Source organism: Bactrocera tryoni, chromosome 1 (genome assembly GCF_016617805.1).
Source record: "Bactrocera tryoni isolate S06 chromosome 1, CSIRO_BtryS06_freeze2, whole genome shotgun sequence".
Lineage (NCBI taxonomy): Eukaryota > Metazoa > Arthropoda > Insecta > Diptera > Tephritidae > Bactrocera > Bactrocera tryoni.
Genome location: NC_052499.1, coordinates 32,235,845 through 32,307,929, shown reverse-complemented (window position 1 = coordinate 32,307,929; position 72,085 = coordinate 32,235,845). Strand labels below are relative to the sequence as shown.

The following is a 72,085-nucleotide window of genomic DNA, read 5'->3' as shown; positions in this document are numbered from 1 at the left end:
GTCGTTAAAGCCGCTGTGTGTTTGTTTGGTATGCCTATTCGGAGTATAGCGGATCAGGGCCGTAACTTTGCTAGCTCAGGATTTTGTGAATTTTGTTCTTAAACAAAAAAATGGAGAGAGAGAGAGCTACATTTAATTGCTACAGGTGCGAACAGTGCAGGGTGGAGTGTATAATGAGCATGCTAAAGAGTATGCTAACTGCCGATGAAATCAGTTAGATATCGTGGCAATATACCTTTACCGAAGTACAGTTGTTAATGAATTGTACGGTCAATCAAATCATTAAGATCTTTAGAAATGCTAATCTGTAGAGAAGTTAAACCTTTTGGCGTGTATTACCAATAAATGAAGAAGTTGATAGTTTATTTGATAGGGAATATTTAAGAGAACAAGCAAAGGAAAATATTGAAGTTTATGCTCGTTATGACAAACAGTAAATTTCAGGCAAAAATAGTAAAATGTAATGTAGGAGACCATGTGTTGCTAAAGAAGAAAAAAATGTTCACCAAACAAAACTTGTAAGTTCAGAGAGAGATATGTTTTAAAATCATTAACAAGAAGAAAAAAACATATAAGTATGAGCATGAATTTTTGAAAGCAATGCCAAATAGACAGATAAGTAAAGAAGTTGATTTAGAAGACTCAAGAGGAGATGCGTCTGATTTTCAAAGGCGAAATAGAGATTAAAAAAATGACACAGTTGGTGTTCTGAAATTTCAAGAGGAGATGTAATGACCGCACTATAAAAGATGGACTTGTTATAGCGGGGGTCGGAAGATGTGAATGGCACGGTAGGTGCTTTGGAATCCCAAGAAGGGATAGAATGATCGCACCATAACAGAAGGACTTGTTATGGCGGGGGTCAATAAGTGGGTGTAAAAGGAAATACACCAGGTGGTAAAGAAAATTAATTTTGCATGAATTGTAAAGTATGGTGAAGAAGAGAATGTAAAGAAAAGAATTTATGAAATGTTATCAAGAAATCAATTTGCTTATTTTTCTATTGCTTGGTTTTGTCTAGAAGCCTAAAGCTTTATATGAAGAAATATTAATGAAATGTTTGTAAGTGGCAAAGGCAGTAGCAATTGATGTGTTAGAATATTGTGGTTTGAAGTGAACACACGAGGACGTGTGATTTGTCAGGAAGGCCGTGTCGGAGCGCTTATGCTTGTATTTTGTATGTCACTGTAAATGCGTATGTTGGAGTGGTAATATTCTGTAGGTAACTGTATGTGGCACAGCGTCGTTTGAAGTAGGCGACGCATTGGCTGCATATATTGCGGTACTATAGAATGTAAATGCGCAAATTAGTAACAGGACTAGAGAAACTGTTACTGAGTGAGGTCTGATCGTATTCTGCGAACAGAGTGAAGAGACTCAGGAACCGTTAGCTACTTTTAGAGCAATGAAGGGGTGCGCATTTAATAAGGCGCTATGTCCTCGCAGAATCAGTTCAAGAAGTGATCTTGATAGGAGCAGAACTTGCTGTGCTCGTATAGTGAAGTTATTGAGTAAAGTGTAAAACTGTGAAGTGAGAAGTGTAAATGAAGTGTAAAGTGATAAGGAGACATCCATAAGCAAATCCTCTACAGTCATCAACGAACCAAATCCCCGACATATGTATTTTTAGTTTGCACTTTCGTTTTTGGTTTTTTTCCTTCTTCCTCTGGAAGACAAATGTTTTGCCTAGTTTCGCACTTATGTATGTATGTGTGTATATGTATGTATGTATGTCGCCACTGCACTGCACTTTTTTTCACTGTTTTAACTGCACTTTTGTCACAGCACAATTTTGTTCTTTTTTTGGAATTTTGTTTTTCCAAGCTTGTTCACTTGGCGTATGTTAAAAATATGCACTTATTTGTCACTCGGCGCAATTTTTTATTTTTATTATTTTTTTTTTTTTCCATAGTGCTTTTCACTATGGCTCGAAGGACCAATGTTTACTTATTTCGATTTAGCCACTCACCTTAGAACTCGACACTGGTTATTTCACCGGCAATATTCAATAAAAAAAAATACACAATTTGGGGGTTTTTTTCTTTTTCTTTTATTCACTGCACTGCCACTTCAAAATAGATACGCATTAATACGTGCGGAATGTAGGTGGAAAAAAATGACGCTGCGTGAGACGTTCGCTCGGTTCTTGTCGACGTAAGAAAAAATGGAAGATCGTCCTCTGGAGCGGTCGCTTTTGATGGTTGGATAGTGTAGAGTTGTGGTGTGATGTCAGCATGTGTGGTATATTCGTCTGTAGTAGTGTGTGGTGTCTTCATGTGGAATGTCTGCATGTGTGGTGTCTTCATTTGTGGATCGAGTTAGTGTGGTGTGTTGTGTGGTTGTTCAGTGTCGGATGTATAGAGTGGAGAGCTAACTCATCTAGCCAGGCAGTATTAGGGTAAAAAAAATTAACCATGGTCGTGGCAACGCCCACTTTTAAGTGAAATCACTTATATTGTTACTTTCTTTCAGAAACACAAACTAGAAATGATGGATATCCACTCTATCGGCGTCGCTCACCTGAAGACAATGACAGAACATTCAGCATTCAATTTAGAGGAGTGAATATCGAAGTTGACAACACACGGATCGTACTATATTCACCATTATTGTCTAATTCACATTCAAAACTCATATCAATGTTGAGTATTGCAGTTTGGTGTAATCCATAAAATACGTTTGTAATTACGTAACCAAAAGAAGCAACATGGCGGTTATTGGTCTTGAACGATAAGGTCGATACGTGAACTGCAATAAAGCGCTTTGTAGGAATTTACTTTTGCAATTCATGAACTTTTTCCAACTATTGTGCGTCTCGCAGTTAATTTGGCCAAAGGGTGTATCAACCCACAGAATACAGTACAGCCAGTGGAAATACCGCCAGCAACAAAATTAACATTTTTTAACTTTTGTCAGTGATCCGTTTGCGAAAACATTGCTCTATTCGGAAATACCTTGATATTATACATGGAATGCATCCAACCTGTAGATTCACATCCAGGTGTGTTATCAACTAGAGCATTAGGACGAATTTACACTATCCACCCGAAAAACGACGATTGTTTCTACCTTCGGTTGCTATTGATTAATGTACGCGGTTCAACTTTATTTGAGTTATTGCGTACTGTGAATGGTACGGTGTGTGCAAGTTTTGGAGAAGTAAGCCAGAAATTACAATTGCTGGAACATGTTAATCACTGGAATGAAAATGAAGTTCACACACTTTTCGCAATAAACATTTCGACATATCAGCCTTCAAATCCGCGTCAATTATGGGATACGTACAAAAATGACATTGCCGAACACGTTTTACATCGTCTTCGCTAAAAATTGGAAATGGTACAATTCCGTTTGATACTTCCGGTGGTTTGATATCAATTCCATCTTCCCTTTATCAATTCACAAAAGATTAACTCATCACGAATGTTCGGACATTGGCCAAATTATCGTAATTCCGATTCCTTAAGGGCACGCGCAATGTTAGCTTTCGAAAATACCGATGTTGTTGACTTAAACTAGAAGATTCAAAGTCAAATTCCGGGAGACTTGCGCTCATACAAATCGATCGATCGTCTTGACAATGAAGACGACGCCTTGAATTATTCAGTAAAATTTCTAAATTCTTTGGACAGGCTTGGTATGCCATCGCATCATTTGCGTCTCAAAGTAGGATCTGTCGTTATTATGTTCCGCAATCTGCGCTATAGAATACAAGGGGGCAGAATACTTGATTCTACGAATTCCTTTGAGCTCTAACAATTTGCCATTTCAGTTCAAACGTATTTCGTTTCCATTGAAAATTTCATTTGAGATGGCAATCAACAGAACACAAGGATAATCGCATAGTGTGTGGCATAAATTTGGAAATGCTATGTTTTTCACACGGTCAGATATATGTATGTACGTGGCGTGCTCACGAGTTAGAAAACCATTTTTTCTGTACACCGGAACAGAAACCAAAAAATGTTGTTTATCAAGCTGCGTTACACTGAAAAAAAAAAAAATGAAATGATAAATTTAACTTTCTTTTCATTTCAAAACACATAATTTCAAGCAGGACAACTGCTGTGGGGTCAGCTAGTAAACATATAAATAAGTCTCCGGAAATCTGGAATCAAGTGATACATATTTTCGGATGAAAGTAAATTTTGTATTTTTGGCATAAAAGGTCAACAAATTGTGTGGCCTAAATCAGGAACTGCCCTTGAAAAACAAAATCTTGTTGGTACAGTGAAACACGGTGGTGGTGGTATTATGGTGTGGGGTTGCATGGCGGCTGGTGGTGTGGGTCAGCTTGAATTTATTGAATCTACAATGGATAAATGGGGTTATTTGACCATTCTAAAAAATAATTTGAAACAAAGTGCAGAGAATCTTAGAGAATCCTTGTTGTCAAGGATATCATTTATCGTGAAAGCAATATAATGGAATAGTTAAATTGGTAATCATACATATTTTGTTGTTTTCGCAAATCACTTAAGGGATCGTGTCAGTGTGAAATTTTCGAGAAATAGATTTTTTTTGTTGCATTATCGGATACTATGCACAATAAAAATCGTTCTTTCAAATTTGAAATGAAAATTCAAATTATTACGGCCGGTACAGTGTTTCTTGTAGAAAGGGAACAGAGTGGGGAACATAGCGACTGCAATCTTTAAACTCGTTTTTCTCAGAATGGTGTTTTTCAAAACGGTTTCCACTCTCAATGGAAGAGTTTTGAAAATATTTAGAAAATCAGTGATTTTTCGGAGGGTCACACTGAGACGATCCCTTAAGGAATAGTACATACATAAATACATATGTATGTATGATGTAACAACATCTTCACCAGGGATAATCTTCACAGTCTCTACAAAAATAAGTATATGCTTTTTGTTATAGTGAATAACAATGCAGAAATAGAGCAGAAGAGGGCGCTGCTCACGCCCCCTATTTAATCATATGGTAATGTTTTGTTCAACATTCATCGAATATATTATAATAGCAAAATCGACTGCTAAAACCCAGATACTACACGTAATAAAACACAGGAATATTTGTCAGCTATTACGCACTCATCTCAAATTATGATTCAACCTTTTCTTATTTAGTTACAACTATACTATAATTCATATACATATATACATATGTATGTGTACATATATAAACAAAAAATTCTGTACCCTGCCAATAACTGTGAGATTTTATTATACCCTGAACAGGGAATATTAAGTTTGTCACGATGTTTGTAACACCCAGAAAAAAGCGTCGGAGACCCTATAATAAAGCAGGCCTGTCCAACATACGGCCCCCGGGCCACCATCCGGCCCGCATAGACCCTTCATCCGGCCCGCCATCTCTTATAGTCTTTGGGCATCCCAGTTGTATAGGCCTGAAACACGTGATGGATAAAGTAGTGCAGACAGTTCCAGGCTTTTCTGGCTGATGTCGGTTCAGATCACGAAGACATTGTATACTTCAGTCGCGTTCGCTGGCTCAGCAGAGCAGCTACGCTAAAACGATTCTATTCCCTGCTAGACGACTTAAAGATTTTTCTTGTCAACAAAGACCTAATTTCTTGGTCCTTACTGATAAGGAGTGGTTGGCTGATCTGGCTTTCCTGGTTGATATAACTAAATATCTTTCTGATCTTAACTTAAAACTACAAGGGAAAGACCAACTATGCACACAGTTATACGAACACGTTCTAGATTTCACAAAAAAGCTTTTATTGTTGGAAAAGCAGCTGGAACAAAAGCAGTTGATTCATTGGGAGACCTTATCTACAAGAAAACAAGATACCTTGGATTTTGACAAGTACGTGTTGATGTTACAAAGATTAAGGAACGAGTTTGACGACAGATTCGCAGACTTCAAATCACAAACTCCCTGCATGAAAGTGTTTCAAAATCCATTTGATGTTGAAATTGAAGGCGCTGCGCAGAGTTTACAGCTGGAGTTAATAGAATTGCAAAGCAGCTCTCATCTAAAAACAGCATATAATAATTGTCTTCCAAACTTAATTGAATTTAACAAAAAGTATATTACACCCAGTCAATACCCAAACCTTACTAAGCTGGCTATTCAACACATTTCTTTATTTGGTAGTACATATGTTTGCGAGCAGCTGTTTTCTCGCATGAAATTTAACAAATCAAAAACCAGATCATCTACATATATTAAATAGCCATCTTAAAGGCATTTTGCGCATAGCCACTTCTAAATCTCCAGCTGACAAAGATGCGCTGTGCAAACAGAAAAAATTTCAGACATCTCATTAATTAGATTTTAAGAATAAGAATATCTTTATATGCTAAGGCCATAGTTACATTAATAATAATATATTAAGATTTATGTGATGTTGCTTATTATAAATAAATAAATATACCAAAACTGAAGGTCATTTTATTTTTTTTTGGCCCGCTACGCTTATGAAAATGCTAAACCTGGCCCTTCACAAAATTATGTTGGACGGGCCTGCTATAAAGTATATACATATATAAATGATCAGTATGTTGAGCTGAGTCGATTTAGCCATGTCCGTTTGTCTGTCTGTCTGTCTGTCCGTCCGTCCGTCTGTACATATACGAACTAGTTCCTCAGTTTTTAAGATATCCTTTTGAAATTTTGCAAATGTCATTTTCTCTTCAAGAAGCTGCTCATTTGTTGGAACGGTCGATATCGGACCACTATAACATATAGCTGCCATATAAACTGAACGATCGGAATCAAGTTCTTGTATGGAAAACTTTCACATTTGACAATGTATCTTCACCAAATTTGGTACAGAATATTTTCTAAGGCAACAATGTAATCTCCGTAGAAATTGGTCAGATCGGTTAACTATAGCATATAGCTACCATACAAACTGAACGATCGGAATCAAGTTCTTGTATGGAAAACTTTCACATTTGACAATGTATCTTCACCAAATATGGTATAGATTATTTTCTAAGGCAACAATGTAATCTCCGTAGAAATTGGTCAGATCGGTTAACTATAGCATATAGCTACCATACAAACTGAACGATCGCAATCAAGTTCTTGTATGGAAAGCTTTCACATTTGACAATGTATCTTCACCAAATTTGGTATAGATTATTTTCTAAGGCAACAATGTAATCTCCGAAAAAATTGTTCAGATCGGATTACTATGGCATATAGCTTCCATACAAACTGAACACATAATTACTAAAAGAAATGCACCTGTGAAGGGTATATTAGCTTCGGTGCAGCCGAAGTTAACGTTTTTTCTTGTGTTTTGTATTTTTGAAGAAGAAATTTTTAAATGATTCTTAAAGAATATTGAGCACATGCTTATGTTTTGAAATATCATTTTTCTTATTTATGAATTGTTGTGACTTTTAACATGAAACGATAGAAATTAGCCTATGCCCGTCCCGAGGTTCCAAGCTACCTCATCACCAATTTTCAGCGAAATCGGCTCAGCCGTTCTTGTGTTATAAATATAGACCACCGATTTGATTCTCAAAAAATGAACAACTGACCAGATATTCAACATGCGTCAAATCTTGCAAAAGACCCACACTGAATTTGAACCAATACGGCTATATAAACTGACGTTGAGCAATACCAAAAGCTCCGTCAAGACGAAATATCTCCAATCATCAAACAAACAATCGTCGCACTCCCGACTAGGCTCCCACGTAACTGTTCACAGTCATAACTTCGAAGTCGTAGATAATTTCGTCTAACTTGGAACCAGCATCAACACCAACAACAACGTCACCCTCGATATACAACGAAGAATATCTCTTGCCAACAGGTGCTACTTCGGACTAAGTAGGCAATTGAAAAGTAAAGTCCTCTCTCGACGAACAAAAACAAAACTCTATATTTCACTCATTATTCCCATCCTGCTATATGATGCAGAGGTATGGATGATGACAACATCTGATGAGTCGACGTTACGAGTTGGTCACGGCGAATATCGCATATATTATTGCTTACTTATTCGATTATACGATAAATTAGGCATTAAAGGCTTTTATATTTTAAAAAGTATATGTATAAAATGTAAGTATATAAATATGTATATAAAAATCGACATTATAGATACAGGTAAAATGAATTAAGTTTTACTCCATAGATTTGTGTAGAAATTTCTTTAAATTTTTTTATAATTGTTTAATTAGTTGAAAAGATTCTACTGAATGTGCATATTTCAGCACAATGCCATTGACCAATATTGCGGCCTCAAATTTAACTTCAAGACCAGACACAATAATTTATTGGCGGATGCCAATACTTTAAAGTTCAGCACAGTTTATACTTTTATGCGCATTCTTAATTGAGCCAGCGACGTCGCTTCAATTTCTAATTCTCAGAATTGGAAAAATTTAAGTAATACGAGTATGTTATATTATTACTCGAAAAATCTACATACATATATATGTATGTATATTATAGTTAAATTCTTGTAAAATAAGTAGATCAATAATACACTTACAGAAAGAACAATTTTTTGATAAAAACAAAAACATAGTTAAAATGACCTTTGATTGCAGTTGACGTGGTCCTCCTCTGAAATATGTGACACTATATTATAAATTATTTTCGAGTTTTTACCGCATTATATTTTATTGAAAAAGTAATCAGCTGTGTCTGAGTGATAAATAAGGTGACAAAAGAACTATTTGAATCTAGATGTGGATTATTTCACCCAAATTCGGAGTTTAATTTTTTTTACACTGTAAAATATATTGAGGCGTATTTGTTCTTATTGTTGTCTTTAATTATATTTTCTACAGTTAATGGGTGACGCTGATGAACACAATGAAAGCAACTGTCCACCGACCACACGACAGTAGTGTTTGTTGGATCACATACTTTATTTGCCAATTGTTGTCACACAGCTCAAAGCAGTTTACATCTAGAACTTCCTGAATAAAATCAAACTAGTTATAAATATGAAACTTCGATTTAACTACTGCTACAACTGCTTTTAATACTTTAATTCACAACTTGTTAATGCAGTTAAATTTTTCCATGAAAAATTTTACAGCTGTGAGCAAAAAGTAATAAGGTATTTTTTCAAGGTTGGTATGACTGTCTGTGACATCTGTGCTAAATGTTAAATCGAAATAATTATTAGTCTTTAGTATACGCAGGGATAAAGGGATGACCAACTTATCCCAGTTTGACAGCGCTTCAAAATTAGCGTTTTTTTAACATTTTTCATTATAGCCAGATTCTTCTTCTCCTTTATTGGCGTAGACACCGCTTACGCGATTATAGCCGAGTTAACAACAGCGCGCCAGTCGTTTCTTCTTTTCGCAAGGTGGAGATTCCAAGCGAAACCAGGTCCTTCTCCACCTGGTTTTTCCAACAGAGTGGAGGTCTTCCTCTGTTTCCCCCGGCGGGTATTGCGTCGAACACTTTCAGAGCTGGAGTGTTTTCGTCCATACGTACGACATGACCAAGCCAGCGCAGCCGTTTCCTCTTGATTCGCTGAACTATGTCGATGTCGTCGTATAACTCATACAGCTCATCGTTACATCGAATGCGATATTCGCCGTGGCCAACGCGCAAAAGACGATAAATCTTTCGCAGAACTTTTCTCTCGAAAACTCGCAACGTCGACTCATCAGTTGGCAAGAGTTATCCTACGTTGGATTTCTAGGCTGACATGGTTGGTGGTGTTTACGCTGGTTCCAAGGTAGACGAAATTATCTACGACCTCAAAGTTATGACTGTCAACAGTGACGTGAGATCCTAGTCGCGAGTGCGACGACTGTTTGTTTGATGACAGCAGATATTTCGTCTTGTCCTCGTTCACTGCCAGACCCATTTGCATTGCTTCCTTGTCCAGTCTGAAGAAAGCAGAACTAAGGGCGCGGGTGTTAAGGCCAATGATATCAATATCATCGGCATATGCAAGCAGCTGTACACTCTTATAGAAGATGGTACCTTCTCTATTTAGTTCTGCGGCTCGAACTATTTTCTCCAAAAGCAGGTTGAAAAAGTCGCACGATAGAGAATCGCCTTGTCTGAAACCTCGTTTGGTATCGAACGGCTCGGAGAGGTGCTTCCCGATCCTGACGGAGCTTTTGGTGTTACTCAACGTCAGTTTACATAGCCGTATTAGTTTTGCGGGGATACCAAATTCAGACATCGCGGCATAAAGGCAGCTCCTTTTCGTGCTGTCGAAAGCAGCTTTGAAATCGACGAAGAGGTGGTGTGTGTCGATTCTCCTTTCACGGGTCTTTTCCAAGATTTGGCGCATGATGAATATCTGGTCGGTTGTTGATTTGTCAGGTCTAAAGCCACACTGATAAGGTCCAATCAGTTTGTTGACGGTGGGCTTTAATCTTTCACACAATACGCTCGATAGAACCTTATATGCGATGTTGAGAGGCTAATCCCACGGTAGTTGGCGCAGATTGTGGGGTCTCCTTTTTTATGGATTGGGCATAGCACACTTAAATTCCAATCGTTGGGCATGCTTTCGTCCGACCATATTTTACAAAGAAGCTGATGCATGCTCCTTATCAGTTCTTCGCCGCCGTGTTTGAATAGCTCGGCCGGCAATCCATCGGCCCCTGCCGCTTTGTTGTTCTTCAGGCGGGCAATTGCTATTCGAACTTCTTCATGGTCGGGTAATGGAACGTCTGCTCCATCGTCATCGATTGGGGAATCGGGTTCTCCTTCTCCTGGTGTTGTGCGTTCACTGCCATTCAGCAGGCTGGAGAAGTGTTCCCTCCATAATTTAAGTATGCTCTGGGCATCAGTGACTAGATCACCTTTGGGGTTCTACAGGAATACGCTCCGGTCTTGAAACCTTCCGTAAGCCGCCGCATTTTTTCGTAGAATTTTCGAGCATTACCCCTGTCGGCCAGCTTATCAAGCTCTTCGTACTCACGCATTTCAGCCTCTTTTCTTCTTCTGTCTACAAATGCGTCTCGCTTCCCTCTTCAACTCTCGGTATCTATCCCATCCCGCACGTGTAGTGGTCGATCGTAACGTTGCGAGGTAGGCAGCCTGTTTTCTCTCCACTGCGACACGGCACTCCTCTTCGTACCAGCTGTTCTTTTGCACTTTCCGAAAACCAATGGTTTCGGTTGCAGCTGTACGTAAGGAGTTTGAAATGCCGTCCCACAGTTCCCTTATACCGAGTTGTTGACGAGTGCTCTCAGAGAGCAGGAGTGCAAGCCGAGTAGAAAATCGTTCGGCTGTCTGTTGTGATTGCAGCTTCTCGACGTCGAACCTTCCTTGTGTTTGGTGGCGCGCGTTTTTTGCTGCACTAAAATAACCGAACTTCACGAATTTAGGAGACAGCCATTTCTTCCATTGTAGGTTATATAATAATGCCCAGTCTTCTTCAACAAATCTCCCAGGGTTTATTGTCATGTCGTATTTTGACTTAATTTTATTAGTAATTATTTGCGTGCACTGTCGGACCATATCATTCCTCTCAAATCATCTTTTAGGATTCTGTCGACTTCCTTAGCATTCCATCATCTTTTGCCGTTAATTCCAAACTTAAAATCAATCAGTAACTAAAAGCGATTACCAAAAATTGCCCTTGCTGGACTTTGTCTCGTTGTTTCACATACAGCTGGCCAATAAACAATTAGGAACAAGAATATATGGGTATTCCAATTTTTTGATACTTGTCTACCTCTTCCCCCAAATGTTCCTAAAATGTTCGATTATATCATTCTACCATTCCATTGGACTGCGGATGTTGTGCAGTTGTACGTGTTGTTCTGATACATGTCCTGAGCTTGAGCTAATTCAAATCATTAGCTTGGTCAGGATGTAATTATATCCACTCGGACCGCGTCCAGACGTCAACTCTAAACTTTTCCGCTGTGGTCAATATGCTTTTGCATCTGGTCTTCTGAATCTTATTGTTGACATTTTCGTAGTTCCTTCGGATCCCAGTCTTACATCGATGTTATTGTCATTAATCGGAGGTCTATAAGATATTCTTTGACCGTAGCTTTTTGAGAAATGTCGGCAAAGTGTTATTGTCATTAATCGGATATCTATAAGATATTCTTTGATCTTAGCTTTTTGAGCAATGTCAAAAAATGTTGTATGCACTTCACCAACGCCTGTAATTCCTTCCGATTTAAGCAGTAATTTCTTTCTGGTTTGCATATCGTCTGGCTATAATTTGAAACCACCCATCAAGCCCACCAATGATTTGGGATAGAACGCTTCCTAATCCATACCAACTGACATCCATATTCAAAATAAACATTGAGTCTGCACCGGATATGCCAAAAATGGCACAGTACTTAACAGCACAGTAGAACGCTAGAAGCAGTATTTTCTTTCTCTTATTCATTTACCGAAATTTGCCAAATAACTGCTTTGATAACGAGTCCAGAATGTTATCTCTTCTAGGTGTTGAGAGCCAAAATCGTGTTCATTTCCATAACCTTTGATGAACATTTACCCTTTTTTTATTCGTCTTCCTTGTCCCTTTCTCTAATTCCTGTTGTTTCCTGTTTACATGGCCTCCCATAACAGTGCTTGAAATTGAATTTTACTCCATTTGACAAACTACGTAGCTTCAGCAGCCAATTGAAATTCGTTAACTCTTTAAGTCATACACGTTAAAAATCGCTCAATATATTATTAAATAAAAGTAATATATAATGTATACACTTATTTTTACATCTATTTCAATCAATTCAACGCTTTATTACCCGTTATTCGAGTTTACAACTTCTTATTACTGATAGGTTACCAGTAATTAATGCATTTGGTATGTAATAAGTTAGTTTAGTCTCGAGAAAAAGTTAATATTTCTCCTCTTTTACTACAAATGTTTTCTTCAGTGCTTTAATATATAAACTATTTTGGAAAACTATGTATGTGCTACTCTTTGGCTAGCAGACTGCTTTGTATTGGCTTTTGTTTGGTTACAGAAAACTGGTGCATCTGTTATTTCATCAATTTCTACAGGTTATTTCATTTTAATTACTTTTTTAATTACGAATTTGAAAAAGTAAATTTTTATTTATTTAGAAATTTATATGTGTTTATGCTCTATAGTTATAATTTTAAAAATTTTTGTAACTATTTTAAATGTTAAATATTATATTAGCATTTTTATATAATTATACATTACAAACTACGTTCATTTTTGTTCCTAGCATTTATATATACATACATACATACAATTAAGTTTTTATAGTTTAGTAACTAAAATGGTGAACTTGGTGTCTTTAAAATATCTTCCCAAATTTGCAGATATCTAAAATGAATAAAAAAGAATTAACATGAGTAACGGAAATCAAACCAAAAGATTTTATGTTAAACCTTCTGAACTTTTTGACATTTCTCAACATTTTTGTCAATTTTGCTAAAACGAACCATGGAATGAAAGAACTTCGTACTATAAATAAAAATTATTCGCTGTCATTGTTGAGTTCGTATCGGAAGACAACTCTGCAAAATTATGTGTTCTGAGCTTTTTAATTAAGGGCCGTATGCCGGAAAATAAAAAATCTTAATAATCGGTTGAATGGGAAATATATGTTATAGTTGCCGATCTGTATGATTCCGACAATCAGTACAATATCCAAATGCACATATGGATTAAACTTCAATAGGATATCTCATTAACTGGCGAACACATTTTTACAACTGACAACTGATTTGTGAGGTTTGTTGTGAGGTTATGCTCAAACCTCACAAGGAAAAAGCACAAAAACTCACCAGATGAGGTGAAAAGCACTTTGCTGTGAACCAGTTTTTCAAAAATAAACAAGACAAAATAAGGAAATGGACAACCAAGAAAAGTAAATAATTTTGCAAATCTACTAAATTTGGTGCATATATAATAATTTCATTTATTTTTAGGATTTCAAAATGTGAAATTACAGCATATTATTTAAACATAAATATACTTTTATTAGCACATGCATTAAATACTTACAAAGAGTACATACATATTAACAAATTAAATCTTTTCCGAATTATTTAAACATAAATATGTATATGTCTTTTTATTTATACTTAGAAAGAAGTAAAATGTAGAAAGACGGCCTTTCATTTACATACATATTTAGTGTAATAGAGAAATACTTACATTTATATCAGATAACGCCTTTGGAAGAATAGTTCCTCCATTTTTTTTCAATAAAATAATTTCAAACACATACAACCAAAATTGCATTGTGAGGTTTGCTTTCACACATTACAAATTTTTGAGGTAATTGTGGGCATTGGGTGAGGTGATTTTTATTTTATTTTTTTTATTTTTTATTTTTTTTTTTTTATTCAAAAAGCAAAAAAATAAATTTATCAATTTTCATTTGTAAATGCTGAAATATAAAATGTAAATAAAATCAATTACCTCTAAGCTTTCTTCACATTTTATATTATTGTCTATGGTTTGAATATCATATTAAGTGACTGAGTCCTGACTTGTTCAAGATGTTAATCTGTGATTCAAATTTATTATATCGTAGCAGACAGAAGTCAGATGAAGGAAATTACGTCTATCTATTATATCAGCAGTCAAATTTCCAAGTATTGCTCGTTCATTAAACGATTTTGAAAAAAATTTTATATTCACATACATACATATGCCTATGAAAACCGTGATTTGACGAAATTTTCATGGATCTTTTGACGTGGTTTGACCCATATGTACATATATGTATATGTATATACTAAGAAAATATATATGTATATTTTACATAAAATGTGTGGTTAATAAAATTATAGTTAAATTGAAGAAACAACAACTCTTTAGTTATCTCCATATACAAATACCTTAGAATTATAAATTAGATTTTATTGTTCAAATGAATTTTTATCACTTCTATTATCAAATTCGGGTTGGGGTCAAAATTCTGCTTTTTTTTCTGCATTCATAATTCCGGAAGTCGGAACACCGGGAATCAAAGTTATGGAAGTCAATATTCTGGAATTCAAAATTCTGGATAACGAAATTCTAAATTGCAAAATTCTGAATTGCAAAATTCTGAATGGCAAAATTCTGTAATTAATGATTAAAAATGCGTGTTGATAACAAAAAAGTGCGCACTTTTATTACAGAATTTTGCCATTCTGTAATCATATGTTTTATTGCCTAGTAAGTAGTTTTTTACAATTGCATGATTGTATTTGTTATTGTTATTCCTTTGTTTGTTGTTGTTCATTTACTTTTTTGTACTACTATGATTGTATTTGTTATTTTATTGCTTTGTTTGTTGTTCTTCATTTACTTTTTTGTACTACCATAATGATTTAGTTTACTATGTACCTACATATACATACATATATGTACTGACTAAGCAATGTGTTACTGCAATTTCATTAATAAAAACGTGCTAAATATTTTTGTGAAATGATGGAAAATATAACTGTGGTGAAGTCTAATAAAGGAAAAGACATGTTAAACGTCGACGGCTACTTCTTCTATGTATTTGGAACGAAAAAATAAGAAAACATTTAACTGGACTTGTTCTGAACGAATTAAAAACAAATGTACCGTGCGTATTGTCACACAATTCGATGGCTGTGAACATGTTATACGAAAAAAAGAAATTAATCTATTTGGTCTTTATTTGTTAATAATGTTGTTTTTTGTCTATCCGATAAACATGATTGAATTTTGGAATCATTTTGGAGGTTATGTTTTGTTTATGTTATATTATTATGTATGTATAAGCAAATTTATATAAGATACACGATTTGGCTCAAATTTTGGGGAAAAAATTTCCAGAATCAATTCTGGAAAACGTAAATTCCGGAACTATGAAAAACCAGAATTTTGAAATGCATCCAAAAAAGGCGAAGGAATTGCGGAATTCCGATTTCCAGAATTTTGTCGACCCAGAATTTTGATTCCGGAATTTCGACTTCAGAATTTTGATTTTAGAATTTTGACCATTTCCCATCAAATTCTGTTACAATAGTCACATCTTCGCGTCCTCTCATGGTGGAATGGAATATCCGATTTGTCCATGAATAAATTAATTAAAACACATCAAAAATATGTACATCGCATATTTATCTCTATTGAGATGGTATAATTTAATTATTTGTTAATACCAAAAAACAGTATATGTAACCAAAATTTTAAACAACTACGAACAAAATTTTAGCGTTTTTGTGGTTACGCAACCGATTTCGGTGAATATGAAGTTCAGGGTGGCCCCAGCAGATAGGAAATTGGGCTGTGAAATCGGAGGGATCTGATGAGCGATTTAAAAGAGAATTTAAGTTGAGAACTTCTTCAACTCGAGTTAACCCTTTATTAATTTTTTACAAATGATATTATAGTTAGCGATGATTAGAGTAGTGCTTTGTCAACTGACCACCCATTTGAGGTGTTTTTGTACAATAATTATAATTAAATCTCTGTTGTAAGTAACTCACCGTGCTCCAAAAGTTTGGAATATGCAGCTTATTAGTACGTTGGTTTCGCAGGAGTTTTGAAGAGTTCCTAGAGGCTGGATGAAAATCAAAATTGAAAAGCAACAGAATTTAGGCAATTCTTATCATATATGTAGTGGAATTTTCATATTGAAGGATTATGTCAGTGGCAATTTATATTACTATTTCGCTTGATAGCACTACTAGAATTTTGTGAAATGAAAAGCAATATCTGATATTTCCCAAAAACTTTTAGAATACTTTGTTCAATATTTTGGTTATATATTTGGTAACCATTTAGTTACTTGCATATATGTATGTATATACATAATTTGTTGCACCTGACATGAAGCGTTAGACAAGATGGCCCTTAAAGAAATTTGTCCGTACATTAAAAAATTATCACAAAACCAAATGAAATATTGCAACAACTGCATCTAGAGTTAAGAGGATCATCACTCATTGAACTCGCTTGTTCAAATATCATTGAATGCTGCAATACATGCACATACACATATATTTAATAATTTAAGATAGTTTCCTAAAATAGTATATAAGCAAATAAAATATCAAAACAAAATCAGAATGAATAAATTCTCCCTCGATATAAGTCTATCATTACCTCCCACCAGCGGTAAGGCTTGTTAGAAACTACTTACATTGAGATAATAACATTTTTGGTCCTTCGAGCCGAATAAAGTGCTCGGCCAAATTAAAAAGTCCTGTATTAATAATACAGGCAATACATAAAAAAGTCCTGTTCCAAATACAGCAAAATAAGAAAAAATTGTAAGATGGGTGGATATTTCCGCATATCAAACTGACCACATAAGCCGTTATACATAGCAAGAAACTAAACTCACTGTTCTAACTGTCATCAAAAGAAATACTCAATGGCTGTGAGTCGAGGCACACCCAAGGTCAACTAGGCAACCAAATCTATGTACATATATCCTCCAACGATTTTACACAAATACGAAAGGTGTTGCGGAAAAAATCATGGGTATAAACAGGAACAAAATTTAAAAAATTATCCGAAACGGTGTTGCACACGTCCAACACTTTTCCAACAAAGCCATTACGGATTGACATGACAAATAACCGAATAAAATCAGTTACACTTTATTTTGATCATGGAATCTCCATATTCAAGAGGAAAATTCAACTCCTCAGAAAAGTAATGGATGATCTCCACAAAATCATTACAATAAAAAGTGATGACATAAAACTTTTGAAATTTGTGTTTCTTCAAATGCAAAATTTTCACACAAAGTACTTTACAAAAATTTATTTTGAAGTTGAGAAATTGTACTTGGAAATAAGGGCGGAGTATTTCTAGAATCTTAAACATTGTAAAGCGAGATTACAAGAAGGAGAGCCCGAAATTACTTACAGTTTTCTTCAGCGTGATGTGTTGTTAGAAGATTTTTCTATAGAAGAGAACCAGAAATTTTTTTTACAGATTTGACTCGGATTTAAAAAAATGTACAAAAGTTCCAATCTTTTATCTATCTTCTATATCCATATCTATCTTCCGAAACTAAGGAAGAAACAGCAGATGTAATAGAGGCAGAACAAAAAGAAACTTGGAGAGACAAATCAGAAAAAATTAAAATAGACAAAACAAAAGAGAAGGTTAAAGCAAGCACTTCCGTAATTAACGAAAACAATGATAATGATTTTAAACGAGCGATTGTACCTATTAAAGAAAGAGATGACTTCAAACGGTGTATAATTCCTCGGGAGAATTTATTCATTCTGACTTTAATTTGATATTTTCATTGCTTATACGAGTACTATACGTATACTATTTTAAAACTAAAAATATGTGAATGTGCACATGTGTGCGTGTGTTTAATGTTATCTCATTTGTTAAGTTATGACTTGTGTTTACCCATTTAGTTTAGAATTCTTGTATGCATTTTTATTATTATTAGATGCGCATTGTACTTGTATGTGTCTGTTTATGTATATACAAGGTTTGTCGCAAAAGAAACAGGACTGTTAAAAAAAAAACAACAAAAAATTAATATTTTTCAAAAGTTATATTTTTTTATTCAAAGTAGTTTCCTTAAGCTTCGATACAGCGTTTAGCCCGATCAATTAGCATTTCAAATGAGTGTTTAAGGTCATTTTTCGGAATGCTCTTGAGAATATCGGTCGTCGCCTTTTGGATAGCTGAAATGTCCTGAAACCAGAGACCTTTCATGGGCAAATGAACTTTTCCAAATAGGTAAAAATCACAGGGTGCCAGATCAGGTGAGTAGGGTGAGTGATTAATGGTTAATATGGAATTTTTTGTCACAAAATCAGTGACAAGCGTCGACCGATGACACGGCGCATTATCGTGCAACAGGCGCCAGGACCCTGCCTCACGGTATTGTGGTCGAGCACGACGAATGCGTGACAAAAGACGCTTCATAACACCAAGGTAAAACACAGCATTAATCGTTTGACCAGGTGGGACGAACTCTCGGTGTACAATACCCTCGGAATAGTAAAAACAAATCAGCATTGTTTTTATTTTTGACTTCTAAAGACGACCGACTTCTAATCGTCACAGAGGTCCTCACGACTATCTTGGAATCGCTTAAACCACTCATGCACATTACTACGGGATAGGCACTGATCACCATAAACTTTTTTCATCATTTGAAATGTTTCAGTAAACGTTTTCCCAAGTTTAAAACAAACTTTAATATTTGCTCTTTGCATTTTGCGACCGATGACCAAAAGCTGCTGTCACTTTTTGATCGATAACATCGATTGACATTACGAAATGTCAACAAGAGATCAAACTTTTTATTTCATATACCCACCAATAGGTGGCGCTACCAGAAACAGTTATATTTAAAAAGTTCTGTTTCTTTTGCGACAGACCTTGTATGTTCAATATATTTGAAAATAGATATTTATTTTTAATAGTATTTCGGCTTTGTGTAAGCATTACATATTTCTTATCGTAATTTATTTGATATTCTTATATGTGGAATATAAAAATATATTATTGTACTCCCCGCACTTTGGTAGCAACGAACATGTTCAATTTTGAACATTGCTTAAAGACTAGTAAGACTGCTGATCCAAATAAAGTTATTCAAAAAATAATGATAATTAGAACTGAAATGTATATTCATGAAATATTCAATAAATTTGAACACTTCTTAGATACACCCTAGATTCATCTGTAGGACTAGGAATAGGAATAATGTAAGTTGGCAAATTATTGTAGAATCTGCTGTTGTTAGTACAGATAATATCCTTTATTAACATTTCTGTATTCTATATCACAACAAGTTTCTTCTAATAGCTATTGTAAAACAATTATTCGACGATTTTTCAAACAAACGAAGCAACGCTTTGACTTTATATTAATGCACACCCATTAAAAATTAATTAAACTTATTAGCATTAATTAGTACTTGATTATATTAATTAAATATTTTTAGACCTAACAATTTAACAGACAAGGTTTTATGCAAGCAGCCATTAAGAAAGAACTCCATTTAAACCTTTAAGGGCCGAATTCACAGTGATTAGTTAACCAATACCAACGGCTTAACCAACTACTTGTCTAGTTAGTTATTAGTTAAACTCCCAATCTTTGTTGGTTAACTACTAGTCAAATAACAGCTGATCGTGTATAAGTATAATTGACCATTACTTTCACTGATAATTTGTTGAAATGGTTGGGTGAATTGGTTGGGGCACTTTTTTGGCACCTCCGAAGGCAGCCCATAACTCCGTTATGTTTCAACATTTTTGTAAAAAAAAAATCTTAAAATATAGCTGAAAGTATACCTTATTACGTTCAAAAAAGTTCGAAATATTCAATCGCGTTTCTCTTAAAAAAATTCTCGAAAATCGCCTAATTTTTCATGCGTCACACTGGTATAGCCCCTTAAATATTCATAAACAAATCTGATGTGAATCTTATAAAATAAATAAATTTACTGTGCCCAAAAAATAAGGTGACATTTGAATTTAAACTGTGCGCGTCGAAGGATTTGGAGAATTATTTTTTTTTTTAGGTTGGTAGTACTGTCAGTCACATTCATGTCAAAATATTCATTAGTGTTTGAGATACGTGTCGTTTTGTGAGCTGCTAAAAGTGCGTTTTTCGTTTTTTGCGATGTCGAAATTTGTTGAGCAAAGAATTTGCATTAAATTTTGTTTACGGAATCAACTTTCTGCTGCGGATACGGATGGTGCAGAAAGCCTTTGGCGATGAGGCTATGTCTAAAAAAATGCTTACAAGTGGTATAGTGAGTTCCAAGCGACCATCAACCTCAACCGACGAAGCTCACGTTCAACAAATCAAAGATTTGGTGTTGAAAAACCGTCGATTAACAATTAGAGACCTTGTTGATGAAGTTGGCATATCGAAAGGCTCAGCTAATACCATTTTGAAGGATGTTTTGGGCCTCAAGCGCGTCAAATCTCGACTGGTATCGAAAGCATTGAATTTTTATAAAAAAGACGTCGCGTTGAAGTGTGTGAAACAATGCTTTCCGACTACCAGAGTGTCATGAAACGCATTATAACTGGCGATGAGACTTGGATCGATGCTTACGACCCCGAAACAACCGATCAATCGAGCGAATATCGTCCCAAAAGAGAGCCGAGACCAAAATAATCGCGCCAAAGTCGCTCAAAAATCAAGGTCATGTTGACTGTTTTCTTCGATTATCGTGGTGTTGTGCATTATGAATTCCTTCCAACCGGTCAAACAGTCAACAAGGAATATTATTTGAACGTTATGCGTCGTTTGCGTAACGCTATCCGCCTAAAAAGGCCGGAATTGTGGAAAGACAATTCTTGGTTTTTACACCACGATAATGCACCATTCCATACTGCCCTCGTAATTCGTGATCATTTCGCCAAAAACTCAACCCATATCGTTCCGCAACCACCGTATTCACCTGATCTGGCTGTTCACCGAGCTCAAAAGACCGCTCCGGGGACACCGCTTTTATACGATAGATGAGATTCAAGCCGCAGCGAAGACGGAACTGAAGGCCATCCCGGAAAGTGACTACAACCAGTGTTTCGAAGATTGGAAAATCCGTTGGCATAAGTGCATTGCATCGGGAGGGGATTACTTTAAAGGGGATGAAATTGATTTAAAAGAATAAATAAAGAATTTTCAAAATAAATACCAAGTCACCTTATGTATACTTGTGGTCAATAAAAACGCACTACCACTCTTCTTTTACTTTACTGGCGTATACACCACTTACGCGGTTATAGCCGAGTTCAAAACAGCGCGCAAGTCGTTTCTTCTTTTCGATATTTGGCGCCAATTCGAGATACCAAGTGCATCCAGGTCCTTCTCCACCCGATCTTTCCAAAGAAGTGGAGGTATTCCTCTTCCTCTGCTTCCACCGGAGAGTACTAAATCGAAAACCTTCAAAGCTGAAGTGTTGTCTTCCATGCGGACAACAACTTGATTTGCTGAACTCTGTCAATATTGTGAATATCTTGTACAGCTCACCGTTCCATCCACCGACGTATTCGCCCCTGCCAACGCGCAAATGTTTATTTGTCGAACATAAAGTCAGCCCCTTTTCGTGCTGTCAAAAGCAGCTTTAAACGTGACGAAGTGGTGGTGTCGGTCTTCTTTTAATGAAGAGTGATGTTGCTAAACATACGACAAAAAATAAAAGTCAATTGTAAAGATTTTAGAATTAGTTTGGTATGGTCCAATTATAATAAAATCCATTGAGGTACTAGTGAATTCCATGCTTTCAAGATTTAGGGAACTTAAAGTGGTCATACACGACACACATGTGCCTTCAATCTGAATTAAATCGTTTCGCCATACACGACATACAAATCCATTTTGCATTCGTTCTTCAAACAGAGAATATGTGCGACAAGCAAAGGGAAAATTGTTCGTCCGTGATCTTTTCTATTCGGGGACACGAGAAAAATGAGATTTTGTGTGCACACAGCGCCATGTACAACATACATGTGCGCACATCGATCGTAAAAAATCAAACATTTTCGCGAACATGGATTGATATGCGCACAAGCCCACGAGTAAATCGCACCCGAATACACATCGATCGAACGCAAATTTGTATCGTGTATGGCTACTTTTACTGAGGAACGACTCATAATTAAAAGAGTCTATTATGAAGTCCATATTTCTACCTTTAGTGAAGAAAATTATCTAGTCCCTTTAAATTAAATTCAAATTTGTTTCTTTTAATTAATCATGAATAAAATGGACACTTTTGTTAATTTTTTTCAATCAATTTGCTATTTCTTATAAAAACTATTTTCCAGAAAAAATGTTGTGGATAACCAATTAACATTATGTGGCCAAACAAATAAAAATTACCCTAATATTCTAACTTTGTAAAGAAATGTGTATGTACTCGTATTAACTTAAATATGGAGAAATTAATTTATAATTAATTTAACATAAATAAGTACTTTTTTCAAAAAACTATACTAATTTGTTTGACAGCTCAGTTTTCATTTCTACGAAAATTTCGAAGAAGCAACACATCCCATTTACTTACTCACTTCGTCTTTTTTTTATTGGCGTAGACACCGCTTACGCGATTATAGCCGAGTTAACAACAGCGCGCCAATCGTTTCTTCTTTTCGCTACGTGCCGCCAATTGGATATTCCAAGCGAAGCCAGATCCTTCTCCACTTGGTCCTTCCCTCGGAGTGGGGGTCTTCCTCCTCCTCTGCTTCCCCCGGCGGGTACTGCGTCGAATACTTTCGCAGCTGGAGTGTTTTCGTCCATCCGGACAACATGACGTAACCAGCGTAGCCGCTGTCTTTTAATTCGCTGAACTATGTCAATGTCGTCGTATATCTCATACAGCTCATCGTTCCATCGAATGCGGTATTCGCCGGGGCCAACGCGCAAAGGACTATAAATCTTTCGCAGAAATTTTCTCTCGAAAACTCGCAACGTCGACTCATCAGTTGTTCTCATCGTCCAGGCCTCTGCACCATATAGCAGGATGGGAATTATGAGTGACTTATAGAGTTTGGTTTTTGTTCGTCGAGAGAGGACTTTGCTTTTCAATTGCCTACTCAGTCCGAAGTAGCACCTGTTGCCAAGAGTTATCCTGCGTTGGATTTCTAGGCTGACATTGTTGGTGGTGTTTACGCTGGTTCCAAGGTAGACGAAATTATCTACGACTTCAAAGTTATGACTGTCAACAGTGACGTGAAAGCCAAGTCACGAGTGCGACGACTGTTTGTTTGATGACAGTAGATATTTCGTCTTGTCCTCGTTCACTGCCAGACCCATTTGCATTGCTTCATTGTCCAGTCTGGAGAAAGCAGAACTAACGGCGCGGGTGTTGAGGCCGATGATATCAATATATTAAGTTCTGCAGCTTGAATTATTTTCTCCAGCAGCAGGTTGAAGAAGTCGCACGATAGGGAGTCGCCTTGTCTGAAACCTCGTTTGGTATCGAACGGCTCGGAGAGGTCCTTCCCGATCCTGACGGAGCTTTTCGTGTTGCTCAACGTCAGTTTACAAAGCCGTATTAGTTTTGCGGGGATACCAAATTCAGACATCGCGGCATAAAGGCAGCTCCTTTTCGTGCTGTCGAAAGCAGCTTTGAAATCGACGAAGAGGTGGTGTGTGTCGATTCTCCTTTTACGGGTCTTTTCCAAGATTTGGCGTATGGTGAATATCTGGTCGGTTGTTGATTTGCCAGGTCTAAGGCCCCACTGATAAGGTCCAATCAGTTTGTTGACGGAGCGCTTTAATATTTCACACAATATGCTCAATAGAACCTTATACGCGATGTTGAGTAGGCTTATCCCACGGTAGTTGGCGCAGATTGTGGGGTCTCCCTTTTTATGGATTGGGCATAGCACACTTAAATTAAAATCTTTGGGCATGCTTTCGTCCGACCATATTTTACAAAGAAGCTGAAGCATACTCCTTAGTGGTTCTTCGCCGCCGTGGTTGAATAGCTCGGCCGGCAATCCATCGGCCCCCGCCGCTTTGTTGTTCTTCAGGCGGGTAATTGCTATTCGAACTTCTTCATGGTCGGACAATGGAACATCTGCTCCATCGTCATCGATTAAGGAATCGGGTTCGCCTTTTCCTGGTGTTGGACGTTCACTGCTATTCAGCAAGCTGGAGAAGTGTTCCCTCCATTATTTAAGTATGCTTTGGGCATCGGTTACTAGATCAACTTTGGGGGTTCTACAAGAGTATGCTCCAGTCTTGAAACCTTCTGTAAGCCGCCGCATTTTTTCATAGAATTTTCAAGCACTACCCCTGTCGGCCAGCTTATCAAGCTCTTTCTTTTTCTGTCTGGAAATGCGTCTCGCTTCCCTCTTCAACTCTCGGTATCTATCCCATCCCGCAAGTGTTGTGGTCGATCGTAACGTTGCGAGGTAGGCAGTCTGTTTTCTCTCCGCTGCGACACGGCACTCCTCGTCGTACCAACTGTTCTTTTGCATTTTCCGCAAACCAATGGTTTCGGTTGCAGCTGTACGTAAGGAGTTTGAAATGCCGTCCCACAGTTCCCTTATGCCGAGTTGTTGACGAGTGCTCTCAGAGAGTAGGAGTGCAAGCCGAGTAGAAAATCGTTCTGCTGTCTGTTGTGATTGCAGCTTCTCGACGTTGAGCCTTCCTTGTGTTTGTCGACGTGCGTTTTTTGCTGCACAGAGGCGCGTGCGAATCTTGGTTGCAACAAGATAGTGGTCCGAGTCGATGTTAGGACCTCGGAGCGTACGCACGTCTAAAACACTGGAGACGTGTCCTCCGTCTATTACAACATAGAATCAAGTACTACAGATAACCAGTCGATCAGCCTCAACTCATTTGGGGATGTTTCGTCGTGGAGGCTGAATTTACCGACCGTGGTGCCAAAGATACCTTCTTTGCCCACCCTGGCGTTAAAGTCGCCAAGCACGATTTTGACATCGTGGCGGGGGCAGCCTTCATAAGTGCGCTCCAAGCACTCATAAAAGGCATCTTTGGTCACATCGTCCTTCTCTTCCGTCGGGGCGTGGGCGCAAATCAGCGATATGTTAAAGAACCTCGCTTTGATGCGGATTGTGGCCAGACGTTCATTCACCGGAGTGAATGATAGTACTCGGCGACGGAATCTCTCTCCCACCACGAATCCCACACCAAACTTGCGCTCCTTTATATGGCCACTCTAGTAAATGCCACAAGGACCTACTCGTCTCTGTCCTTGTCCCGTCCATCGAATCTCTTGGACGGCGGTGATGTCAGCCTTTATTTTCACGAGGACATCAACCAGCTGGGCAGCGGCACCTTCCCAATTAAGGGACCGGTCACTCCCGGTGCATACCCTTAATTCGTAGTCCTTATTTCGTTTGCCATGGTCGTCATCAAAAGGGGGGTCTCTCATCCAAGGCTTGTTGCTTCCTTTCATTGGTGGTATTTTTGTTACGTGGCGGGTCCCAAGCCCAGCGCACAACCCTGCGGAGTTGATATTTCGCCTTCTCACTTTAGCTCGCCTTTAAACGGATGTTCTTAGGCTACCCAGAGGATACTTGAATGAAATGAAAACTGCGCTGTCAAACTGCTAAAGTCACAGCTTATTGCTTTGAATATATTGCAAACTAATTAGTATTCCATTTATTGCTTTCCATAAGTAATATGGAGTCTCCACAAGCAATAAGAACGGCAATACAGTTAGTATGACATAAATTTCATCCTGTCGAAATGCCACGTAAGATCTATGTGTGAATGGTGAAAACATCAAAATAAATTAAAATCGACAATCAGAAATGATTATAGTAATGTAGTAATTGGTACCATCACTAATTTTTGTAATAACTTCTCTTATATTTTTGTTTACGATTTTGAATACCATGGTTTGAAGATTCAGTGCATTTTGTAAACAAGTTCTAATTTTTAATAATGGCCAAAGCTTCTGCAACTTTATCTCAAAGTACAAGAATGCAACCACCGCCGGGTCTTAAAGCTCTTATTGACTATTGTCAAAGCGTTTATCCAGACCAGCCAAATCCCTTGCAAGTAACCACAGTGTTGAAATATTGGCTTGGTGGACAGGATCCTTTGGACTACATTAGCATGTATGAAAATAAAGGAGATCCAGAAAATGGCATCCCACCTCATTGGCATTATATAAGTTTCGGTTTAAGTGATCTACATGGAGATGGTCGAGTGCACACTAGGGAAATAAATGATGAACGTTCAGGAATGGGGTTTGAATTAACGTTCCGTCTGATTCAATCAGAATCAGGCCAGAAAAGTTTGGGAAAGTCCAAACAACCTCCAACATGGCCGGCAAACTTATTACAGGCAATAGCCCGTTATTGCTTTCAGACAGGTAATATGTTGTACTTCGGAGATAATATACCCTGGCGCAAAAGTTTAAACGGCAGTGATACCTCCTGTATAAAAAACATTCTTATAACCCAAGATGTCCAATTAAGTAGTATTCATACGGTATTTGGAACAGTCGAATTTTGTCAGATAGTTGGTGTTACGGATGAAGAACTTGAACAAGCATCTCGTTGGAATGGCCGTGGTGTTTTGAATTATTTGCAACAAGACATACAGACAGGTGGCAAATGGTGGATTACAAACATGAATCGTTCGCTTAGTGTATTTGAGCTTTGTCCCGAATTGCTATTAAATTTGCAAGATGACTTGGAAAAACAAGGATCTGATTTAGCTGGTGTTAATGCTGAATTTACTTTTCGGGAAATTCGGGAAGAACATTGTATAAAAAAAGAAATAAACTCAGAAAGTTTAAATGAGCAATGCGTATCTGATGAAAATAATTGCGTGGGAAGAAATGAAGTAAAGTGTGAGGGTTTCCCACAATCAATGTCAATGAGTAGTAGTTCATTGCATAAATCGTGTCCTCTTAAATATCAGCCATATTCGGCTGACTCAATATCGTTAGATGGAATTGAAATCACTTTAGCTCCTTATGCAGCAAAATATCTTATATTAGCCATAAAAGATCGGGTTCGACATGGACGACATTTTACATTTAAAGCAGAACATTTAGCTCTAACGCTGGTGTCAGAAACCGTCTCCGGAGCAATTGTAAAAAAATCATACCCATATGGCATAATAGGGTATTGGATACAAGTGCTAATTCCTAATGAGTTAGTTCCTAGAATGTTAGAGGATTTCCATAATTTACAATTAGATAGTAATACGGAATACAAAGAACGTCAGGAATTATATTGGCCCGAATACAAATTAAAGTTAATCATTGATAATCCTAATAAATTGGATCCTACTGGTCTATAAAAATTATATAACAAATTTAAATTTTCGCATGCTAGCTCGAAATATAATAATTTCAAATTATTTTGAACAGTTATGTATTTGATTGTAAACATCCTATTATATTTTAACAAATATTATATCAGTATACTTCAGTGAAGAAAGTACATATATGAGCATATGAAATTTTAAGAAAACAAGTGCTTTCAACAAAAAGCATTTCAAGTTTATATTTTTTAATAGTACTTATAACTGAAACAAAAACATTATTAACAAAATTTATTATCAAAGTTTTTAAAAATTAATTGTTTAACCACCCTGGGAAATAAGTACATGTAAATTTAATAGTTATAAATTCAATACTAATAATTATGTTGATATTCCAATAGTTTATGTTATTTCAGTACCTAATAAATTTTTTTTTAATTATTCTAACTTTATCTAAGCGATTTGGCATCGAGTCCGCTAGCTCCTTTAAAATTGAAGAGCTAATGTTCTGTCATTGCCAAAGCATCTGTTCACTCTTTGAGGGAATCAAACTGGCGTAAACTTTTATAAACCCCAGCGAAAAATATTCCCCATAGGTACTCAATTGGGTTTAAATTAGGACTAGTGACTGCCCAAAACAAAACTTTCATATTACTGGAGCGTAAAAACTGTTTATTGGCACGGGAAGTGAAATATCTATTTTTATCTGTAAAGTCAATTGAATTACCTTCCAGCAGCTGGATATAAATATCAGAATTTGTTTTCGTTGAAATAAAAGAAATATGAGAATGCCTAGCTTACCTAAAAGCATTTCACACCATAAATGACCCTCTACCATGAGTTCGCTTATGTCGAGTTTGTCGTGGATGCTTTAAATCACGCCAATACTTTTTGTAGCAATCAAGTCCATTTAATTTGAATGATTTTCGTTAGAAAATATTACAATTTGGAATTCTTGCCTCCAAAATTCAAAATTCAAATCAGGTATATTCAATCTGGCTCGCACACACAGGGCACATTCCAGAGCTTATAAATGCTTTACACGAGGCATGCTTATTAAAAAAATACCTTATTTACCTTTTATATTCAACTATTTAACTTATTTTTATTTAAAACAGTAATTTGATACAAATTTTATTAAGTTAACACTAAATTTTACTTCCAATCTCATTTATTTCCTTATACTTATTACCAATGAAAAAGCGAACACACAACAAAGAATTGGGATAACGGGACCAAAAGGGGAAATTAAGAAGAATTTCGCTTAAACATTCTAAAAATAGATGTCAACCGAAGACAATTGCATACCAACAATACATTTTCAATTTAAAAAGGAAAGTTAACAAATAAACGGAACAATGGCACATATAGTTTCTTCACTGATTTAAGCAATATTCGAATATATGTATATAATTCATAATAAAGTATGGATATGCCAGTTGCTGCTGAGAAAATTATATAAATTATGTGCGAATTTTAATCGAAATAGCATCTATTTTGGCGATTGAGAGTAAAAATAAAGCAAAATTTAAAAAATCCGTTCAATGTTTAGAATTTTAAGCATCATTATACATCTTTTATAACATATGCAATATATATTTTAACTAATGTGCAAATATGCAAAAAATATAAAAATTTAAACCAAGTGTTTGTAAAATTGTGAGGAGCATCTCCCGAATTCGGGGTTATATGGGTACATATGGAAAAAGGAGGAGATAGTACCGCAGAGTGCATGCGTGATTCAGCGCAGAATAACGCACATACTTTGATGTTATAGTGGTACATACCATATTTGCTTTTTAAATTGGCAATTTAATTTGTGCTTATGCAAGCGAAAAGAGAAGACATGTATTTTTAAGATGACGACTATTTTTCATTTCATGAATTTCACCATTTTTATGAAGTTTTAAGACGTTACCCGGAAAAATTTTTTCAATATGGCCAAATGAAAATTGAAACATTCAATTACATTCTTGATAACGCATTTTATAATCAGGAGGACTTCCTCTTTCTAATGGTACCTTCAGATCGCGACGCCAAAGAAATCGGAATTGTGCCTTCAAATTAACTAAAACTTGGAGTAATTTAATAAGAAACCAAAAAAGAAATACAAAAAGACATAAAATAAGTTTAAAATGTATTTTCATATACATAGACATAGGTAAAAGGTTTGAAAAAGAAGCTTAAATAACTAAGTTATTAAATCATGCTTTCAAAGCGTGGAACTAGTAAATCTGAGGGTAGTGGACCATGAAAGTTATTTTTTCAAATGTCTATAGTAATTGGCGGTTATATTATATTAAAATAAATCACTATCATACTCAAATATTCAGAGCAGTAAAAATTAATTTTAAATTTTTTGTTCTAAGTGCTTCTGTTTGGCAAAAGAAGTCACGGTAGTACAAAATTTGTTTATTGCCTGGTCATTTATTGATTTACGATCATGGTAAAGTATAGAAAGCATAACCTTTTCTGGATGAGCAATATACATGTGTTATTCTGCACCAATGTGCACTGTATATAAGGAATAAATATAGTTTAAAAAAACTCAAAAACACGCTTTTAAAGCATATCAAACTAAAAATGAAAAATAATTCTTTGTATAAACTAACAATAATAATGAAGGAAAAAATCCTGCATTATTGTAAAAATAGCGTGGAATGCTCGATATATGAACAATATGTCACAAAGCACTTCACGCTTTTCTCACAATAATACAGGAATTTTTCCTTCATTATTATTGTTAGTTTATACAAAGAATTATTTTTCCCTTTTTAGTTTGATATACTTTAAAAGCGTGTTTTTTAGTTTTTCTTAACTATATTTATTTTTACTTTTTAGTTTGATGTGAAAACCCCCAAATTTGTTAAAATATGAACTATGACCTGTAGTATTGGTTAAGTAAATCCATAATTAGGCAGCATTTAATATCTACTGGTAACCTTTCATTTACTAATTGTTATATTAATTCAAGTGGTCGACCCGGAAAAGAGGTAAACTAGGTAGATGGGTTGTCTCATTTTCCATTTTTTCAGGTAGAGGGGTTCAAATATTAGTTAGGTAGAACATTTCTTTGTGTATTGTAAATTTTTACGAATTCTTATTTTATATTGAAAGAATCTATTTTTTCTTTTATGAGATTTACCAATATTGTGAAATATAAACGAATATAACTTAAATCGTATTCTCCGCCATTAGATTCGGTGACAATTTTTGAAAAGCTCACATCGACGTGACAGCCAAAGTTTAAAAAAAAGGAGTTTTCTATTGCAGTTGCTTTTCGGAGGCGTTTTGAAAACTAGTATCTGAATTTTTTTTACTACAAAAATTCTATTGTAAGTATTAATATTTTTATTACCTAAAAGTCACATGTTTTGCATTATTTGATATTATTTCTTCTGGTGCGGGGTTATATATACATATGTATATCTATATAAAGTATACTTTCTTTAAGGATATACATACATATATTTCAGTATATACATACATATGCTATTCAAATGACACCAAAACTAGTTTTATATAGATGTTGCATACTTTTAAGCGCATCTTTTTGGTGAGCTGCTTAAACTTACTATCGCCTTCCTACAGTGTCGCTCAAATATTCTAGGTTTCAGTACCACTTAAAAAGGTTACAAACAAACATACAAGTGAAGCTAACGGGGCATCTCGACAGGATAAAATCTATGTCTTGCGAACTGTATTGCCGTGCCTATTGCCTGTGGAAACTCCACATTGCTTATATCTTACAATATATCGCAAACTAATTCGTATGCCATATATCGTAAGCTATAAGCTGTCTCTTCAGCAGTTTGACAGCGCAGTTTTCATTTTTATGAAAATATCGAAGAGGCAACATATCCCATTTGCACATATGCCGACGGCATTTTCATTTCGGTAATATGAAAATTAGAAGAGCGAGTATTAAGACGGTTGTGTTATATTATAAAAATAAAGTACATTTTCAAAATAATATTTTTTCAAAAAATTAATATTTAATTTAATATTGTTAATTTACAGAAAAATTATGCAAATTGGGTTGGGAATAAGCGAAATCTTAAATTTAATGAACTTATACTAGCAAGAATCAAAATATCATTGCTCATTTTAAATTTATTATTTTAATTGGTATATAAAATGTATGCCACAATTATTATATAGTAGTCCAAAAATTTGAATTCTTATTTTTCCCAGAAATACATTTGTAAAAAAAGGATATTTTTCCTTTTCTTATTTTTCCCAGAAATTCATTTGTAAAAAAAAAGGATCGTAATCATTTTTTTATTTTCCTCATAAAAGATTTAAACAGTTCAAGAGCTCAAAACATGCGCTACATCAGCTACCTACCCGACGGCATTCCGCAATGTGATAAATTTTTCAAGAGCTCAAAGCATGCGCTACATCAGCTCGAACCTGCCTACCCTACGCCTTTGCGCAAATGATTATCTTATGATAACAAATGCCCACATATAGATTTGGCAATGGCAATAGCAATAGATTTGACAGTTAGCAAGACATAGATTTTATCCTGTCGATATGCCCCGTAATAAAAGCGTATTAAAAAAGGCGTGTGGCGGATGAATTGAATAGAAACGGACACCCTTATTTAACAAAATTGTAGAATTTGATATTAAACTACATGAGAATGTAAACTCTTATTACGTACTCTGCTAGAGTTTGAGGTCTGGTAAAATTTTGAGGATATAATCGAATGTTTATTCTTTCGTAGTTATAAAATGTATCTGGATATTGACCCAGTTCTAAAGATAAGACGTTAAATTCAATATTTACATTCTTTTGTTCATTAATTGGATGTATTTCAAGACATGTTAGCCACACCTTTCAAAATATAGAACACTTTATCTCAAATAGCACTAGTAATAGCAGCAGGGTTCTCATTTACTACTCCGTAGCAGCAAAATATCTAAAATTATTGCTATGCTATCGCTACCGCTCTCACTTTGTCGGGAGCCGCAGCATAGCCTTAGCATAACAATGTAAAGTATGTGCTCTACTCTGCTCCGAGTTTTGTTAGGTAAAAAACTATAGCTGGAGCGGGAGCAAAAAATTAAATTCTGGGCTATGCTCTGGCGTAGCGGTAGCAAAAAATTGGGAGCGGTAGCACAGCAGAGCTAATGAAAATTTTCATGTGCTACAGCTCCCGCATGTGTTTGTCGTTTTTTTTTTTTGCTATTTTCTGTCATAATATTTGAATTAATTGAATAATTCAAACAAAAAAGGTTATGCAAATCATTTTGGCACTTGTTGCGTCAAGTGACTTTATAAATCTAAAATCAAATATTTTAAGAAATATATTAATAAAGTGAATTAGATAATAATTGAATAAATTATAAAATTTTTTTATTATGTAAAATATTTACCATTTTTATATTACCAAGAACATCATCTATTCCAAATGTATTCCAATACTCAACTACTATGAATTTTCGAAATTAATTTTAACTACATATACTTTCCCCCTTTTTATATACATTAGGGTGTTTTTATTTTTTTGAATTATTAATTTTGTTCGGTCCCGTCACGAAATTTCCTTGGAAATACCCCAAAAAAAATTCCCTGAAAATTTTAGCCCTACATATTAACATTAAGAACTGGACCGAGGCATTTCAAAAATTTTCCATAGAAAATACACTACAATCTTGGTTTTTTATCTTTAAATTCCTACAGATCAGAGGTATTTTATGGCATCGCTTTGACTTTAGACGCTGTAGCTCTTGTCAGTTAAACAAAAAAATGTGAATTTCGTGGAAAAATCAGGTTTAGATACCTCGCCTTTATCTTTTGGAATACACGTGGTTAATATTCATCTACTGATTACCAGTACCAGTTTTAATCCATTGCACTGCGTATTTGCAGTTCTATTCTACCATTCCCAATATTTAGTAATTTTATCATTTTTTAGGAAGAATCAGTTTGAAATTGTACGCATATACTTACATACTTCAATGTATATTGCAAAGAATCGAAAAGATTTCTGTATATCTAAAATTATAATAAACCTTTTTATCAACACTCCAATTATTCGGCTATATCTTTATGTTAGATATCCCGTTTGGTTTGTTATGAATGCATTTGCGTCCTTGACCAATAATCTAGCAAAGTATCCGCAGTAATTTCAATGCCATTTTTTGTTGTGATATTAAATATATCGGACGGGTTCGTCTTAAAAGAAAACTACCTGGTTAAGGAGCAAAATCAGTATAACCCATATACTAAGCATGTTTGGATATGAAAATTTTTACATATTTCTTTCTATTTTTGAATTACTAAAATTTTCAAATGATTCTTACATAAATTTTGAACAAATGCTTATGATTTGAAATATAATTTTTGTATTTATGAGTTGTATTGAATTTTAGCATAAAAAGATAAAATGTATCATATGTATGTCCTTACCCTGCTTCTAAGCTATCTCCCCACCAATTTTAAGCCAAATCGGTTCAGCCATTCTTGAGTTATAAACGACTTTCTTTTATATACCAACTTGTACCATACTTGTAAATGACAGAAAATAGCAAAAAAGAAAAAAAATAACAAACACATGCGGGAGCTGTAGCACATGAAAATTTTCATTAGCTCTGCTGTGCTACCGCTCCCAATTTTTTGCTACCGCTACGCCAGAGCATAGCCCAGAATTTAATTTTTTGCTCCCGCTCCAGCTATAGTTTTTTACCTAACAAAACTCGGAGCAGAGAAGAGCACATACTTTACATTGTTATGCTAAGGCTATGCTGCGGCTCCCGACAAAGTGAGAGCGGTAGCAAGAGTAAAGCTCCAGTTATGCATGCTTGACTCAACTCAGCTTCGAAAAAGGTGACATGTGAAACGTAACTGCAACTATACTAAACACAGCGCGTAGAAATCAGCTGTTTTTGAATGTTGAGAGAGCACACAAATGTGACATTTTACTTGATATGTGAAGCTTGTAAAAATTTAATCAATATTAAAACAAACTGTTTTGCTGAATATATTAACTTTAATAATGGATAGTGATTTATTCCATGAACTATTATATTTAAATATTCTTCGCCTTCAAAGAAGAAAAGTATTAAGAAGACGTAAACGCCGCTGGTCCGTTCATCCAGCAAATCGGGATAGAAACCCAAATGGTTTCTTCTGGAAGAACTTTTTAAAATTAAAAGAAGACGACCAAAAACTATTTGCTTTAACACGGATGAATCGGCCAGTATACAACCTTCTTAAAAATAGTCCGTTTTTAAAAAAACCAAAACAACAAATTGGCGTCGAGGAGCGAGTGGTTATAACTTTAATGTAAGTAAAACAATCCTTGAAGTACATATATTCATTTAATTGTATTCTCATTTATTTTTTAGGTACCTCGCTTATGGAACACCTTTTGAGATCATAGCCTCGATGCATAAGTTAGGGAAAACAACAGTGCGGAATATCGTACTTGAAACGTGTGAAATATTTTGGTTAAACCTGTGCCCGATATACCTTAGCGAGCCAACTACCGCACAATATAAAGACATTGCTGCAGATTTTTTAAAACTGTGGAATATACCCAACTGTGTCGGAGCAATTGACGGGAAGCATATAGCTATTATTCGTCCACAAAATTCAGGCTCGTTATTTTATAACTATAAAAAGTTTTATAGTATAGTTTTAATGGCATCCTGCGACGCTAGGTATAAAAGATTTGCAATATTTCAATATTTACTTATTTTTATTTTATTTCAAGGTGTCTTTCAGCAAACTAAATTTGGTCAAGCACTCTTGGAAAACAAATTGCCACTACCACCAAGAGCTCCATTATGGAATGAATCCTCAACAGATTTTCCACATTTTTTTGTGGCCGACGCAGCGTTCCCATTGAAGGAAAACTTAATGCGACCTTACCCCGGTGCACACCTGCCACGAAACAAAGCAATTTTCAATTACCGGTTATCCCGAGCTCGTAGAGTAATCGAAAATAGCTTTGGTATTTTAACTGCTCGATGGCGTGTTCTAAGAAAGGTAATAGACTTTAGCCCAAAGAACTGCGAAACAATTGTGTTAACCTGCTTGGTTCTTCACAATTTTGTAATGTTGAATGACCATGATCGTTGGTATTGTCCAGATACATTTGTAGACACAGACACCGCAGACCATGGAATATTGGAGGGAGAATGGCGTGAAGATTTAGAGAGTGTTGGAGGTGCATTACATTCAATAAGTACAACTCGACGCAATGCATCTAGTTTCGCATTCCGTCTAAGGGATTTTTTGGCAGATTATTTTATAAATCAGGGAGCGGTTTCATTTCAAGAATATCGTATTTAGTGTATAGCAATGTTTGTGTATTTTATGCATTTGAAATATATACATATTTTTATGTATAAAATTGTAATCTAAGTACCTTTATACTATACTTTTTGTTACGTTAACTTTTTTGTGATATTTTATTAAACCATGGATATATCTATAAATATTGTTTTATTTACTGAAAAAGATGGTAATTATCTGTATTAGGAAGATTACACAGGCATATGGCAAATGAATTCTGTAAAGTAATGCTTCTAACGAAAACATATATATTTTATTTACCGACAATAAATCATGATTATGACGGTATGTAATTAGTAAATAAGGCATAGGCCATATAATCACAAGTACATACTTTAGGCAAAATAGGATAAGTTTTCCCTATCAAAACACCATCATTATTTAAAAATATTTGGTGAATGTTTTTTGCAACTACACAATGACAACAACCTTCCAATCATTAATCACTACCAACATAACCAGATAGCACACAATAAATAAAAGACATACAAAATTAAAGAGTTATAAAAACAAATTATTTATTTTTTTCAAAAACATTCTTAAAACCCTTTTGAACATTCTTAAAACTATTTTAAAAAAAATTAATGTTTTAAAAATTTTAAAACTATTTTTGAAAAATGAGATACATTGTTGTTTCTTATGTCTAGGTAACAAGCCTTTTAAACATTTTAAAACTATTTTTGAAAAATGAGGTACATTGTTGTTTCTTATGTCTAGGTAATAAGCGTTTTAAACATTTTAAAACTATTTTTGAAAAATGAGGTACATTGTTGTTTCTTATGTCTAGGTAACAAGCGTTTTAAACATTTTAAAACTATTTTTGAAAAATTAGGTACATTGTTGTTTCTTATGTGTAGGTAACAAGCGTTTTAAACATTTTTACATATTAATTCAATATATGTATAAAACAACAAACAAATGATTTAAAAATAAAAAAAAAATTATTCGGGTTCCGATTTAATAGCAAATAACGAATTTATTAAAACTTGTATTGCTTTCATTTGCTTTACCTCGCTCATACCGTTCATGATAGAGGTCAACATAACACCAAACGACCTCACCGCCTCGCTGCAATTGCTCCTCTCTGCACACATGCTTTTGTATAGCTCGCACGCTTCTTTGAAACAGCTGTCGTCATCGCTGTTTGTTTTCTTGACTCTTTTCCGGATCGGAGTTGAAGACGACAACTCCGAAGGCGACGATAAAATAGTCGGAGAACTTTCAAAACTAAATGGCTCCAACAGCTCCTGCGAATACATATCTTCTAAAATTTTTGTGGTGCAGCGATTTCTGTAAAAGGGAAATAAATATTTAATACGTATAAAATATTAAAAAAAAAAGATTAACTTACGGTCTGGGCTGTATATATAGTTTTAAAAAGCTCATATTATCGAACAATGGCCAGGTTTCGGTGTTACTCGCCCCACTTCCTGATGGTGACTCCATTTTCCTTACTTCCCTACTGAATCTCTCCCTTAGAGTCAGCCACCTCTTCGAACATTGCTCATCTGTAAAATAAACCCAATATAAACTATTAAATTCTACCTATATATATACATACATATATACAAAATATATTAAAATCTAATAAATAATAATAACAATTACTTACCAGTAGCACCTAGCTCCTTTGCCACGCTTACCCACGCTGCCTTCTTCTTGCTCGGCACCCGGTAGCCTACGCAGGCCTTGTTGTACAAAATTTCACGCGCACGCACTTCTTCTATTAATTTTTCATCATTCATTGTGATTATTTTGATAATTTTTTTTTGGCAAATTAAATTTAGGAAATTAACGACGATTAAAATGAATTGATGAAAATGAAATGAACGCTATGTAAAAAAGCGAGGGAAAGAACCGAGTTGACACTTTCTGAAATGTCAAAATAAAGGGAGAGAGCAAAGATGCCACTCTCTGAAATGTCAACGTAACTTGAAATTCTAAATTCAACAGACTTTCAAGTCAAGTCAAGCGTTCGGTAATCAAATACATGCAAGGCTCATTAAACAGATCTTTTATGTGACAGTTCTCAAGTCCAGCTAGGTCAAGTCAAGCATGCATACCTGGAGCTTAAAATGAAATGCTACGAGAGTAGTGTAGTTTTTCAAACGCTGAATAACAGCTCGCTCCGCTATGCAAAACGTTTAATGAAATATATTTAAATTTCGTATTTTCTTTGATTTTCATTATTTTAAATTTTTATTAGCGATCTTGAACGGCGGCAACGAATTCCTCTGTTCACATACATACATATGTATATATATTTTTGGTATAATTTCAATCTGGCCGTTCCAGTCATCCCAATTGCAAAACGTCAAAACCTACCCAATCCAGTCAACTGTCAAAGTTCGGTAGGTGAGCGGTTCTCACATTTCCAGTGACAGGAGAGTTGGGGATCTCTTTATCTCTGAACTAAACATTCGATCGTCTTACTGCTTATGCCTGTACCCTCGAACCACACTCAGTGACAGCGACAAGACGCTGTCGCCCCGCAATAACGGTTCTTTTTGAAGCGACAGAATAGAAACAACTAATCACAACACATTTAGAGGCTAATGCAACATTACCATAATGATGAAATTAGTTTCCTGGTGAAATACCCGAAACTGTACACTCACAACTACGCAGTATAAATGTGCCGACATATGTACATATATGTATGTACATGCGAAATCACGAACTATAGCTTTTTAATTCAAGGTATAGCAATATTAAGATTCTTTTGGCGCCTTGAAAGAAATATCTCAAAAACTAGAAGTCTGAGATGGGTATATGTATGCGTATACATTTTTTAATCCTGAGGATCTCCTCTATTCGCCCATACCACCAGATCGCCGCGCCAAAAGAATCGTAATCGTGCCAAAGGTATTATACCGGGGATAAGCTAAATCAAAATACTTGATTTGTCGGTATTTTGACTTTCGGGATTCTAAATTTCGAGATTTTGATTGTCGGCATTACGTTATACACCCATTATACCAAAAAGTAATTTGAATAATTGGTTGTATAGAACGAATGTACTTGCTATAGTTTTCTGATTTTCTTCATTTTCACTGTCATTCTTAACACTGGTAAACACTGTTTTTGTCACATGAACGTTGTTATGATTTTTATTTATGTTGGTGTACCCTCATTAAAAATATATGCATAACAGTTTTGTTTCTATCACATCCAGTTTTCTTGTGACAGCTACATATTCATTTCTGACCTCATATACGTTTTTTTGTTTACATAACTGCATTTAGTCGACTGTGTAACTATTGTGTTTGCTAAATTACATTTTATTTAAATTAGTTAGATCGTAAATATGCCACGAAATTGTTTGAACAACCCGGACATTTTTGTTGTGTGTGGAGAATTAACTTTTACATCTCAGCGTCGAAATTTCACATCACTAATTGAACAGTGCTATTTCGACTATTTTGGTTTTCCTGTGAGGAATCAAGACAAATCCTGGGTTCCACATAAATGTTGTGTAACGTGTGTGAGGCTCCTTTTAGGTTGGGCTAAACAAGATCCTAGACATTTGTCATTTGCTCTACCAATGATTTGGACGGAACCAAAGGATCATCTAAGTGATTGTTATTTTTGTTGGACTCAAACAAAAGGTATTACTACCAAATCCAAACACACTATGCAGTATCTAAACTTAACTTCGGCCAAGAGACTCATCCTACATAGTGCCGAACTGCCTGTGCCGATGCCTTCAAATCGATCAAAAAGTGAGAATTCTAGTCCGAAAGATGGAGATGGATTTTTATATCTAAAAGAGAAATTCCCTAAACTCAGCAAGGCGAAAATCAAAGAGGGAATATTTGTAGGCCCACAAATGCGGCAATTGATGAAGGATAAGAGCTTTGAAGTAAAACTGAATGATCAGGAAAAACAGGGAAATCAGGTTTTGTGAATGTTGTTCAAAATTTTCTAGGTAACCATAAAGCGGAAAATTACAAAGATTTAATAAATGAACTTATGATATCATTTAAAGCTTGGGGGTGTAAGATGTCCTTGAAAATATATATGCTAGACTCTCATCTGGATTTCTTTCCGGCAAATTTGGGTGCTGTGAGTGACATTTCCTTAATGGAGAAGCGTTATCAAGGGAAATGGAGTCTAGGAAAGCTATCAGACTATTGTTGGAGAATGGATTTGGGAAATATTCAAGAAAATCATAAGTATCTATTACATATTAGGAAATATTTCTGTAAGTGTGGCTGAATTTTGTACTTTTTACGAAAATATATGTTTTGATGTCACAAGAAAACATGATGTGTACATTTTTTTCATTGATATATTATTATTTGGTGGCCCTAGTATATTCAAGATTTGATATAAATTTTCATGTGACAAAAAAAAATTACAAATTTGTTGACCAGTGTTATCAACCAACAAATATACCAAAAAGGTCAATTGAAAGTGCACAAAAAAGCACACAACCTCAACCAAAAATGGAAAGAATCAATAATATAGGTGAGAAGCATGCTGTTTATCAAATTCTCAATATAATATCAATAAAACTTCTATGTTATGATGCAGTTTTAAAAATTATGTGTTGATATGCTTTTGTAATAAAAAATGGTTTGATAAAAATTGGTCGGCTAACAACCGTAATGTTTATCTTCTATCAATTTTCATTGAAAATATTATAAAAAGGACAATGAGCTGTTTATGAGAGTTTCAAACTCGCATAGCTGCCGTCTGTCACCTACAAATTTGGATCTGATTAAGTGCGCAGTTAATCCGGATTAACGCTGCCGTCTGTCAAGGCTATAAGCGTACGTGTGAAGTTAGTTTGTGCTAAGAAATGCCGACCACTGATGTATGTACATATGTATGTAAATACATACTTATTTCTATAGCGGCCTTTACACGGTCACACATGCTAACGAACATGGCATGATGCAAAAGTTTGACGTTTTCGTTTACACGGTCATGCATGTGCGTGAACTTCATTTTTGTTCAGCTTTCAACGAGTAAACATGGCACGCGCATTAGTGGCAGCTCTTTTAGAAATGGAGGAAGAGGAAATTTTAGAAATGGAAGAAGAGGAAGAAATTGCAAAAAGTGGCAAGAAAAAACGAATTTGGGTGCAAGATTGGCGTAAGAAAAGACCAACACGCTCGCATACAAATTTATTAAAAGAACTAGAAATATCTTACCCAAAGCATTACAAAAACTTTCTTTGCATTCTTTTTCTTTCCAAAATTGCTCGTTCATGCGCGACACCATTCCTGCACGCTGTCTTTTTTCCGACTGAAAAAATACACTGCGTGCATCATGCAGCCCTTTACACGGTCACACATGTGTGACACACCAGCAGAAAAATTAAACAAGTTTAAAAACTTTGAACATCTGTGGCAAGCATGTTTTTTTCCCCTTTACACGATACACCTTTTTTTTTATAGTAGGTGGAAGCATCGAAAGCCGAAGTGCGGGACTTTAATCCGCTAAACCTAACCTACTCCCAACTCAAGACTCTCCCACGGAACCACCAGATAAGGTATTACTTGATGGGAGTGACAAGACATTTTACGTCTCCTCTATAGCACAGACGGACTGACGCCTATTCTCTTGTATCTGTCTTAATATTGTCATGATGAAAGTTGCCGCTTCGCGAACAGCTTTCCACTTCTCAGAGGACTGACACATAAGTGCAGTCAATCTTTCCACCGTTAAACTATCACCTAGTGTTGTTTCTAACTTTTCCCTTATGTTTAGAAACCGAGGACAATGGAAGAACACGTGCTCATAGTCTTCTATTGACTCCGTACACATCGAGCAATACGGACTGACGTCGTTTTGAAATTTATATAGATAGCCTCTGAAGCACCCATGCCCGCTTAATATTTGGGTCAGGTGGAAATCCAGGTCCCCATGTTTTCTACTTATCCACGTATGTATGTCAGGTATAAGTCTGTGGGTCCACCGTCCTTTAGTTGAGGTTTGCCACCGTTGCTGCCATATAGTTATGCTCTTCTTTCTCTCTTCTCTCTTTTGGATTTCGGTAATTGGCGCTGATAGCTCATATAATCTCGTGAGCTCGTCACCCTGGATGTCTATGGGCGGTATACCAGCTAGTACTTCAGATGCTTCGCTGGAAATAGTTCGGAAAGCACTTGTTACTCTTATTGCTGTGAGTCTGTGCACCGCATATATTGGTTTGGCATACGCTTTTATGTTTAGTGCCTGTATCCATACTGGAGCTGCATATAGTATAACTGAGCTCATAGCTTTTGCGATTAGAAGTCGGCGGCTGGAGCGCACACAGCCTCTATTTGCCATCATTCTTGATAACGCGTTATAAATCTTATTTGCTTTATTTGCTATGTTTGCCAAGTGCTGCTTGAATTTCAGTTTGGAGTCCAATATTACCCATTAATACTTCAACTGTGGTTGTGAAGTAATCATACACTCTCCTATAGTGAGAGTTTTTTTTTCCTCAATTTTCCTGGTGCTTATGAGCAGTACCTCTGTTTTGTGCTCAGCCAGTTCCAAACTCTTGGAAGAAAACCATTGGTGCAGACCATTTATGCATTCATTACATTTATCTTGTAGGTCTTCAAGTTGTTTACCTACTGCTACCACTATAAGGTCGTCCGCGTATGCGATTAGCTTAACGTTTTTAGGCTGTAGAATTCTTAGCACCCCATCATACACTAGATCCCATAAGAGAGGGCCTAAAACAGATCCTTGTGGTACTCCGCTTGTAATAGGGTAGCTCTTGATGCCTTCGGTGGTGTCGTAGATCAGCCTTCTATTTTAAAAATAACTCATAACGATATTTATGAGGTACTGAGGGGCGCGTATTCCATATAGGGCTTCGAATATATTTTTCCATTTAGCAGAGTTGAATGCATTCTTCACATCCAGGGTGATCAGCGCACAATATTTTTTTGTGCCACCTTTCCATCTTTTGCCACTTACTGCTCTTTTCGGAGTGTCGACAACTTCTTTCAGTGCATCGATAGTAGACCTCTGCTTTCTGAAGCCGTATTGTCTTTCTGATAGTCCGGCGGTCTCCTGGATTGCAATCTCCAAGCGGTTTCTTATTATGCTTTCGTACACTTTGCCCATTGTGTCGAGCATACACAGAGGTCGATACGAAGAAGGTTCATCTATTGGTTTTTTTGGTTTTGGGATTAAAACCAGACGCTGAATTTTCCAGGGATCGGGGAACATCCCTTCTTTTATACATGCGTTGTACATTTTTGCGAAAAGAGTGGGCTTTGAGATTATGGCTACCTTTAGAGCTCTGTTTGGTATGCCATCGATACCAGGCGCTTTGTTGTTTTTGATTCTTTTAGCTATGGCCAATAGTTCCTCTTCCGTAACCAGTGGGGGTGATTCAGCAGCTTCGTTTCGTCGCACAGCGCTAGTAATTGGGGCGTGCGTCGGAAATAATGCCTCGACGACTTTCTTCATAAACGGGGCGCATTTGGGTTTCTGCCGCTTATTTTGGAATTTGGACATACAGATTTTATAAGCAGTCCCCCAGGGGTCTATATTCGCTTTTTTACAGATCTTTTCAAAACAGTTTCTCTTGCTACGGATTATAGCTGACTTTAGAAGCTTCTTATGGTTTTTAAAAGCTTCTTTAAGACGGGTTTCGTTTTGGCCACTTTGATTGCGTTGTAGGCGACGTCGGGCTGAGTGACATAGCTTTCTCAGCGGGGCAATTTCTTCATTCCACCAGTATACAGGTCATCGCTTATTGTGACATTTTGTCCTTCGCATTGTGGCGTCGCATGCTGCTATCAGTTCCTTTTGCAATGCGGTTACTAAGTGGACGCCGCCTTCGCCTGGTGCTATTGCTGCACTCCAGACTGTCTCAAAAACGTCAGTGTCAAAATCTGTTTGCTTCCAGCTTCGTTTATGTGTAGTGGTACTGCGTGGGTGCCATATGGTCACTATTTGTGAACATGTCTGCCACCTTCCACTTAATGTGTCTGCTTAGTGCGTCATTTGCAAACATCAGGTCTATTACAGAGCCTTTATTTCCTTTTTTGTAAGTATTTTTAGTGCCACTGTTCATAATTGTAAGGTTGGTTTGGCTTAGGAATTCTAAAACTAGGCGCCCGCGATGGTTTGAACTTCGGTTTCCCCAGGCAGTAGACCATGCGTTAAAATCGCCTACCATTATTATCGGCGATTTTCCTCGGCTTTCTAAGGATAATTCCAGGAGGAAGTCTTCAAATTCTCTAACGCAGCTTAATAGCAGCTTACGTAATAAATTCCCCCTATTTGCGCCCATGTGAAGCCATTTTTTGTTCTCTGCAGCAAGATGTGAATGTTTGTCCATTACAGGACCATATTGCTGCTTTGCCACTTCTGTCTGTAATCCAAGTGCTTTCCGAACGTTGGGAATATTGCTCACTCAGTAAGGCGACATCAATGTTGCTTTCTATTACTGTTTGTTGCAGCAGGGCTTGTGCTGCAGCGCAGTGGTTTAGGTTCAGCTGCAATATTCTCATTTTTCCAATGTTTTAAGTAACTCCACGTATTTGGGACAAGTCGTGTTTAGAACCGAATGTTCTCCTTTGCAGAACATGCAACTCGATGTGTTAGTGCATACTTTTGCAACATGTCCCGCGCTTCCACAACGTGTGCAAAGAGAGGACCTGTCGATCAGACTGCAACATTTACGCGCCATGTGGCCAGGATGGAAGCATCTGTAACAGCGGGAAACAGGGGAGTACTCCCGGAGGCGACAGATCGACCACCCAATCTTTACTTTGCCAACTTTAGGAGCAGTCTTGGCATCTTGGGCACGCAGGGATATGAGGGCTATTTGAGTGCCGCTTCTTGTTTTCCGCATATTTTTAACATTAGCTGGCCCTATGTTTTGTATTCCGCACTCTTTTTGTAATGCGCAGCAAATTTCTTTTGGAGTAGTTATCTCATCCAGATCTTTGCACATTAGAGTGACGTTGTGTGTTTTTGGTTGTACTATAGCCATCTCGCCAACCACTCCTTCTAGGGCGCTCTGAAAAGTTTCAGCTCTTTTGTCTCCTTGGCTTTTTAGCTCTATGAGCAGGTCTCCTTTGGGAGTTTTCCTGATGTAGGTCACGTTTGAACCCAGTCCCTTGAGGCCACTGTCACCTTTAATTGTACGGAGGATGTCTGCATTCGAGGCTCCGTCCTTTTTTGTTAGAATTATAGCGTCTGGTTTCGACCTAATTCTCTTCTCCATGGTTCTCTTCTTTTTTCCCACTTCTACCTACTGGTGCGGTGTCTTTTATATTTGTTTTAATGACTTCACTAAAGGTTCCTTGCACTTTTTGGGTCATGTTTTTTGGCTTCTTCGTAGGTGGTAGGAAGCCTGATGTCTCCCGTGCTCTTTTTGGGGTATTTTGGGGCGATACTTGTGACGCTTTCCCTACCATCAGTACTTTCGAATGGATTTCGGGATTTTCTGTTTTGCCATACAAGTATGTTATGCTGCTTACAAGTTCTCTCATGGCTTGGTTTATGTGTCTCTGTCCGGACATCATATTTTCCAGCTCCTTTATTTTTCTGCCCAATGTGCAAAAAATATTAGTAGATTCTCTACTTTGCGCTCTATTGGGTTTGCCACTCTTGTTCTCGTTGTCGGCAGTTTCACTATTTTTTATTGGTCCAGCAACGGTGGACTCCTCATTTTTTCCATTTGGCGGCGTTCTTATAATTTTTGAAATCCTCCTAAAAGGATTTTCTGGTGTACACCCAGAACTATTCTCAGAGGCCATACCTCACTCGAAAATAGTTGGGAACACCTGCCAACAGTCTTCCTCTTAAGTCTAATTTAAGTTTTCGATGGTTGGCAACGCCAAACCCGAAAGGGAAAGCAAAAAAAACAGAAAAGAGAAAGAAGAAAAAGGAAGGGAAAACAGCTGATGTCTCCAATTACAACGGCAAAACAAAATTTATAACCACGTTGTGCCTGGATTGCTATTCTCAGGGGAAACAATTTTATTAAAAACAAATTTTGCCACGGAAAAATGGGCAGGTATGTACAAATAATTTAACATAAGATACAAAATTGTACTTATCTCTTTCCGTCACCTGATTGTTTTAGGAGAAACAAATTTAGTCAAAGCTGCCTCAAAAAAACTTGGAAAACACTGGACCGCACAAAAAACGCGTCTACTTTACACAATCACAATGCTCACCGATACAACTTGGTGTGATGTTACACATGCTGTCACGCACATTTGTCTGAAGGTTTACGAAAGTAAATACGAGCCATATATGTACATATGTACAAACATTCATAAGGTAATAACAAGTGCCGCACAGATCTTACGCATCTCCGATGTCAGGGACAACTAATGGCTGAAGCTCACGTTTTGTCAAGTGCTAAACACATAGAACGCGACAGACTGCAAGCGACATCTGTCAAATATTAAAATACACACGTTCTTGTGGACACAGTTATTTAGACAGTTGAAAGACTACACGAGCCTCTCAGGCTCAGGCTATTTAAAAATATTTTTAAATTTGCCGACGACAATAAAGAAGAGAGGGTGCCACTAATATGTAGTAGTAGGCTTTACGACGACATTTACAGTTCATTGTCGTGCAGTCATGTCGCAACACTCTCTATGTGTTCAGCACATGAAGCAAGATCGCTTGTTGAATGTGCACCTGCGTATATAAATGAAAATGTTTTTGTTGTAAGATTTGCTACATTTGGGCTCCGCCAATTTGGCTGGCCTATTGACTTGTAAGGCTTGTGCTATTTGAAATAATTGTTGTTGTCATAGAAAAATTTTTGAAGTTTTTACCAAAGAGCTGCAACGAGTATGATTAAATCAGAACAAACTTCTTCTTCTTAATTGGCGTAGACACCGCTTACCCGATTATAGCCGAGTTAACAACAGCGCGCCAGTCGTTTCTTCTTTTCGTTGCGTGGCGCCAATTGGATATTCCAAGCGAAGCCAGGTCCTTCTCCACTTGGTCTTTCCAACGGAGTGGAGGTCTTCCTCTTCCTCTGCTTCCCCCGGCGGGTACTGCGTCGAATACTTTCAGAGCTGGAGTGTTTTCGTCCATCCGGACAACATGACCTAGCCAGCGTAGCCGCTGTCTTTTAATTCGCTGAACTATGTCAATGTCGTCGTATATCTCGTACAGCTCATCGTTCCATCGAATGCCGTGGCCAATACGCAAAGGACCATAAATCTTTCGCAGAATTTTTCTCTCGAAAACTCGTAACTTCGACTCATCGGTTGTTGTCATCGCCCAAGCCTCTGCACCATATAGCAGGACGGGAATTATGAGCGACTTATGGAGTTTGGTTTTTGTTCGTCGAGAGAGGACTTTACTTTTCAATTGCCTACTCAGTCCGAAGTAGCTCCTGTTGGCAAGAGCAATCCTGCGTTGGATTTCCAGGCTGACATTATTAGTGGTGTTAATGCTGGTTCCTAAATAGACGAAATTATCTACAACTTCAAAGTTATGACTGTCAACAGTGACGTGAGAGCCAAGTCGCGAGTGCGACGACTGTTTGTTTGATGACAGGAGATATTTCGTTTTGCCCTCGTTCACTACCAGACCCATTTTCTGTGCTTCCTTGTCCAGCCTGGAGAAAGCAGAACTAACGGCGCGGGTGTTGAGGCCGATGATATCAATATCGTCGGCAAACGCCAGCAGCTGTACACTCTTATAGAAGATGGTACCTTCTCTGTTCAGTTCTGCAGCTCGAACTATTTTCTCCAGAAGCAGGTTGAAGAAGTCGCCAGATAGGGAGTCGCCTTGTCTGAAACCTCGTTTGGTATCGAACGGCTCGGAGAGGTCCTTCCCGATCCTGATGGAGCTTTTCGTGTTGTTCAACGTCAGTTTACACAGCCGCGTTAGTTTTGCGGGGATACCAAATTCAGACATCGCGGCATAAAGGCAGCTCCTTTTCGTGCTGTCGAAAGCAGCTTTGAAATCGACGAAGAGGTGGTGTGTGTCGATTCTCCTTTCACGGGTCTTTTCCAAGATTTGGCGCATGGTGAATATCTGGTCGGTTGTTGATTTTGCCAGGTCTGAAGCCACACTGATAAGGTCCAATCAGTTTGTTGACGGTGGGCTTTAATCTTTCACACAATACGCTCGATAGAACCTTATATGCGATGTTGAGGAGGCTAATCCCACGGTAGTTGGCGCAGATTGTGGGGTCTCCTTTTTATGGATTGGGCATAGCACACTTAAATTCCAATCGTTGGGCATGCTCTCGTCCGACCATATTTTACAAAGAAGCTGATGCATGCTCCCTATTAGTTCTTCGCCGCCGTGTTTGAATAGCTCGGCCGGTAGTCCGTCGGCCCTTGCCGCTTTGTTGTTCTTGAGGCGGGCAATTGCAATCAGAACAAACAGTCGTTGCGACAATTATTTGAATCGAGGTGAAACTGCGGGTGAACTACGAGTACAGAAAATTTTCTGATGAATTGATTTGAATCATGTGTGGCAAAAAATGTATCAGCTTTGAAAATGTGCGTGTTTAAATGAGTTAATCCTCCCCCTCACACAACCTGTGAAAACTGGCGCACCCTAATACGCCAGCGCAATTCACCATAGCTGTTGACACTTCAACGCAATTCCCCACACCTGTGCTCCTACCCACCAAACAATAAGGATAGACAACAGGAGAGGAGGCCCCTTTCGCATATACATACACTGCGCCGCATCGACACATTGCTGATATTTACTCCGACAACAAATCCGCCAGATATCAATACAATTCGTTCTCACAATTCGTTCGATACACTGCGTTCATCAGTTTTCGGTTTCGACAACAATCCCGTGCAACGATCAAAATAAAAACATACTTGTTGCAAAATTATACAGTGCGCATGTTACAAAATTTTCGATGTTTAAACAATGGAAATTCCATCGAGTACGTACATACATATATACATACATTTGTCTTATGTATGTACTCGATGGAGTTTCCATTATATATATAACATATGTATATACCTACATACATATGTGTTTGAAGTAGAGCAGCAGTGCACGAATAAATCAGTGTTTACCGGATGAAGACACACCGAACGCTGTCGATCATTTCAATCATTGATATATGAGTATGAATCATTTACGGGTATTTTCTGCTAATGCGAATATTCATAAACAAATAATGCATAAGCTGATCGCTAGTGATTCAAAGTTGTTCTCTATCGCTGATTTGGAGACAAACGGTTCGATTCGTGTACATGAATCACTTCATTAGTAAATTATACTAGACCCACCATTTTTATCACCCCTTCGCATCTTCTGAGTGCTGTTCACCAGTTTTCGACTGTGCTTTAATACCAAGCCTCCTCAATTCCAGCACATAAATCATCAAAATGTTTGGATTCAATTACAAATGGCTCCATTTTATTTTCCAGTATATCCAAATACTGAAACCGGTTCATTTTACCATTTATTCGAATAATTGGCCCGACGCAATGCCATGAAAACGCACACCAGACCATAATACTTCCACTACCGTGGAAGACGTGTGGACGACGCACAAATATTTTTCCATCTGAACCCATTGATGTATAACGTAATGCCGACAATCAAAATCTTGAAATTTAGAATTCCCACAATCAAAACACCGACAAATAAAAATACCGACAAATCAAAACACTGACAAATCAAAATTTTGACATATCAAGACGCCAACAATTAAAAATACGGACAGAAGAAATTTTAAAATAAGGTACTACATTTAATATGCAGTAACCCTATTCTTAAAGGTAAGGATGTAGTCTCCAATTGCAGGCATATTTTTAAACTTTCTACCATTTCGAAAATTTTTGAGTGTTCTGTTAAAAACAAATTATTTTTTTGCAGTAAAATCAATAATTAACGTCAATCAGCATGGGTTTGTCTCTGGGCGCTCCACTGTGTCAAATTTAGCGGTTTTTAGCGATTATTGCATGTCTGCATTCTCCGCTGGATTTCAGGTAGATTGCGTCTACACAGATTTCTCTAAAGCTTTTGATTTTTTCTGTGCTCGGCTTTGTCCGTTGAAATGCTTTCAATTTTTCCGACCCCTACACGTTAAAATTACTGTATGCATGTTTTGTTCGGTCCATTTTGGAGTACGCAGTGTTCATTTGGATACCATATTGCGTATCGTCAATCGGCCTCCAGCCACGAACATGCTTAGGATCAGAACCCTTAGTCGGCAGAATTCTCTTTCTGTGCTTCGATAGAAATAAGGGCGGACAAGATAAAATATTTTTCACATGTCGGCATTTTGGTTTGTCGGTGTTTTGATTTGTCGGTATTTTGATTTGGCTGCATATTTAAATTTTGTCGGTATTTTGATGTGTCGGCATTTTGAATTTCGATATTTTAAGTATACCCCGGCACGTCATTTTTCTTTTCTGCTAAACTTCTTCCATTGTTCCCGTTTCGTATATTGAAGTTCATATTCACCGAAATGGGTTGCACAACCCCAATTTTGTTTCTAGATGTTTGCAATTTTGGTTACAGATTATTGTTTTTTGGTACTAACAAATAATTAAATTAAAGCATCTCAATAGAGATAAGTATGCGGTGTAGGTATTTCTGATAATTTTTAATGAATTTATCCATGGACAAACCAGAAATTCCATTTTATTATGAGGTCATCGGCCAGATCGAAGAGCTACTGCCCATATTTCCCATACAACCGATTATTCAGATATTTTATTTCCCAGCATCCTGCTTTTAATTTAAAAGCTAAGAGTACAATTTTCAGAACTGTTCTCTAATACATATACTATAATTACACTGGTCAACAAATTTGTATATATCAATGAAAAAAAAATGTACACATCATGTTTTCTTGTGACATCAAAACATATATTTTCGTAAAAAGTACAAAATTCAGCCACACTTACAGAAATATTTCCTAATATGTAATAGATACTTATGATTTTCTTGAATATTTCCCAAATCCATTCTCCAACAATAGTCTGCTAGCTTTCCTGGACTCCATTTCCCTTGATAACGCTTCTCCATTAAGGAAATGTCTTGATGGAACCTCTCATCTTGTTCGTCAGCACCCAAATTTGCCGGAAAGAAATCCAGATGAGAGTCTAGCATATATATTTTCAAGGACATATTACACCCCCAAGCTTTAAATGATATCATAAGTTCATTTATTAAATCTTTGTAATTTTCCGCTTTATGGTTACCTAGAAAATTTTGAACAATATTCACAAAACATTTCCAGGCGAGTTTTCCCTGATCATTCAGTTTTTCTTCAAAGCTCTTATCCTTCATCAATTGAAGTATTTGTGGGCCTACACATATTTCCTCTTTGATTTTCGCCTCGCTGAGTTTAAGGAATTTCTCTTTTAGATATAAAAATCCATCTCCATCTTCAGGCATAGCTTTTACAAAATCTTTTATCAGGCAAAGCTTTATGTGCAACGGTGGTAAAAGTATGTCATCAGGGTTCACTAGAAGATCATTTTTGACATTTTTATGGCCTGGAGTTAGTGATTCACGCTTTGGCCACACTTTATTTGTATAGTGACTTTTTCTGTCTCCACTTTCCCCGTCACAAATAAAACAGCAAAATTTCGTATAACCAAGCTGTAGTCCAAGTAAAAGTAAAATGTCTTTAAAATCACCACAACTTTTCCAAGCGTGTTTACTATATCGGCACTGAATGAAGTTTGTTTCCATTATGCAGTAACACTTTCAAACTAGTTTTTGACGAGGCAATAAACAGTCGCCAGTGACTTGGATCATATTCGAAATTTAATAAATTCATCACAACAGGAACGTTATTACAATAGACTAAATCACCTCCTTCAGAAAAGTAAGGTTTTATTTCATCGTCACGACGTCGAAAATAAGAAATCTTTGTTCCAGTCGTTTAATCTAGACCCTAAAAGCTCAGCCTGTTTTTTAGACAGATTTAAATCACGTACTGAATCATTTAAATCACGTTGTGTCAATAAGTTCGTTTCTTTTGAAGTTGACGGTTCATAATTGAGTCACTATCTTCAGATACCTTATTATGTTGACTGAGAACAAATTCCGGACTAGAATTCTCGCTTTTTGATCGATTTGGAGGCATCGGCATAGGCAGTTCGGCACTATGTAGGATGGGTCTCTTCACCGAAGACAAGTTTGGATACTGGATAGTGTGTTTGGATTTGGTAGTAATACCTTTTGTTAGTTTTGTGTGGAACCCATGATTTGTCTTGATGCCTCACAGAAAAATCAAAATAGTCGAAATAGCACTGTTCAATTAGTGATGTGGAATTTCGACGCTGAGATGTAAAATTTAATTCTCCACACACATAACAAAAATTATCCGGGTTATTCAAACACTTTCGTGGCATATTTACGATCTAACTAATGTAAATAAAATGTAATTTTGCAAACACAATAGTTACACAGTCGACTAAATGCAGTTCTTCTTCTTCTTAATTGGCGTAGAAACCGCTTAAGCGATTATAGCCGAGTTAACAACAGCGCGCCAGTCGTTTCTTCTTCTCGCTACGTGGCGCCAATTGGATATTCCAAGCGAAGTCAGGTCCTTCTCCACTTGGTCCTTCCAACGGAGTGGAGGTCTTCCTCTTCCTCTGCTTCCCCCGGCGGGTACTGCGTCGAATATTTTCAGAGCTGGAGTGTTTTCGTCCATCCGGACAACATGACCTAGCCAGCGTAGCCGCTGTCTTTTAATTCGCTGAACTATGTCGATGTCGTCGTATATCTCGTACAGCTCATCGTTCCATCGAATGCGGTATTCGCCGTGGCTAACGCGCAAAGGACCATAAATCTTTCGCAGAACTTTTCTCTCGAAAACTCGCAACCTCGACTCATCCGTTGTTGACATCGTCCAAGACTCTGCACCATACAGCAGGACGGGAATTATGAGTGACTTATAGAGTTTGGTTTTTGTTTGTCGAGAGAGGACTTTGCTTCTCAATTGCCTACTCAGTCCGAAGTAGCACCTGTTGGCAAGAGTTATGCTGTGTTGGATTTCTGGGCTGACATTGTTGGTGGTGCTTATGCTGGTTCCAAGATAGACGAAATTATCTACGACTTCAAAGTTATGACTGTCAACAGTGACGTGAGAGCCAAGTCGCGAATGCGACGACTGTTTGTTTGATGACAGGAGATATTTCGTCTTGCCCTCGTTCACTGCCAGACCCATTTTCTGTGCTTCCTTGTCCAGCCTGGAGAAAGCAAAACTAACGGCGCGGGTGTTGAGGCCGATGATATCAATATCATCGGCATACGCCAACAGCTGTACACTCTTATAGAAGATGGTACCTTCTCTATTTAGTTCTGCGGCTCAAACTATTTTCTCCAAAAGCAGGTTGAAAAAGTCGCACGATAGGGAATCGCCTTGTCTGAAACCTCGTTTGGTATCAAACGGCTCGGAGAGGTCCTTCCCGATCCTGACGGAGCTTTTGGTGTTACTCAACGTCAGTTTACACAGCCGTGTTAGTTTTGCGGGGATACCAAATTCAGACATCTCGGCATAAAGGCAGCTCCTTTTCGTGCTATCGAAAGCAGCTTTGAAATCGACGAAGATGTGGTGTGTGTCGATTCTTCTATCACGGGTCTTTTCCAAGATTTGGGGCATGGTGAATATCTGGTCGGATGTTGATTTGCCAGGTCTGAAGCCACACTGATAAGGTCCAATCAGTTTGTTGACGGTGGGCTTTAATCTTTCACACAATACGCTCGATAGAACCTTACATGTGATGTTGAGGAGGCTAATCCCACGGTAGTTGGCGCAGATTGTGGGGTCTCCTTTTTTATGGATTGGGCATAGCACACTTAAATTCCAATCGTTGGGCATGCTTTCGTCCGACCATATTTTACAAAGAAGCTGATGCATGCACCTTATCAGTTCTTCGCCGCCGTGTTTGAATAGCTCGGCCGGCAATCCGTCGGCTCCTGCCGCTTTGTTGTTCTTCAGGCGGGCAATTGCTATTCGAACTTCTTCATGGTCGGGTAATGGAACGTCTGCTCCATCGTCATCGATTGGGGAATCGGGTTCTCCTTCTCCTGGTGTTGTGCGTTCACTGCTATTCAGCAGGCTGGAGAAGTGTTCCCTCCATAATTTAAGTATACTCTGGGCATCAGTGACTAGATCACCTTTGGGGGTTCTACAGGAATACGCTCCGGTCTTGAAACCTCTTTACGAGGACATCAACCAGCTGGGCAGCGGCACCTTCCCAATTAAGGGACCGGACATTCCAGGTGCATGCCCTCAATTCGTAGTCCTTATTTCGTTTGCCATGGTCGTCATCAAAAGGGGGGTCTCTCATCCGAGGCTGGTTGTAGCTCTTCACTGGGGTGTTTTTTACGTGGCGGGTCCCAAACCCAGCGCACAACCCTTGTAGGGAATGTTTCGCCTTCTCACTTTAGCTCGCCTTCGAACGGATGTTCTTAGGCTACCCAGAGGATACTTGGTCAAAGACCGGAAGTAGTGAGCTGCTTGAGCCATGTGTAAAAGAATCGTTTCTGGCCACTCCCAAGTGAATGGCGATCAGAGAACTTTCCTCACTTGCGTGAACTTCTACACATGACTCCATCCTCCACTAAATGCAGTTATGCAAACAAAAAAACGTATATGAGTCAGAAATGAATATGTAGCTGTCACAAGAAAACTGGATGTGATAAAAACAAAACTGTTATATATTTTTAATGAGGGTACACCAACATAAATAAAAATCATAACAAAGTTCATGTGACAAAAACAGTGTTTACCAGTGTAATTAGTCTGCCAATTATACCTGTTACTCCTAACATCTGGTTGGTTTCTTTGCACAGGACTGTGCTTATTTTTTAATTGGATTGATTGATCCACTTCCATGGGTTCTGGGTGATTGGAATACATTTGGAGTGTACCTTAAGTTATTCTGAAAATTCGGATATCTTCGGTTAACTTGAGTATAGTTTCGTGAACCAATTTCGTGGTTGTTTCTAGTAAATTGCAAAGCAAATTGTGATCGTATTTGATTTGAATGAAGTTCTTGTGTTTTAGCAACAGTATTTGGCAAATCGGTAGGTGTTAATGTAAATAGCATTTGGTTAAGGGGGTAGATTAAACCAGTCGTTCTAAACGAGGTTTCTCGATTCTTGATATTTAATTGTTTTGTAATATCTGAATTGGTGCCGTGCGTCATTATCGTTTTATTTATTAGTAATGTCAATTTCCGATTGACTTCATTATAATAATCAATTAAGGATGTCGATCCTTGTCACATAACACTCATCTCTTGATCAATTACGTGAATTGGTCGTCTGTCGGCGTAAGCAATATCTAAATTTGCAAATATTGCTTCTAAATTCAAAACTGTGCCATGATTAGTTAACATATCATTGGCATTACCCACAATCTTATTTCGGAGGATAGTTAGTGCTCCAAAATACCTTCTTCTACCTTCAATATATAGGCTCATCGAATTTTCTGCAGCTTCCCTCCAGCTGACATAAGATTTACCGGAGAATTCTGGCAAAGACTTTATTATGTCTAAACTTTCGTCACATGTTATGGAATCATTAATTCCTTGGGTTTCATACTCAGTTACATGTGCCGCATTTGTTAGAGTTTCAATTCTGTTACTCAACTGAGCTATCTCAGTTCTTAAATTGGAGGTTTGTGTAGCTACTATTAATCTAGCTATATCGTCTACAGTAAAATTATTGACTGCCATTTTGAAAATTGTAAAATTATTTTGTTCGCCTTAAAAAGTCTTTATTTCTTGATATTGAACTATCGCCTTTTTTCTATAATCGTTATTTTTCGGTTTTCTTTTTTTTTTATATTTATGAGTTTCATGAAATAGCATATATAGCAATACTCACAAAAATATGGTTAAATTTCTTTTTTATTTGTATATGTAGTAATGGGATTGTAGGCACGTGCTACTTGCTTGACAGTTGATGTAGAAAATGGAAGTTTTATTGACATATCAAAACTACGTACAATAGAATAAAGGATAAACAAAATGTCAAAACTCATGGTTGCATTGAGAATTAAAAACTAATTATTATTTATGGTGTTGCCACATATATATTTAATAGATGTGTAAGAATTTATTTTGTTTTCTTTTTTCTTAAATAAGAGCACTTGTGAGTGTCATGATTATTGGTTTTGCAATACTCACAGTGAAACAATTTTTCATACTTAAGGGGCCATCCATAAATTATGTCACACGAATTTAAGGACTTTTTAGTTGTTTTTAGTTACACAATTTATAACTCAAGAACGGCTTAACCGATTTGGCTGAAAATTGGTGAAGAGGTAGCTTAGAACCAGGGTAAGGACATAGGCTACCGTTTATCTCTTTATGTCAAAGTTTAATACAACTCATAAATACAAAAATTATATTTCAAATAATAAGCTATTGCGTATAATCTTAAATAGAAATACAGTGGTACTCCAATATAACGAATGATATAATGTTGGGACCGTTCGTTAAACTGAAATATTCGTTAGATCGGAAACGAAAATTAAATTAATATTGGTACATATGTATACGTTTAAAAATAACTATTTATTCATGAATTCATAAGCATTGGTTGAAATAAATACATATACAATGGAAAATGCATACAATAAAATTAATAAAAGTTGAATTTTATAACAAAAATATGAGCATTATTCAACTCGATGGCATCATATTACATAAATATTACATTGTTTATATAGGAATGCTTAGGGGGGGGTAAGGTTTGTTTCGTCGAAAAAAGACCTTTTTTCGTGAATTTTTTAGAAAAAATTATTGCTGTAGGTTTATTTTACTTATTATTATATGAAAGTACAACATTTGAAGGATACTCAAAAAAAGTTTTATCGAAAAATAGCGAGGAATGACGGATTTATCGTCGATCTCTGCAGACACCTCGAAAAAAAGTTGTTGTGCGGTGACCAGCCTACAGTATCATTGGATCATCTGAAATCAAATAATCAAAATGCTTTCTTTAGTTTATTAGTTTATCTTTCAATTGACGTCGAGTTTTTTTTTTAATTTTTCAATTTTTGGTACCATTTTCAAGCCATAATGACGATTTTAGACGAAAAAATCGACCTATTTGTTATTGTAAAATTCTTAGAAATTATAATTTTTGGAAAAACTCGATGTCATTCGAGAGCTATGTATATGTAGAATATTTGTACAATACTTCAAAACGATCGATGTGGTAGTTTTTTCTATAGGCTGGTCACCGGCTTTAAAAATGACATATTTGGGAAAAGATTCAAAGTTTTGTACACTCAGCGCAGGTAGTTAAAAGTACCGTTATTCAACCTGCTGTAACTTCGTTAGTTTTTCTCCGAATGACCTAAAACTTTAACACAATATTCTTGAGATGTTGATGGTTCCGAAAAAAAAAATTTAAAAAAATGGAAAAAAAAGTTGTCAAACCTTCCCCCCCCCCCTTAAATGTATATTAAAAGCTATTTTTGCACTATATAATAAATGTGTACAAATGAATTAGTGAAGTGTTAGTGGATATAAAAGTGAAAAATATAATTGCAAAATTAATTTTGTATATCGAAAATATGTAATTAAAATATTGCAAATTTTCAACTTTAAACGCGAATATCTCGAAAACTATAAGCTTCCTGCGGCTATAACTATATATATCCTTGATCAGGATAATTTCCTCTATCCGACCATATCCTTTTTATCCTTGAAATCCTGGGACGGTATACTAAATTCTTCCCAAATTTTCATTGGGATATTTTGTATAATGGATTTGCACAGCTTTGGCTTTTAAAATATTGCTGTTAATATGTACGTGCTTTTCACGCTGGGAGACAAACCACTTATATAAAGCCTTTTCCATCCTATGATATTCGCCTTTCATTAACGATTGTCGTCTCAATGTGCCAGCATGTGTACCTTTAACACTTCTCATCACTTTCCGGAAATTTTTTAAAATTGTGCAAACACTCGATTTTGGAATACCATATTTCAAAGAGATTTCTTTCAGGGTTTTCCCCTTCTTATTGTCGTCAATTATTTTTAATTTGTCACCCAAGCAAAGCCGTTTTCGAATTGAAGGCATTTTTAAATAATTTATGCGATATCCTCACTTTACCACTTTGAGCTCACAACTGATATTCGCGCAATGAAGCGTGCATAAAAAAATAAATAGAATTCTTTAAAAAAATAGCTCAATAATAACAAGAACTAACGGGTATTTAACTGCCTGCATTGTTTTTGTTGTAATACAACCAAAACCAAATACAAACGCCATACATTCGTAATATCGAGTTCATCCAATGTCCAGCTTTCGTTATATAGAGTCATCAATGTATTGAAAAACAGCGTTCGTTATATTGAACATACGTTATATCGGCGTTCGTTATACTGGAGCACTACTGTACCTCAACAATAACACAATTGCTAATTATTTGGAATAGAAGAAATGAACTGCAACCAAATACGCAGTGAAATAGATTATAACTGGCTCAGTAATCAGTCGTTGAATATGTATTAAACCACGAGCATCCCAAAAGATTGATGTCACAAATTTTCCAGCCGACTTTTTCGTTTTTCCACGCCTGAGAACCGGTTCATCATGTGCAGTCCACCAGAATGACTGTCGATGGGACTCCAGTGGGAAATGATGGAGCTATGTCTCTATCACTGACGAAAAATTTCGGCTTTATTCCGATAAGAGAGCACCTAAACACTTCTCAGGATCAGTTATTCGTTGTTTTTGTTAGATTATGAACTTGCGAGGCACCTACTTTTCTTATTTCGCCTGTTTCCGGCTTAGCAAATATCTTTTCAGCGGTGGATTTCCCTGAGCCCAAATTCAACAGTATTTTCCCCAAAAAGCAATGCTTTATTTACACACGAAATGCTTTATGATCCATTTTTTTGTAAACTAACACAAGTTATAATCCAACTAATAGAAATCATATAGATGGTAGTAGTATTATTATCTATGTATCAGCCACATTGAAGCGTGGACGGGTCCTCTAGTCTTTAATTAAATCAACATTTAGTTAACTATTAAAGTACAGAGACAACGAATGACTAGTCAATAAATAATAGATACTTAATTATGCTAATTAAAAATACAAAAACTTAATCATCTTGTGTCCATGGACTTTTGACCCACTCCTTTATATCATTTATTGCTGGTAAGTCAGGCACTTCATTTTCGTTCTGAATTTGGGTGTCAGGAACATCTTTCGTATCAACATGGTCTTCTTCCATCCATAAAGCATCGTCATCATTCGTTAAACAGATAATCTCTCGGGCACGTCTAGCCGCAATTCTTTGAGGACGCATTTTCGCGATAGGTAACAGCTCTTGTTTTTTATGTGATTGTTTGTGTTGATTGGTGGCTTTATATGAGAAAAAATATAGGCCACATATGCTACACGATCTTTTAAATATGTATGACTCGACACTAGGGCAATAACTATCATATGGAACTTGTTTCGGATAGGATGATGCTTGCATTATTTCCCATTTAATAAATGCAGGATTTACTTACAACTAACTTTATGTTGTTGTTGCTACTGGTGCTGTTGTTACTGTTGCTGTTAGTTCTTACCTTTGCTGCTACCGCTGTTGCTTTTGTTGCCTTTGCTGCTGCTGTTGTTTTGGAAACTAGTTGCAAAGAACGTATGTATATTTATAGAGAAGGTTCACGATGTCGAGAATTTCGGGATATTTCAAATTTTGGGTTATTTATTGTTTTGGATGAGCGTGTTTCACCACTTAACATCAGGGGACACGAAAATAGCAGAATTGAGCATTTTCGTTGTTAAATGAGAAATATAATGCTAATTTCAATGTAAAGAAATGTACGCTTACAGATTCGTTTATTTTCTATGCGCAACCGACTCGGCATATAATTTAAAGATGATCGGTATATATTTGGTATCAAAGCATATACTTAGTATATATGTAAGTATGTATGTATGTACGTATATTAAAATTTACCTACATAAGTTCATCACGTAGTTCATGATGATTCCATAAAATCATTAAAAATATGTATCTATATAATAGAGTAATTTTTCTATTATTACCCAAATAATTAATATAAGTTTAAGGTAATTAGTTTTAAATTTAATTTAACATTAAAAGTTTTCATATCTTCCTAAAAGATCTAGCGGTCGCACATGTGCTCATATATAATTATGTGTGCATGTAAACAAATATGACAGAACGTACGCATAATGTTTGTCAATTTGCCTACATGGAACATATGTATATACATATGTAAATATGTACACTCAATGCTTCAGAAAATCCGAGCAGTGCCGGAAAAATAAGCGAACGATCGCCGATTCTCAGCGCTTCCCTTGCCGCTCTAACAGCTTCCCCAACAAGCCAGCGTAAATATGTACATATGTTTGTGTGTGAGCTTGCATACATATCGACGCAGATTTTGCAAGCCACGGAAAAATATTTTTTACATTCCTTGACAAATACAGTCAATCCCGGTTATGTGCCACAATTAAATATACAGATTTTTGTGGTTTGTTAAAAATAAAAATATAATATGGCACATAGGCGAGTGCGGATACTGAAGCGAGTGGTACTTAAAACAATAATTTCGATGTATTTCAAAAACCAACCGAGAGATGCAGCAAGATATAGGCAGTTAAGAGGGATGATTTTCATTTAAGCGGAGTACTACTTAACCGGGAATAACTGCACACATAAATCAGAGGAATATTGAATATTTTCTTTGATACATTTCTTGACTTGAAAATCGTCAAATAAACTATGTTGTCGATTTTATTCTAATATATTTGAATACTTATATTTGCGGCGTTGCCACTTTTTCCGTCTCATACAAATATCAGAAATTGATAAATATTATATATGATTTTTAGCTTTTGCCATCGTCGCGAAAAGACGCTTGTAGGCAAAGGCATGCTCGGGGAGATGTAATGGTGTTTGTTTTTATGAATGAAGCAAGTTTGCCTGTTGAAAGTGCGCTTGCGTTCATGAATGAAAATATTGTTAGGTTTTTTTCTACAAATTTGAGCATCGATGTGACGCTGCTGATGCCATTTGAAACCATTGTTGTTTTTGTAGAACAATATTTGTAATTTTTGCGGGTGACAATGTGAACGCATATAAGTTGTATGTATGTTGTGTATGCATTATTTGTGTGGGAATGTCATACGCATATATTTACATATGTACACATATGTATAAGTATGTATGATGCTATTTGAAACGATTGTTGTTTTTGTAAAACAATGTTTGTAGTTTTGTGTATACATTATTTGTTCGGCAATTTCGTACACATACGCATATGCACATATGTATGTACATATAGAGCAGTGAGCGCACACTTTTTACTGATAAATGATAATATTACGATTTGAATTTGAATTCTACTTACATATGTATGTATGTATGTAGTCTTGCGTCTTGCGGTACTTTTATTGAATTTTTTTTTTTTATTGAAATTGAAATGAATTTTTGATGACTCATGCCCAGCTCTTGACCGATGCTACGGCTGCTACTATGCCGGTCTCTTTCGACCAATTTCGCAATTTTCGACGACAGGCCTTCCGGAGCGTGGCGCATCTTCGACCACCTCTACACCAGAACGAAAACGTTGAAACCATCGTTGTGCGGTGCAAATGGAAACTGTATCGGGTTCATAAACTGCACAAATTTTATTGGCGGCTTGAGATGCATTTTTGCCTTTATCGTAGTAGTACTGTAAAATATGCCGTATTTTCTCTTTATTTTGCTCCATGTTTGCGACGCTATAACTCACGAACGACTTAAAAGAAATACGTGTTAGCGCGTGAAATGAGCTTTCCAAAAAGGTATAGCGTGACCCGATGCGACGAATAAAACTAGAACTACGCGCTTTCATCGCTAACTAGCGAAAATACCGCAAGACTTTTTTGACAACCTATTATGTGGAAGCGTATGAAAATTTAAATGAAGAAATATAATTTACATACAATATTATTGTAATATATTAAGTTTTTTAGGATATTATGATAGTATCTCATATACATATGTATGTATATAAAAACATATTCATATATGAAATTATATTATATTACCAAACATAAGAAATATATAAAAATTAACTGTTATTCACACATTAACTCTCCTTTGAAGTTGGTCGCCTTGTCGTGGCGAAGGGGCTAAAGTAAGAGTAAAGTGTGCATCCCAAAGGAAACGCACTCTAATCTTACGAACTAAGAAGGACACTTCATAATTCCCACAATAGTGATATGGAGGAATAAACCTTAGGTTTTACGCCCATCTCCTATTGTGGAAGTATGAGGATACTGGAACCAACACCACCCTAGGCCAAGGTGTCGAGATACCCGTGCCGAGGGCTGAATGGTCAGCGGGGGGTAATAAATAGCTGATCGCGAACGGTCCCCTCCGATGCCCAGGCGAGGTCGGAGGTATAAAAGCATTCTCTCCGCATACCGGCTCTGCGGACGAGTGACCAACCCTTTCCGGTTTAATCGTGGGACCAAAATACGAACGACATAAATAACACAACAACAACATCAACTACAACAACCAAATTGACGACAACAGCATCGACTAAAGACATGAACTATAGGAATCCTATTACGGAATCCGAAGAAGACGAACTACTTGCCTCCAGCCAAGAGACGAGTAAGAGTACTACCGGGCATACCAATCAAAGTATACCGGTAGATACAGCAGTGAAAACCCCAGATACAAGGGAGGAAGCGTCCACCTCCAAGACTGCCATGAGCACCAACCAAAGTGCACTGGCGGCTAAAGGAGAGAGCAAAAAGAAGCGCAAGAAATCCCAGAATCAGCTGAGGAAAAACCGGTACCAGAGGGCAGTCTTTATACTAGGGAAGATAGCCAAAGACCAGGCAGCCGGTACCCCAGTTGATGATTCTGAAACAAAGCGCCTCAAATCTATCGTAGAGTTCATATTCCTCTACCTGAAAAGGAAGCAATCACAACCTCAGGAAGAGAGCAAACGACAGAGCACTTCTCAGAAAAGAAATCGCTCCATCACAGAAGTACACGGAACTCAGCCCAAAAAACCGAGGCGGAGTGAAGGTGAACACAGCAGCACAACAACGGCAAGGCATTTCTGCTATGCAGCCAGGGATAGCCTGCAGGTGGCCATCATAGATGGAAATTCCTCCTCTCCGAGCACAATACAGGAAAGATGGGTGGAGATCGACGTCAGATTGTCGAGTATGGTGATATGTACTCGACAATCCTGCGGGTCCTCACCCGGAGTTTGACTCCTCTGAGACCTTCAGGGGCTACAGGGTCATCAAGTGCGCGGACCAGGCCTCGCTAGATTTCCTGACGGGTAGTGTTGCTATAATTAGCAACGCCTTTGTAGGCCTCCAATTGAGGCTTATACCCGCCAGGGACATTCCGAAGAGACCTAGTGCTCGCATTTGGTTACCCCCTCTAGAGGAGCCAGGCGAAAAACTCCTGAGGTGCATTAAGCTGCAGAACAAATCTATACCTGGTATAGATGAGTGGCAGCTAATCAAGGAGGAAAACCCTAGTAAAGCAAGCAAGCCAATACTAGTGGCCATTTGTGATAAGTCCATTGAGGCTCTGAAGAAGACTGACTACAAAATCAGCTTCGGAATCCGCAAGGCCAGACTAAAAATCTTCCAAGGCGACAAAGCGGCTGACGAAGACGACTCGGAAGAGGTCGACGACGCCAGCCAGTTGCTAAGGAATGTGGGCATCGAAGAAACCCGAGGTGCCCAATAACAGAAGATGCGTACAGATAAACCTGCAGCACTCGAAGAGTGCTACAGCGAATCTGACAACCCTCGTGAACGAGGGGGGCATCGACATCAGCCTAGTAGGGGGAAGCCCTGGGTCAATGAAGATACCATTAAAGGGCTAAACAGCAGCAACTATAACCTGTTTTACACACGGAACAGAGGTAAACCTAGGGCATGCATTCTTATCAATAAAAGTATAAATGCATTTCCTTGTCCTAATTACAGCACAGCAGATATCACAGTGGTAAAGGTGGAACAGAAGGAAAAGCCCTTCTTCTTGGTCTCGGCCTACTTGGCCCATGACGAAGATATACCACCGGCCCCGCTCACCAGACTAGTAGAGGAGAACAGGAAGGATGATGTCCTAATAGGGTATGAGGCAAACGCAAGGCACACCGTATAGGGTAGCTCCAGTATAAACACCAGAGGTGAGTCACTCTTGCAGTATATTTTGAATAGTAATCTAAGTATTTGCAACAAGGGCGATAAGCCAACTTTCATTTTCCCAAGCTCGGATAGGTTTCCGGGATAGGAAGAAGTGCTTGACCTCACGCTATCAACAGACACAGACAGTCTCGTTGTGGATAACTGGAGGGTATCCGATGAGCCTTCCATGTCGGATCACTCCTGGATACTTTTCAGCATCCGCGAGAAGTACAGTGCGCCTCTCACATACCGGAACCCTAGAAGAACGGCATGGGGAACATTTACCAGTATAGTAACAAAATGCCCTTTTCAATAAGAGTATCAGAAATCCTGAGGAATTAGATTCAGAAATAGAGAGGTTGGAAAAAATCTTAACCACAACTTTTAATAAATCTACTCCGCTAACAGTTTTGAAAAAGAGTAAGTCTCTTCCTTGGTGGAACAGTGAACTCAAGAATTTGAGAACACAACTAAGGAAAGCTTTCAATGAGAGTTTTAGAACCAAAATCCTGCAGCCATATAAAGATATTATGAAAGAATACAAAAAAGCAGTCAGGAAAGCTAAAAAAGACTCATGGCGATCTTTCTGCACATCGATAGAAAGTTACAGAGAAGCCGCTAGACTGAGTAAAATGCTATCCAAAGACCATATTAATACTGCCTACATTAGGGCGGAGGGAAGTGATTGGACCTCCTCGGCAAAAGAGTCTCTGGAGGTACTAATCACAACGCACTTCCCCGGGAGTCAGCAAACACCTTTGTTAACGCGTGCCACTAGTATACTTACGTGGTATAGTATACGTATGAGATCGAAAATAAAAAGCACTGATTTTCACACTCAATATAAAATTTATTCCACTATAATGTGTCAGGATATAATATTGTTTTATTGTGTACGATTATATAACACGGTTGGTTGAACAAAGTCCACTGTTGGGCACTGTTGGCGAACTCGGTGCTTCCCGCCACTCCCGTCACTTGGCGGTTTGTTAAAAACAGAAATTGCGGTGATTGTTGCGGTTAAAATGGTGGTGAATAGTTGCTGATTACGAGTCGTCTCGTTGATAATCGTGTGGTTGTTGTGTTATAGTGTTGTAGTAATGATCGGTGTTAAGCACTGTGTTTGATGCGTGTGTGTGTATTGGTGTATGCTGTGAACTGTTGTGTGACGAGGTGTTGTGACGTGACGTGATGTGATGTGATGTGACGTAACGGGAGGTGATGCGATGGGAGATGTTGCAGTTCATAGCTCATGTGAACATCCCAGCCCCTAGGCGAATTAATCGGCTAGGAGCCTCTGCAGCTGTTGTAGTGTACTAAGTGCAGCGCTCAACCCTGTTGAGCGTCGTTGTTGCTGGCGATGAGCGTGGCGTGGCGGAAATGGCCGTGTACGTGTGGTGGTTGGTTGGGTGCGTCGTCGTCGCCGGATAGGATCGCTGCGTGGTCTGGTACGGGAGTTGGTGCGATTGGATCGTGTGGGAAATCGGTGGAACAGAGTGTGGTGCGGCCTTTGACAATATTGACAGGCACCGTCGGCCCAGCACTCTATGGTGGCGTGGTCATCTGCCAGGCAGGTCATGCAATGCCCGTGGGCCCTTCCAACCTGTTGTCGTTGAGCGGGCTTCATACTTTGAAAGATGGTGCATCGTTTCAGGACGTGTGGGCGATGGCACAGACTGCAACATGGAGGCCCCTGCGGCTCCATTAGCTGCTCTTCTCTAATTCCCCTGATTGATGCGGCGGATGGCGGTGGGCGCATAACATTGGTCCTTGGAGCGGCAACGGGTGCAGTCGACGCTTTGGGTGCAGCGATTTCGGAGCTTACGGTGTTGGAGGTGGTTTGGGTCTCCTCTACGTCCATTTCTATGGGAATATAAGATTGCATTAAATTGATTTTATTTATAATGTTATGATGTAGTTGTTGTAGCTACATATCTATACATACATATGTATATGTATAATAGGTTGATCTTCAACGCGCTTGTTTGATTTTACTTTTATGTACGGATTATAAAGCGGGTTAATTTCGAATTAGCGGAATTGATTTATTATTTTTCGATTAATTTTGCGAGTTATTTTACGGTTTTGGTTGAAGTTGTTCTTCGCTGTTTGGAAGAATATACAGTTTAGTGACTGGTCGAGTTAATATGCCGGTTTCTGTTCGAACATCGACTACTCGTATGTGACCATCTGGTCCTCGATGAAACTTTTCAATGCGGCCTAGTCGCCATTCTGTTGGAGGAAGGCATTCGTCCTCTATGATGACGCATTCTCCTGCATAGGTTTCCTTCTGGGCCGTTTTCCATCGATATCTCTTATGGAGATCCTTGAGATAGTCTTCCTTCCATCTGTGGCTGAATTCGTGAAGGAACTCCTTTGAGGAAATGACCTAGTGTAAGAGCTGTGAAATTGGAGGGATCTTGCGAGAGGGATGATATGGGTCTTGAATTTAACACGGCTTCGATACGAGTGAGTAATGTAGTAAACTCCTCATAATTAAATTTATGATTACCAGCCGTTTTCTTTAAATGGGACTTAAAGCTTTTTACTGCTGATTCCCAAAGTCCGCCCATGTGTGGAGAACATGGAGGTATAAACTGCCAATCGATCCCTTGGGGTGCATATTTATTAACAATTTCAGGGAGACTTCTTTCATGAAGTTTAGTAACTCCTTCTCTGTTGCTCTTTGGGCTCCGACAAAGTTTTTGCCATTATCGCTCATTATTTTTGATGGAAATCCGCGTCGTCCGACAAAGCGTGCAAATGCTGCAAGAAAAGCCGCAGTAGTCAGATCTGAACAAAGCTCGAGGTGTACTGCCTTTGTCGTAAAACATACAAAGACAGCCACATACCCTTTTCTAAATTAAGAAGACCTTAACATGGAGGCCTTTATCTGGAAAGGTCCAGCAAAATCAACCCCAGTGATGGTAAAGGCTAGAGCATAGTTGCAGCGTTCAGGTGGTAAAGCTGCCATGATCTGCGTACGCATTTTGTGTTTGTACATGGTACATGGTTTACACATGAAAATCGTCCGATTGATTTGTGGCTTTAGTCGCGGTATATAAAATTCTTGACGGACCATTTGTTGCATTAAGCGATTCTCACCATGCAGTGTAAGCTGGTGCAGATATGCTAGAAATAGGTAAGTAAAACGGGATTTCTCTGGAATAATGATGGGATGTCGTTCGTTATAACTAAGGCTGGAGTTCGCTAATCTTCCATTTGCCCTTATTAATCCCTTAGAGTCCATGAATGGATTTAAAACGAGAAGTGAGCTTCCCTTTTCGAGAGGTCGCTTTTCAAGCAACTTTGATATCTCTTTGCTGAAATAGCGAGTTTGTGTATATAGTATTAGACTGACCTTGGCATGTTGCAAGTCGGAATGCGTTAGTTGTACCCAAGGATCATTTGGAGCTCCTTTCATTTTTTGTGTAAGTCTTTGAATGAATTGGTTAATATAAGCGGCCCTTAGTGCTCTAGGAACTGATGAAAATCTGTGGAGAATATCATCCTCTTCTGGAGTGATAAGAAAATTTTCTATTTTCCGACTTTCCGGAGGTATGATATTCCGAGCAGGAGGCTTTGGCCAGAATTCTTGTGATTCTGTTAGCCATGTGGGACCGTTCCACCAGAGTGTAGTGCTGCTGAGGTGCAGTGGCTTGCAGCTTCTTGTCCCAAGATCCGCTTGGTTATCTGCTTGCAACATGTGCCATTTTGCTGGGCCAACTAAGTCTAAGATTTGAGATATTCGGTTAGATACATAGGTCTTCCAGGTATAGGGTGGTTTTTCTAACCATGCTAAAACTATCTCTGAGTCTGACCAAAGATACATTTTATGATCGTTTAATTTGAGATGGGTTTGGACTATTGAAATTATATTTGCTAACAGAAGAGCATCATTCAGTTCAAGCCGTGGCAGACTGAGTGTCTTCAAAGGTACAACTTTGGCTTTGGCTACCAAGAGGTGTGAGGATATTTTGTTATCGTACTGAGTGCGTACGTAAACTGTTGCGCAATAAGCCTTTTCAGAGGCATCACAGAAACCATATAATTCTGCGTTAATGTTAGGGATGAAATTTACCCATCGAGGGATTCGAATTTCAGATATGGTATGTAAGTTGTTAGCAAATTGAACCTATTTCGCTAAACGTAAAGGTTTTACCTGTTCATCCCATTCAGTGCCATCTTGCCACAATTCTTGAATGAGGATTTTAGCTTGAATCATTATTGGTGAAAGCCATCCTGCTGGGTCGAAAAGTTTTGCCACCGAGGAAAATATTTGACGTTTTGTAATGGCGGACATAGCAGATATTGACTCAATTGTATATGGGAATTGATCTGTTATCGCATTCCATTGAATACCTAGAGTTTTGGTTGTACTGGCTGTTTCAAATTTAAGGAAATCTGTATCTAATAAGTCTTCTTTCTTAATGTCTTTTATAATTTCAGGGTGATTTGAGGTAATATTCTTTAGAGGGAAACCTGCTAAATTTAATGCTTTGATCACTTGCGATAGTGATTCGCATGCTAATGCGATACTGTGGCTACCTGATAGTATGTGTCGTCCACGTACGTTTGGGTTTGCAACACAGAGAAGATGCTAAAGGCAAAATTTGTTGCATTTGTTTGTGCCACTTCATGTAATGTTCTAATGGCCAAATAGGGTGCACAATTGATGCCAAAGGTGACGGTTTTAAGCTTATAGTCGCTGATTGGACTATTACTTGATTTGCGGAAGACTATACGTTGGAAATCTTGGTCATCTTCATGTACCAGAATTTGCCTGTACATTTTTTCTACATCCCCATTGAAAACGTATTTAAACATGCGCCAATTTAGAATTAGCAACATGAGATCGGGTTGTAATGTTGGCCCTGTGTATAGTACATCATTGAGTGATTTGCCTGAGCTCGTACACTTTAAGGCATTGAAAACCACTCGTACTTTTGTTGTAATTTTATCAGGTCTTATTACCCCATGATGTGGCAGCTAAAACGATAAATATCTACCTTTTTCATATGGTACAGCTTCTTCCATATGATTGAGGTCAAGATATTCGTCCATCACATTATCGTATGCCGATTTAAGCTCACTTTTCTTTATCAGGCTTTTTTTTCCAGGCCCAGAAATTGCTGGACTGCTGATATTCTAGAGTGGCCTAGAGCTATGGTTTCAGGAAAAGTTGGTTTGAATGGTAGTCGGACAACATAACGACCATGTTCGTTTCTTGTTGTTGTGGACTTTTAATAGGCTTCGCATGCCTGGTCTTCTTTCGAAATTTGGGTGATTTGGGGTAATTCTTCTATTTCCCAGAATTTTTTAAGTTGATTATTTAAGAACTCGTTTGAGATATTTTCCACTTGTGTGGTGAAAGAATTGATTTTTTCAGGGACTTGGCCACCTATAATCCACCCAAAGATTGTATTTTGGGCTAACAATTTATTGGAGATTTTCTCTATAACTTCAAGAATCATTTGAGGTATTAAGTCACTGCCTAATAATATGTCGATTTGTGATGAAGTATGACAATTGGGATCTGCTAATTTGAGATGTGAGCGTTTTTCCCAGTGTATTTTATTTACTTCATAGCTTGGAAGCAAATTTGTAAGTTGCGGTAGAGCGATGGCTTGTGCATCTATTCTAATATCCGCATTTGGAGATACTATGGTAATTAGGCATATTTCCCATTCCCGAAATTTGGAAATTTGAATGTTTTATTGGCAATTGGAGCCGATTTTGAGCCTTTGATGATATAAAGGATCTTTGAGATCCTTGATCTATTAGTGCTCTTAGTTTGAACAAATCACACTTATGTTCTATGGTGATGACCGCAGAGGGTAAAAGAATTTTGCTTTCATTTTCTGAATGAAGCGCTTGAATTTTTGCTGCTTTAGAGCAACATGGTTGTTCTTCCCTTTTTTCGGGATTTGAGGTTTCGGGACTACTTGATGTAGTTGTAGCGACCAACCCCGTGGTTTTTATACTCTCGCAACAAAGTTGCTAAGGAGAGTATTATAGTTTTGTTCACATAAGTCCTAAAACTAAAAGAGTCAGATATAGGGTTATATATACCAAAGTGATTAGGGTGACGAGTAGAGTTGAAATCCGGATGTCTGTCTGTCCGTCCGTCCGTCCGTCCGTCCATGCAAGCTGTAACTTAAGTAAAAATTGAGATATCATGATGAAACTTGGTACACGTATTTCTTGGCTCCATAAGAAGGTTAAGTTCGAAGATGGGCAAAATCGGCCAACTGCCACGCCCACAAAATGGCGAAAACCGAAAACCTATAAAGTGTCATAACTAAGCCATAAATAGAATATTAAAGTGAAATTTGGCACAAAGGATCGCATTAGGGAGGAGCATATTTGGAAGTATTTTTGGAAAGTGGGCGGCCGCCCCCTACTAAGTTTTTGTACATATCTCGGAAACTACTATAGCTATGTCAACCAAACTCTATAGAGTCGTTTCTTTCAGGCATTTTCATATACAGTTTAAAAATGGAGAGAAATCGGATAGTAACCACGCCCACCTCCCATACAAAGGTTGTATGTTGAAAATCACTAAAAGTGCGTTAACTGACTAACAAAAAACGTCAGAAACACTAAATTTTACGGAAGAAATGGCTGAAGGAAGCTGCACTCCGGCTTTTTTTTAAAATTGCAAATGGGCGTGGCGTCGCCCACTTATGGACCAAAAACCCTATCTCAGGAACTACTATACCGATTTTAATGAAATTCGGTATATAATATTTTCTTAACACCCTGATGACGTGTACGAAATATGGGTGAAATCGGTTCACAACCACGCCTTCTTCCAATATATCGCTATTTTGAATTCCATTTGATGCCTTCTCTGTATAATACGAGTATAAACATTAGGAACCAATGATGATAGCGGAATAAAACTTTACACAAATACGGTATTTGAAAAATATGTACATAAATGACGGATAATGAAATCTCGATTATCTCTTTACCATGCGAGAGTATAAAATGTTCGGTGACACCCGAACTTAGCCCTTCCTTACTTGTTTGAAATTGATTTTGCTTCATATTTTGAAAGTTAGTAATATGAAGCAGTGAGTGATGTCTTCGTTGACAGTACACACAATTAAATTTGCTTTCACAGCCTTTTTCGTATGAGCATTCGACAGACAGTTGATGCAAAGTTTATGTTGTCTGACAAGATTGTTCCTGTCAGAAACGGAAAGTTTTTTAAATTTCTCACAAGATCTTATGTTGTGACCTCCTTTACAAATTTCACAATATGGCAACCATTACATTTATTCGTTTGGTTTGACACGAAAGTGTGACTTTTATTAACGTGTCTATTGTATTGCATATTATTGCTGGCTTTTATACTATTTATATTTTTGTTGTCAATTCGCTCAGCTATCTCGTATTTGTGGGCATTTTTTTCCTTTCTACAAGTGATTGGTCCCATCGTAGTAACGCAGCATCAGGGAGTGTTTCTGCACAAATAGTTACTATGATGGGGTCCCACGATTCTGCGGAGATATTTTGTGTTTTTAACACTGATATACACTGTCGAGTATAAATTTTGAAATTCCTGGCTGGTTTCTTTTTGAATTTTTTCCCTTTGTCAACTCATACTGATTCCGGCAGTTATCACATTTGGCTATCTCCGAAGCTTTTGCGTTTTCTGGCAACGCTGTCGCTAATCGCACATAAATGTATGTATATGTAGCGCGGAAAATATAGAAATAAATAATATATGTATGTTTATATATTTATGTAACTATGTATATAAATTGAATCATATACATAAATGTGTATGTAATAAATAATTAGCTCAAATGAAGAAAGAAATGTAATGTGCAAAAATAAAAAATATTGTATGTACATATGTCACGCGGAAGCTGCACACATTGGTACATACATACCAGAGAACTGCAAAACTCACTTTTTCCTTGAATCAGCTCATACGCAATAGTTTCTATTCAATTCCAATCACTGAGCGAAACACAGCATTGAGTAAAAATCAGCTCTGTTACCGAACCGCTCATTCGCGTACAATGTCAGCCTTCGGTCCGAAATGCTTTGCTCACGTTTGCTCACTTCACGAAATGTTTGGCTCA

The 72,085-nt window shown here is 37.3% G+C and overlaps 4 protein-coding genes and 1 long non-coding RNA gene across 7 annotated transcripts; 3 read left to right on the top strand and 2 right to left on the bottom strand.

Moving 5' to 3' along the window:
- The first annotated feature begins 26,060 nt into the window (after positions 1-26,060).
- On the top strand, positions 26,061-29,206 carry LOC120779300. The gene is made up of 2 exons (XR_005705639.1): positions 26,061-26,121; positions 28,769-29,206. It is a non-coding gene; the product is annotated as an uncharacterized LOC120779300 (long non-coding RNA).
- On the top strand, positions 26,172-27,624 carry LOC120779289 (suppressor of fused homolog). Its single transcript, XM_040111506.1, has one exon. The coding sequence runs from the start codon at positions 26,231-26,233 to the stop codon at positions 27,599-27,601; it is 1,371 nt and encodes a 456-aa protein (XP_039967440.1). The 5' UTR covers positions 26,172-26,230; the 3' UTR covers positions 27,602-27,624.
- A 5,112-nt stretch (positions 29,207-34,318) lies between the features above and the next one.
- LOC120780006 (protein ALP1-like) lies at positions 34,319-35,996 on the top strand. 3 transcript variants are annotated; one of them, XM_040112298.1, is made up of 3 exons: positions 34,319-34,858; positions 34,921-35,563; positions 35,667-35,749. In XM_040112298.1, the coding sequence occupies exons 1-3, from the start codon at positions 34,569-34,571 to the stop codon at positions 35,676-35,678; spliced, it is 945 nt and encodes a 314-aa protein (XP_039968232.1). In that variant the 5' UTR covers positions 34,319-34,568; the 3' UTR covers positions 35,679-35,749. The 3 variants fall into 3 exon arrangements, with proteins under 3 accessions (XP_039968232.1, XP_039968238.1, XP_039968226.1); XM_040112304.1 differs by lacking the exon at positions 35,667-35,749 and having other exon boundaries at positions 34,921-35,235; positions 35,289-35,376; XM_040112292.1 differs by having other exon boundaries at positions 34,921-35,996.
- Positions 35,997-36,432: 436 nt separating this feature from the next.
- LOC120766664 lies at positions 36,433-37,631 on the bottom strand. The gene is made up of 4 exons (XM_040092298.1): positions 37,485-37,631; positions 37,224-37,380; positions 36,859-37,162; positions 36,433-36,438 (listed from the first exon to the last, which is right to left on the bottom strand). The coding sequence occupies exons 1-4, from the start codon at positions 37,615-37,617 to the stop codon at positions 36,433-36,435; spliced, it is 600 nt and encodes a 199-aa protein (XP_039948232.1). The 5' UTR covers positions 37,618-37,631.
- A 27,634-nt stretch (positions 37,632-65,265) lies between these two features.
- LOC120766659 lies at positions 65,266-66,346 on the bottom strand. Its single transcript, XM_040092294.1, has 2 exons — positions 65,932-66,346; positions 65,266-65,849 (listed from the first exon to the last, which is right to left on the bottom strand). Exon 2 carries the CDS (start codon positions 65,845-65,847, stop codon positions 65,266-65,268), a length of 582 nt encoding a protein of 193 aa, XP_039948228.1. The 5' UTR covers positions 65,848-65,849; positions 65,932-66,346.
- Between the last annotated feature and the right edge of the window lie 5,739 nt (positions 66,347-72,085).

Coding starts and splice junctions, on each gene's coding strand:
- LOC120780006 (XM_040112292.1), top strand. CDS start 34,569: ATGGATAGTGATTTATTCCATGAACTATTATATTTAAATATTCTTCGC. Junction 34,859..34,920: donor CGAGTGGTTATAACTTTAAT/GTAAGTAAAACA, acceptor TTTATTTTTTAG/GTACCTCGCTTATGGAACAC.
- LOC120766664 (XM_040092298.1), bottom strand. CDS start 37,617: ATGAATGATGAAAAATTAATAGAAGAAGTGCGTGCGCGTGAAATTTTG. Junction 37,381..37,484: donor AAAGGAGCTAGGTGCTACTG/GTAAGTAATTGT, acceptor TTTATTTTACAG/ATGAGCAATGTTCGAAGAGG. Junction 37,163..37,223: donor CTATATATACAGCCCAGACC/GTAAGTTAATCT, acceptor TCCCTTTTACAG/AAATCGCTGCACCACAAAAA.
- LOC120766659 (XM_040092294.1), bottom strand. CDS start 65,847: ATGGACGTAGAGGAGACCCAAACCACCTCCAACACCGTAAGCTCCGAA.
- LOC120779289 (XM_040111506.1), top strand. CDS start 26,231: ATGGCCAAAGCTTCTGCAACTTTATCTCAAAGTACAAGAATGCAACCA.